General features: G+C 41.7%; 1 non-coding gene and 1 pseudogene across 1 annotated transcript; one reads left to right on the top strand and one right to left on the bottom strand.

Annotated features, from left to right (window-relative positions):
- The first annotated feature begins 313 nt into the window (after positions 1-313).
- LOC133239755 (F-box only protein 16-like) lies at positions 314-42,483 on the top strand (annotated as a pseudogene).
- On the bottom strand, positions 40,295-40,401 carry LOC133240165 (U6 spliceosomal RNA). The gene has a single exon (XR_009734145.1). It is a non-coding gene; the product is annotated as a U6 spliceosomal RNA (small nuclear RNA).
- Positions 42,484-55,120: the final 12,637 nt, after the last annotated feature.

Raw genomic sequence — 55,120 nt, 5'->3', positions numbered from 1 at the left:
CTGATTCCCTGTTTCACCACCTACTGTCTGTATAACTCTGGGCAAAGCATGGAACTTCAGTGAGCCTCATTTTCTTCATCTGTAAAATAAGCTAAAACCCACCACCTTACCATATTGTTATGGGTTTTAATTGAGAAAACCTATTAAGTGCCTGACATATAAAATACTCCCAGTAAATGTTACTCTCCCCCTAGTCCCTGTCCCAGTGTACTAAAAAAGATTATATGGTATTAGTATTTTTAGTATTCTGAAGATTGTATGATTCATTTCTTCTGCAGGTGTAGTTTTTCTTACAGAAGAACATCCAGTTATTTCATGATGGCATTTGCACCTCCAAAAAACACAAATGGTCCCAAAATGCAGACAAAGATGAGTACCTGGACACCCCTAAACCATCAGCTTTTGAATGACCGGGTGAGTAATAACAACTATTTTATTAGTTGAAATCATGCTTTAAAGGAAAAAAAAGCATTAAAATTTTGGTAATCAAAACATGAACAGGAATTGCTTAGGACTGTGTAGTGGATAAAAAATAACAAAATGAAGGATTTCTTCAAATTTTTTAATTGAAAAAACTGAAATACATTTAGAACAAAAATAAAGAAAACTTCAATTGAGCCCCAGTTACATGGCCAGAGTTGGCAAGAGAGACAAAGTTCCTGCTTAGAAAGAAAGGTCTTAGGGACTTCCCTGGTGGTCCAGTGGCTAAGACTCTTTGCTCCCAGGGCTGGGGCCCAGGTTCTATCACTGGCCAGGAAATTCAGTCCCACATACTGCAACTAAAGACCTTGTGTGCTGCAACTAAGACCCAGCACAGCCTAATAAATTAATAAACATTTTTTAAAAGATTTAGGAGATGAGAAGGTGGAGTATCTACCAACTCCCCTTCACCTCCATATCCAACTGGTTTTCAGGTTCTGTGAGTCTTCTTCCTAGGTCTCTTCATCCAGACCCCTTTTCTCCTTTGACTTGTGCACATCCAGCTCCACATTCTCAGTTCACACACTCAGCCCCCTTCGCCTGGCACATTGCAGTAACCCCTCAGCTGGTTTCACTTTCTTTAATCCATCCTCTATTCTGGTCCCAGAACAATCTTTCTAAAATACCAAACTAATCCCATGAAGCAAAACTGATAACAGACTGCTCCAAAGGATAAATTCGACCCTACCTCCCGTGCGTAGCACTGAGGACCCTTCATGTGTGTTAGTCACTGAGTTGTGTCCGACTCTTGGAGACCCCACGGACTATAGCTGGCCAGGCTCCTCTGTCTGTGGGATTCTCTGGGCAAGAATACTGGAGTAGGTTGCCATGACCTCCTCCAAGGGATCTTCATGAACCCACGGATCGAACCCAGTGTCCTTTATATCACCTGCATTAGCAAGTGAGTTTTCTTTTTTTAATTTATTTGGTTGCAATTTTGTTGAAGCATGTGAACCCTTAGTTGAAGCATGTGGGATCTAGTTCCCTGACCAGAAATCAAACCCAGGCCCCCTGCATTGGGAGCATGGAGTCTTAGCCCCTGGACCACCAGGAAGTCCCAGCAGGTGAGTTCTTTAACACTGGCTCCACCTGGGAAGCCTGAATAGCTTTTGTCAAATTTTATGAGAATTTCTAGGGAATTCCCTGGTGGCCCAGTGGCTCAGAGTCTGTGCTCCCAATGCAGGGGGCTGGGTTCCATCTGTGTTCAGGAAACTAGATCCCACACGCCGCAAGAGTTTGCATGCTGCAGCTAAAGAACCCACATGGCACAACTAAGACCCAGTGCAGTCAAATAAATAAAAATGTTTAAAAATTTTATGATAATTTCTAGATGAGCAATGATAAGAGAAATAACAATTTCTATTAGAAATGATATTTATTTTGTTATTCAGAACTCCCATTTTATCCCCTCCCCCCCATTTTTATTTTAGTTTAGTTAGGTTCTAGTTTGGAGTAAAAGTATTTTCAAAAATCTTAGCCTGCCTTATGTAAAATAGATAGGCAATGGGAATTTGCTGCATGGCTCAGGAAACTCACACAGGGGCACTGTATCAACCTAGAGGGGTGGGGTGGGGAGAGAGAGGGGAGGGAGGTTCAAAAGGGAGGGGATATATGCATACCTATGGCTGATTCATGTTGAGGTTTGACAGAAAACAATAAAATTCTGTAAAGCAAAATCCTTCAATAAAAAAATAATTAAAATTAAAAAACTAAAAAAAAAATTAAAAAACTGTCAAATCACTATGTTGCACACCTGAAACTAACATTATATGTCAATTATAATTCAATAAAAATTAAATATAATACAAATTAAAAAAATCTTGGCCTGTGTATATACCGATATGTATGTGGTGATGTATGGATGTGAGAGTTGGACTGTGAAGAAAGCTGAGCACCACAGAATTGATGCTTTTGAACTGTGGTGTTGGAGAAGACTCTTGAGAGTCCCTTGGACTGCACGGAGATCCAACCAGTCATTCTGAAGGAGATCAGCCCTGGGATTTCTTTGGAGGGAATGATGCTAAAGCTGAAACTCCAGTACTTTGGCCCCCTCATGCGAAGAGTTGACTCATTGGAAAAGACTCTGATGCTGGGAGGAATCGGGGGCAAGAGGAGAAGGGGATGACAGAGGATGAGATGGCTAGATGGCATCACTGACTCGATGGACGTGAGTCTGAGTGAACTCTGGGAGCTGGTGATGGACAGGGAGGCCTGGCGCGCTGCGATTCATGGGGTCGCAAAGAGTCAGACACGACTGAGTGACTGAATTGAACTGAACTGATGTGAATGAATGTATCAGTACTTAGACACACACATGGAATTTGCATATGTATACAGCAAACTATTAATAGTGTGTGCACATGTGCTCAGTCTTGTCCTACTCTCTGCAACTCCACAGACTGTAGCCCTCCAGGCTCCTCTGTCCATGGAATTTTCTAGGCAAGAATATTAGAGTGGGTTGCCATGCCCTCCTCCAGGGAATCTTCCCATCCCAGGGATTAAACCCACATCCTTTATGTCTCCTGCATTGTGACTGTGTGAAAGCGGTTAAAAATAGATACCTAAGTTTGCAGCTGGGCAGACCATGTCCATACGATAACTTCAAGGGCTTTTCTACACTTCTACAACATTTGCCAATGATCAGCGTAATTTTGAGGTCCTCTTTTTTTGTTTTGGCCACACTGCACAGCATATGGGATTTTAGTTTGCTGGCCAGGGATAGAACCCAGGCACCCTGCATTGCAGGCGTGGAATCTTAAACACTGTACCACTAGGGAAGTCCCTGGTTTTTGTTTTAATTTTGCCTTTTTTCTATTCTGTAGTAAAATGAAAAATATGAAACTGTTTCAGTCTACAATAAACCTCATAGGAGTTTAACTTCACAAGAGGCTTTAAGCAAAGAGATTGAATTGAAATGTAGATGCCAAAATTATAGCATCCTCAGATTACAAGATATTTCAGGCCTTTGTGAAAACTTTGAGAGGAGGAATGTTTTATAAGTATGTATTTCTTTGCTGTCTAGTGTAGGTTTTTTTTTTTCCATCTAGTGTTTTAATTGAAAGTGATGAACATTTCTTTTTTTTTTAATATGGTTCACACATGTAGTACAGTACACATGTAGTTAAAAGGGTGTTCTGAGAAAAAGCACCTAACCACCATCCATCGGTCATAATTTAGGAGCTCCAAAATGTCTTGTGCCTCCATGGTAATGATGTCACATGGTGAAATATGCAACCACAGTGTCAACAGACTAAAATAACAACCATGGGATTTTGACTTAACAGCAGGCTCTGAGTAAACTGTGATGTAAACAAACTGCAGCATTCTGCAAGGAAAGACGATTCTCTCTAATGTTTTCCATTTGAAGAGATACTGTTTCTGGGCTCTTTTTTTATTTTAATTGAAGTATGGCTGATTTACAATGTTGTGTTAGTTTCAAGTGTACAGCAAAGGGATTCAGTTATACATATCTATTCTTTTTCAGATTCTTTCCGTTACGGGTGATTACACAATATTGAGTAGTGTATGTACTATAAGTAGGTCCTTGTTGGTTATTTATTTTATATATAGCAGTATATGTTAATCCCAAACTCCCAATTTATCCTTCCAACCCTCTTCCAGCTTTTTAAGATCAAAAATCTGATTGCAAATCCTTGGAATGAAGACTTGCTCCCAACCAGAGACTATAAGATTCTGAGTCTGCCTGAGGGCCTGACAGTTAAATAATTTGTTCCAAATTATACTCCTTGTCAAGGGTAGAGTCAGAACCAGATCTGAGTTTGTCTAGTGTTTCTCTTTCTGCCCCTCATGCCTATCAGTTCCCACCTGACTCTAATCGCCTTTTGGTGAAGAGCTGGATTTGCTTGGACTCTGCTTAGACTTGGTCATTGGCCCTCTAAAGACCCTATCTCCTACCCTCTTTATTTGATTTTATTATCAATGACTGACTTTATTATTAATTTATTTAAATATTTATTTTATTTATTTGTTTGACTGCACTGGGTCTTCATGATGGCATGCAGGATCTCTAGATGCGGCGTGTGGAATCTTTTTAGTTGCAGCAAGTGGAATCTAGTTCCCTGACCAGAGATGGAACTCGGGCCCCTACATAGGGAGTTTGGAGTCTTAGCCACTAGACCACCAGGGAAGTCCCCCTGCCACTTTCTTGCTGACTCTCCACACCCCTTCAAGTTGGTGCCCCTTTCTTTCTGATGCCTTCTGTTGTCATTGGACACCACGATGGTCCTCCCAACCTCCTTTTGAAAGGAGGTTGTCATCCTGGGACCTAATTGTTTTTTTTTTTTCCCACTGTCAGGTCAAACCATGGGCAGCAATTCATTGAGAATGTAGGGCTTGAGGTCTGAATAAGGAAGATCAAGGTTGGGGGTCAGAATAGAAAGACCATGGTTCTAGCAGGGTTTCCTAGGTGTTAGTGATAAAGAATCTGCCTGTCAATGCAGGACATGCAAGAGATGTGGGTTTGATCCCTGGGTCAGGGAGATTCCCCGAGAGTGGGAAATGGCAACCCAGTCCAGTATTCTTGCCTGGGAAATCCCATGGACAGAGGAGCCTGGCAGGCTACAGTCCATGGGGTCTCCAAGACTTGGACATGACTAAGCACGCTTGCACCGCATGACTTTCTAGTGAGGAACCAAGTATACTATTCAACTTAACAGTCTGGAACCAATGATTTTTCTTTAAAATCTATAAAGGTAACCCTTTGGGCCTCTGCTTATCCTCTCTAAAGCAGAAAAAGTGAACCAAAAGATCCTAAGATTCCTTTTAGCCCTAAAATTCTATGACATCTGAATCTCTTGTTGTTGTTCAGTCAGCAGGTGTTTTGTTGAGAGCTTCCCCTGGAACCTGTGGATCATATAAGGGAAAGTAGCTTCAATCTACCTGGGAAGAGAAAATGAACAGAATCACCTGGTGGGCAATAATAATCCTAGAAAGGTCAGGTGGAGCATGGGCTGCAAGTGGAGGAGGAGTTGGGAAGAGTGAGACCAGTGGGTGCCAGAAAATTGCTGGTGCCCGAGACTCAGAAGGGAATTAGATGCTTGATAGGACTTTTGTTAGACACAAGAGAAGAGTTCAGAAAATGTGTGAATCCTGATTTTTCTTTTTGATATTCTTTATTTTTTCTTGGCTGCACTGAGTCTTTGTTGGTGCACGAGGGCTTTCTTTAGTTGCAGCGAGCGGGGGCTACTCTCTAGCTGCAGTACGTGGACTCTAGGCCATGCGGGATCAATAGTTGTGGATCACTGGCTTAGCTGCCCCGAGGCGTGTGGAATCTTCCTCAACCAGGAATGGAACCTGTATGTCCTGATTTGGCAGGCAGATTCTTAACCCCTGGACCACCATGAAAGCCCTGAATCCTGATTTTTCAGTCTTCTGAAAAATTCTATAGGTTTTTTTATTTTATTTTGTAGGCTCTCTGGCACCCCACTCCAGTACTCTTGCTTAGAAAATCCCATGGATGGAGGAGCCTGTTAGGCTGCAATCCATGGGGTTGCTAAGAGTCGGACACGACTGAGCGACTTCACTTTCACTTTTCACTTTCATGCATTGGGGAAGGAAATGGCAGCCCACTCCAGTGTTCTTGCCTGGAGAATCCCAGGGACAGGGGAGCCTGGTGGGCTACCGTCTATGGGGTTGCACAGAGTCGGACACGACTGAAGTGACTTAGCATAGCATAGGCTCTCTTCTATTTTTTTTTTCTTTGTTTGCTTGTTTTGACCACTCCGTTGGCCTGTGGGACCTTAATTGCCCAACCAGGGACTGAACCCTTGCTTTCTGCAGCAGAAACATAGCGTCTTAACCACTGGACCACCAGGGAAATCCCCTCTTCTACTGTCATCTAGAAATTCTGAGATTATCTGTCACTGTTATTTGAGGGTCCTAGTAGCCCAGGGGGCAGTTAATTAGGATGGAGGAGAAAATGGTATTCTTTTTCTTCTTCTCTAAAGTATAAAAAGTGTCTACATATGATATATGATATTCCCTGGTTAGTAGCAAAGACGGCATTTTACAGGCCTTGAGGTTGTTGTTGAATCAATTATTTCAGTCTCCATTTTGCCTTCCCTTTGAAAGCAGAATTTGAGAGTCTAAAAAAAGGAAGGAAAACAGATCTGTTGGAAGCATGAAACCAGCTCCTCATCCTCCTCCATAAAAGGGAAGAAATAGCCCTGAGATAGTTTCTAAATAGGAATGTTCTGACAGTGAGAGAAAATTTAGAAAGTGCCAGGAGGAAGGGAATACATGGAGCCCGATTTTGAAAGCCCACAGAGCACAGGGTGGGTGCCAGAGAGACAGTCACGCCTGTTACCTGCTGTCTCTTGCTTCCTGGCTCCAGCTTGCCCTCCTCTGCCAAACCTCCTCATTCGAGTTGTCCCTTCCTCACCCATTCAGATAGATACACAAGTGACTGAAGCTCAGGAAAACACCTCTCCACTAATATGTAAATACACTCACATGGTAGCCATACATCCAAAGGATATTCATTTGTCACAAGCATATTCATTCCTTCCAGCAAGCTTGAGCACTTGTAATATGCCACATACAGCACTCTGCAGTGGAGAAGTCAAGGTGAATAAGACATAGTTTCTGTCCTCAATGGTATATAACAACAAACCTATACAGATAAACACTGAGCTATAAGCCCAGAGGTGCACATATGCAAACATATATGTAATGTACACCCACTGGTATGTGAACTCATGAAATAAAAAAAAAAACAGAGCTACTCACTCATAAATTTCACAAGTTCTAATACTAGTCATGCTGAAATATTTGGAGGGAGGTTGTCCGTTTTCCTATTTTTCCTTTGTCAGTTTTGTCATCGCCTTTCATATTCCAAAAATGATTTCACTTTATAGTTCCATTCTTTTCTTATTTCTTGCCTTTAAAAAATTATTTATTCTCTAAGATGAATTGTCTCACATGGAGAAACTGAGAAAAAGGAAAGTTTGCCTAAGTTATAAATAAAGTTACCCTTTCAGGTACAAAATCTGTCTCTTTATACTCAGTTGATAAAATGGAAAAGACTGGCAATATTTAGTGATTGATCCTTTAATGATATCTTTTGAAAATTTTATTTATTTTATTTTTGACTGTGCTGGGTTTTCATTGCTGTGCATGGGCTTTCTTTAGTTTTGGCAAGCAGGGGCCACTCTCTGGCTGCAGTGAGCAGGCTTCTCATTATGGTGGCTTCTCTTGTTGGGGAGCAGGGCTCTAGGGCATGCAGGCTTCAGTTCTTGTAGCGCTTGTGCTCAGTTGCACCTAGGCATGTGGAATCTCTTGGCACAAAGGATTGAGCCAATGTCCCCTGCATTGGCAGGCAGATATTTAACCACTGGACCATCAGGGAAGTCCTAATGATGTCTTTTTAATGGGTATTTTGAACCACAAAATATGAAATCATTCCATCTTTTTTTTTTTTTAATTGTAAGTATTTGAAGCAAGAAGAGCTCTGCTTGGAAAATGGGTAACTATTTAAAGTATACTTGATTCTAAGTCAGAAAGAGAAAGACAAACACCATATGAATATCACTTATATGTGGAATCTAAACTGTGGCACCAATGAACCTGCCCTCAAAACAGAAACAGACTCACAGACGTAGAGATCAGACCTGTGGTTGCCAAGTGGGAGGAGAGGAGGGAGCAGGACAGACCAGGAGTTTGGGGTTGGTAGATGCAAGCTATTACATTTAGAATGGCTAAGCAACAAGGTCCTACTGTATAGCACAGGGAACTATATCTAGTATCCTGGAATAAACCATAATGAAAAAGAACATTAACAAAGGAATGTATATAAATCTATATATCCATATCTAAGTTACTTTCACACTTCCTCAAAGGAAACACGGTCTCAATGACCATTGTCCATGATCAAAGTACAGTAAGTCCACTCTGCATGAATGAGTTCCATTCCAAAAGCGAATTCATAGGTCCAATTTGATCGTAAATCCAACACAGTCAGCCTCGGTACCCAACTAACACAACTGGCTACACTCCGCTGTTTGTAAGCTTGCTTCCAGACATCCTGGGCTTGAAATTAAAAAACTGCTCTACTGTACTGTAAAGTACACAAAAGCACAGCCACCTGTAGTGGATGGACACACATGACCGTGCACGCCAGACACACGTACTAATGTGATTGGACATGCAAACACACATTCGCATCTTTGAAAGTTCGAAACTCAAATGTTTGTATGAGGGGACTTACTCTATCCATCTCTGGCTAATGTGTATTGCTCATTAAATTCCTCTACAGTCTCATTGAGAGTCTCTTCCACCCAAGAGAACTGGAAACACGGTCATACAAAAATGTGTACACTAACGTTCACAGTGGCATTATTCATAATCATCAAATATGTAAACACCCAAACGTCCACTTGGTGAGAAATGGATAAACAAAATGGGGTCTAGCCAAACAACAGAATAGTACTCAGCCTTAAAGTGAAAGGCAGTTCCGTTTCAAGCTACTCATGAATGAACTTTGAAGACATTGTGCTGGGTGAAATAAACCAGACACAGAAGCACCAATATTGTTTGATTCCACTTTTATGAAGTTCTTAGAATAGGCAAATTCACAGAGAAAGAAAGTAAAATAGAGGTTACGAAGAAATAGGGACGTTGTTTAACAGGTAGAGTTTCAGCTTGAGTTTTAAAAACAGTTCTGCAGATGGATGTGGGGATGTTGCACAATAGTGTGAGTGTGCATCATGTCACTGAACTGTATACTTAAAAATGGTTAAATTTTAAAAAGCACGGGCAAGAAAAAAGAATGAAGTACTGATATATGCTACAACATAAACTTTGAACATAGTATGCTGAGTGAAAGAAACCAGACACCGAAGCCATCTTAGCATATGATTCCATTTATATGACATATTCAAAGTAGACAAATCCATACAGACAGAAAATAGATGAGTGGTTTCTAGGGGCCAGGGAGCAGGGGAGGAGTGACTGACTGTAATGGGTATGGACTTTATTTTGGGGGGTAATGAAAATGTTCTGAAATTAGACAGTAGTGCTGGCTTTACAGCCTTGTGAATATATGAAAATGCTGGGTGGGGTGGTGTATGAATTGTACCTTAATTTAAAAAAATAAATCAGGATCCCTTTTAAAAAATTATGCTTTGATTTCTTTAAGTCTAGATGTATATAATGAACTTGAAATAGTCCATCTTTAAAGCATACAGTCAAAGCCTTCTTTCCTTTTAAGGGAGCATCTTTGCCCCAGAATGTAGCAGTAGACAGAAAAGCCTACCCTGTGAGTTACTGAGATTCATTTTCCCGTATGTCTTAGTCCACTCCAGGTGCTATAACAAAACACTGGTGGGGGCGGGGGCTTATAAACAGCAGAAAATATTTCTCTTAGTTCTAGAGGCTGGAAAGTCCAAGATCAAGGTGCTAGCAGACTCGGTGTCTGCTGGGAACCTGCTTTCTGGCTCAGAGACTCTCCATGTGTCTTCATATGACAAAAGGGCTAAAGGTCACTCTGTAGTCTCTTTAATAAAGGACACTAAACCCATTCATGAGGGCTTCCCTGGTGGCTCAGTGGTAAAGAATCCGCCTGCCAATCAGGAAACTCTGGTTTGCTGTCTGGGTCAGGAAGATCCCTTGGAATAGAAGTGGCAACCCACTCCAGTATTCTTGCCTGGGAAATCCCATCAACAGAGAAGCCTGGCGGGCTACAATCCATGGGGTGGCAAAGAGTCAGACACAACTGAGCAACTGAGCATGGATGCTCGCAATCCCACATGTGAATGCTCTCCCTAATGACCTAATCCTCTCAAAGGCCCCACCCACCTCCCTGGGTCATTACCACAGGGTTAGGGTTTCAATTTAGGAATTAGGGGTGACATAAACATTCAATCCATCGTAAAGCTCTGTATCTTATTGTTCTTGTTTGTCTGATTTAGTCACCACTTCCTTTCTGTGCTGGTCTACAAGCTCCAGTCTAAAGATATTTACTAACCTAAAGAAGGAAAAAAAAGTCATGTACACAATGTTTCTGGAAGACTTTACATATCCCCTAGAGAAAGAAATGGCAACCCATTCCAGTATTCTTGCCTGGAAAACCCCATGGACAGAGGAGCCTGGCAAGTTACAGTCGTGGAGTCGCAAAGAGTTGGACATGACTGATCAACTTCACTTTACTTTTACAAGAAAAGGGGCAATATTGATTTCCTTCAGACAGGAAAACTGTCTAAAGGGTGGAAGAGACTCTTAGCTGGAGAGCCTTTTGTGTCTTTTGAATTTTTAATCATTAAATGTTTTTAATCATGTGAAGGTAATATCTATTCAAAATAATAATAAAATTTTATAAAATAAATTCACTAAAAATGGCAAAATGAGAAATACCCGAAATTTAAAATCTAGCTAAGTTTTTCTCATATTGTATTTGTGTTTTTAAACTAACTTTGTTACCAACAACTTAAAAAAGAGACTTATAAAAAAAGCACATAGATAAAATAAAAAGGGACGTATTTAAAATGACTATATTTGCATTTTCATTCTACTTACTATGGATGGAAATCCCTAAATTAATAAAACCAGGGCTAATGTTCAGGCAGAATTCATTGGTATGGCTGACCAGCCTCTGTCTACTTTGATTGGTTGGTAGCATTGCCAGTTGTTAAACATTTTAAATATCACCCTGGATAAAATTCAAGGTCTTCAAACTTTTAAAAAGATCTCGTTAATTCTTTTCTTTTACCATAACTAATAGAAGCATATATTTCAAAGGTCACTGATATTTGCAAAGATCACTAATTATCTCTCTACTCCAATCAGCCAAACTACAGGGTCAGGCATGGTTTTACCATGCTCCTTGTTGTACATTGCTTGATGTTATCAGGCATTTAATAAATATTTTCTAAATGAATAAATGATACTAGTTTTTCTCTTTTGCCCAACAACAAACTTATTCCATAAATTCACTAGATCATATGGTAATCTTTATACCTCCATGAAAGCCACAGGAATTAAGTTTGAAGGGAATATTTCCAGTTTATTTTTATTCAGTTTTCTCTCTCCATTTTAGGCTTTATTTGTCTGTGTGTTTTATGAACAATATAACAGATTGATAGCATAAGGAATGCATTTTCAATAAAAAAGAGAAGCAAGAATACAAGTTTTTTTTTTAATTTTCCTTTATTTATGGCTGTGAGTCTTCCTCGCTGCACAGGCTTTTCTCTAGTTGTGGTGTGCAAGCTTCTCATTGTCAGGGCTTCTCTTGTTGCACAGACTGGGCTCTAGAGCCTTTTCATTTAAGTTGTGGCGCGTGGGATCAACACAGGCTCAGTAGTTGTGGCACACGGGTTTAGTTGCTCCGCTGCATGTAGAATCTTCCCAGATCAGGGATCAAACCCACGTTACCTGCGTTGGCAGGTAGATTCTTTACCACTGAGCCACCAGGGAAGCCCAAGGATACTGGTTTTTAAACTTAGCATTACTTGGGATTTTCATTGTACGAGTCAAGTATTGACTTTAAAGCTCAATCTCATATTAGAAGTAAAGTCACTTTTAAAAACAATCTGGATAGTAAGGGGCAAGATGTAATGTGAAACCTATTCAATGATAGACAATCCAAAAAGTATTTTATATTTAGCCATGTGTGCATGCTCAGTCGTGTCTGACTCTTTTGCGACCCCATGAACTGTAGCCCGCCAAGTTTCTCTGTCCATGGGATTTTCCAAGCAAGAATATTGGAGTAGGTTGCCATTTCCTTCTCCAGGAGATCTTCCCAACCCAGGGATCAAACCCAGGTCTCCTGCATTGCAGACAGATTCTTTACCAGCTGAGCCACCAGTGAAGCCCAAAAAGCAAAAAGATAAACAAGCCTTTTCCTTCATCTTGACCTCACTGCCTGAGAACTTTCCTTTCCTTGCCATTTGGTGTGAGATAAGTGGCGTTGATGCCCTAGCAATGGTCCTCACATCTTGAAAGTGCAGCAAGAATCCTTGTAACAACTACTCTGAAAATGGGATTTTCACAATCCTATTGTCAAGAAATCCCGAAAGGCATTAAAAGTAACTATAAAATATAATTATGGTATAAGATAGTATTGTTGCTGTTTAGTCACTAAGTCGTGTCTGAGTCTTTTGCGACCCCGTGGACTGTAAACCCACCAGGCTCCTCTGTCCATGTGATTTCCCAAGCAAGAATACTGGAGCCAGTTGCCATTTCCTTCTTCAAGGGATCTTCCTGACCCAGGGATTGACCCCCTGTCTCCTGCTTGGCAGGCGTATTCTTCTCCACTGAGTCACCAGTGATGGCCATATAAGATAGTATAGCATAAAATAATATAGCACAATGTCGTATACTAATTATATGATATTAATATTAAAAAGGAGCTAACTGTAAAATGAGGTATCATACATGGTACTAGGATAAGAAAACGGTCCTAGCTGCTCCCCTGTCTCACACATTAGATCCCTGGCTGTGATGGTATGGCTCTTTTTTCTTGAAGAGCTGAAGCAAGAGATGTGGGACAGATATATATACTACTATATATATATAATATATTTGGAAAAAACCCAGGAACCTACCGTACAGCACAAGGAACTATATCCAATATCTTATTATAACCTACAGTGGAAAAGAATCTAAAACAGAATGTGTGTGTGTGTGTGTGTGTGTATACATATATAAATCAATATGCTAGATACCTAAAAGATTGTAAAATAACAATGCTTCAATTTAGAAATTTTTTTAAAAAAGAGAAGGATACTGGGCGATTACCAAATTCATGTAGAGTTAATTCTTCCATGGATTATCTACTTTTTGGATTATTCCCAGCACCTTTTAAATTCCAAGGGGATTTGCCCCAGTTGTTAAGCATTCTTATCAGTCATCTACCCACCTTCAACCGGTAGAAGTTCAAGGAATGCAAATTCATTTTCTATTAGACTAAATAGATTAGAAACTAGAAAGGAGAAACCCCCAAGGCAAAGAACACCTATCAAAGCCAAATATAAATTATCTTTGACTGCTATAATCAGGGAAATAAATGAGAAACCAATGTAATTATCTTTTTAATCTCTAGAGGAAAAGGTTTGAATGTTTTATAGATTTCTTCAGCGCTTTATAATCCTAATGTTCTTTTATATTCATTCTAAATCACTGTTCTTCAATCTGAGCCTGTTCTCTTCTTCTGGGCATTCATGACAATAATTGAGCTGACCTCAATCCTTGCATATGTGCTTCCTGTCCTTGTTAATGTACAAACATGGTAACTTTATGCTTTGTAATTTAATTATTGTATATCTAATGATTTACCCCTCATGCTTATTATTTTTAACACCACTATGATATTTTCTAACAGGGGTCCCCAACCTCTGGGCCACAGACCCATTGGTACCTCTCATCAGATCAGCACTGGCATCACATTAGAAATAAAGTGCACAATAAATATAATGCTGTAGTTTTTCCAGGAGTCATGTATGGATGCGAGAGTTGAACCAGAAAGAAGGCTGAGCGATGAAGAATTGATGCTTTTGAACTGTGGTGTTGGAGAAGACTCTTGAGAGTCCCTTGAACTGCAAGGAGATCAAACCAGTCAATCCTAAAGGAAGTCAGTCCTGAATATTCATTGGAAGGACTGATGCTGAAGCTGAAACTCCATACTTGGGCCACCAGATGCGAAGAGCCGACTCATCAGAAAAGACTGATGCTGGGAAAGATTAAAGGCAGGAGGAGAAGGGGACGACAGAGGACCAGAGGGTAGGAAAACATCACTGACCCAATGGAGGTGAGTGTGAGCCAGCTCCAGGAGATGGCGAAGGACAGGGAAGTCTGGCATGCTGCAGCCCATGGAGTTGCAGAGTCAGACATGACTGAGCGACTGAACTACAAGAAAATGTAATGCGCTTGAATCACCCCAAAGCCATCCCTCCCTGCCTGTTCCCCCAGTCCATGGAAAAATTCTCTTCTACGAAACTGGTCCCTGGTGCCAAACAGTTTGGGGACCACTGTTTATAATATTAGCTACCATGAGTACAATGAGTCATACACTCTTTTAGGAATTTTATACATATTTTCATTTATTTAATCTTCCCAGTAACTCTAAATTTAGATATAATTATTCAATCAATGTATAAAGGAAGAAATTAAGAGATTCTTAGTGAGACTCTGAATGGCCTCACTTCCAAAGCCCCCATGCATCCTTAATGCCATATTTTCTCTTATCATGTTGCTAAGCTGATTCACTATTGTGAGGTGTTTGGGGTTATTTCTGATTTACTGTAGTGATAATTATATCCCATAAAAATTTCTTCCCTAATCATCCTGGGTCCCCACGTAGCTCAGTTTCTACAGAGTAGCACGTAGCACTGCCCAAAGTAATTTTAAAGATGAATACCAATTTTCATGTTGTCTCTCAAAGAAAAATCACAGGGGATTCAATTCAGAACTCATAACACTACTTACCAGATCCCCTTTCTTCATTCCCCAGTTCTCTCACACTGTATAACTGCTGGAAAGGCAGTTACAGTCTGAACCGCCACAAACTGCCTACACGCCAAAACCCTGCAGCTCTCCTGTCTCCATATGCCCCCTACTGGCTCCTTGTTTTAGAGATCACTGCAGCATCATGGGCTGGTCCTTCCCCTGGCCCTCACCACTCTGGTCTGGCTTCTCTATCATTCTAATAACCCATCCCCAAAGGAAAGAAGTCTCATATTATGTTAGTTAGAAATATGGACTGTGCAGAAACAGGCGGAGAGGAAATCTGGGAACATTCATACATGAATACATTTTATTCACTTATTTGTAAGTTAAGGTTTCTGATGGTGTTTTTTTTTTTTTTTTTTTCATTTGAGAGTCCCCCCTCCCCCTTGAATGATAGTGTCCAAAGTGAGATTGATGAGCGCTGAAAAGATCTGGTAACAGTGAATAGTTTTTGTTTTATTTAAAAATCTTTGGTTTGGCTGCACTGGGTCTTTGTTGCAACACAGGCTTTCTCCAGTTGTGGCATGTGGGCTCTTAGTTCCCCGAGCAGGTATCAGCCCTAGTCCCTTGCATTGGAAGGCAGATTCTTTTTATTTATTTGTTTATGGCTGAGCTGGGTCTTCGCTGCTGTGTGCGGGCTTTCTCTAGTTGTCGTGAGCATGGGACCACTCCTCCCTACTTGCAGTATGCAGTCTTCCTACTGCAGTGGCTTCTCTGGTTGCAGAGCACAGGCTCTAGGATGCTTGGGATTCAGGGGCTGTGGCGTGTGGGCTCAGGAGTTGTGGCTCTCAGGCTTACTTGCCTTGCAGCAGGTGGAATCATCCCAGACCAGGGATGGAACCCATGTCCACTGCACTGGCAGATTCTTAACCACTGGACTTCCAAGGAAGTCCCACAGTGAATGGTTTTAATCAAGAAGTACTCCAACTAATTAAAAAAAAATAGATCCTATGATTACAAAGAAGTTGACTTGTCATAAGGCTTAAAATACATTTTTACTTTATATGCCTTTTTTTTTTTAGGGCTTTCCTGGTGGCTCAGACAGTAAAAGTGTCTGCCTGCAATGAGGGAGACCCGGGTTCGATTCCTGGGTCGGGAAGATCCCCTGGAGAAGGAAATGGCAATCCACTCCAGCACTCTTGCCTGGAAAATCACACGGATGGAGGAGCCTAATAGGCTCCAAAGTCACAAAGATGGGGTCGCAAAGAGTTGGACACGACTTCACTTTCACTTTCACGCCTTTTTAGGTGGTCAATGTATTTTATGATTAAAACTAAAGTATTATTAAATTCTGATTACCTTATAATAACTAGCAAACATCTATTGGTGAAATGCAATAACGTATAAAATACAAGTAGCCCCAAACTTTCCTGTTTTCTCTTCTCTAATGGACTAAAGAAGAAAAACAGAGATTTAGACTCTGACAACATCTCCTTCCGCTGCTAGCTGTTCCCATAAGAACCTTTCTTTTGATTTTGGCCAGCTCTCACGCTCTCATCTTTGATCAGTCACTGATATTGGGACTGATTTGGGGTCATCACTGGGGAAAATTGTGAAGTAACCCAAGCGTTTGTTTGGTATGCCCCAGATTGCTTTGGCATGTACTTCCTGTCTCTGGCACTCTTTCTTTTTCTTTTCCAGGTCCTCCTATCAACTTTTCCTTTCCAATCATATCAATCATTTACATATTCGTAGGACTTTAACTGGGAGAAAGCAATGGCACCCCACTCCAGTACTCTTGCCTGGAAAATCCCACGGGCAGGGAAGCCTGGTAGGCTGCAGTCCATGGGGTCGCTAAGAGTCAGACACAACTGAGCGACTTCACTTTCTTTTTTCACCTTCATGCATTGGAGAAGGAAATGGCAACCCACTCCAGTGTTCTTGCCTGGAGAATCCCAGGGATGGGGAAGCCTGGTGGGCTGCCGTCTATGGGGTCGCACAGAGTTGGACACGACTGAAGTGAGCAGCAGCAGCAGGACTTTAACTGGGGCTTCCCAGGTGGTGCTAGTGGTAAAGAATCCACCTGCCAATGCAGGAGACCCAAAAGACACAAGTTCAAGCCCTGGGTCGGGAAGATCCCTAGGAATAGGAAATGGCACCTCATCCCAGTATTCTTGCCTGGAAAATTCCATGGACAGAGGAGCCTAGCCGGCTCAGCAAAGAGTCAGACAAGAGTGAGTGACTGAGAACACACACACACACACAGGACTTTAACCCCATATACTCCCCCTTCTCAGAGATATTTGCTTGTATTGCCTTATCTCTAATTGTGAATGCAAAGGTTTGTTTCTGGTCCTGGAGTTTTAATCACTAATGAGCTGATGTAAACTATGGGCGAAGACTGACTGCCCAGGTGTCTTCTCTTATGGTTGTACAGACAGTCCGTGGCTTAAGATGCTTTGGCTTAGCAACTTTTTGGCTTTACAGTGATGCAAAAGTGATAGACGTTCAGTGGATACCATATTTAAAATTTTGTATTTGGGTTTTTTTGGGGAGGGGTGGCTAGCCATGTGCAGTAGGATACTTATTTATGGTTCTGGGCAGCCACTGAGCCACAGCTCCCAGTCAGCCACTCGGTCACAAGAGTACAGGCCAAATACACTTAAAACCATCAGTACCCAGACAGCCATTCTGGTTTCACATTCAGTGTGCTTGTATACATGCTAAGTTGAGTCAGTCGTGTTCAACTCTGTGCAACCCCATGAACTGTAGCCCACTAGGCTCCTCTGTCTATGGAACTCTCCAGGCAAGAATACTGGAGTGGGTTGCCATTCCCTTCTCCAGGTGTAGTAGTCAATAAATTACATGAACTAGTCAACGCTTTCTTCTAAAATAGGCTTTGTGGTAGATGATTTTGCCCAACTGTAGGTTCATGTGAGGGCTTCCCTGGTGGCTCAGTGATAAAGAATACCTCTGTCAATGCAGGAGACTCAGGTTTGACTCCTAGGTCAGGAAGATCCCATGGAGGAGGGCATGGCAACCCACTCCAGTATTCTTGCCTGGAGAATCCCATGGACACAGGAGCCTGCTGAGCTACAGTCTATGGGGTCGCAAAACAGCTGGACATGATTGAGTGACTAAACAACAGCAAGGATCATCAGGGTTCATGTAAGCGTTCTGAGCACGTTAAGGTAGACTGGGCTAAGCTAGGATGTTTGGTAGGTTAAGTGTATTATGTGCATTTTTAATTTATGATACTTTCAACTTATGATGGATTAATTGGGATATAGCCCCATCAGAAGTTAAAGATCTACATTTTACAAGTCTGTATATATTCTCAGTTTACGACTATGACCAGCTCCCAAATTTTTCTGTAACTCCAAGTTTTGAGGTCAAGTGCATGTCTATGTCCACACCGGCCTTGCTTGGGCTCACACACACACATGTGAGAAAGAACAGGTAGGTGGCAAAACATGGGGTGTACTTGTTAGGGAAAGAAATGCATGCAATTCGTTAAGAATAAGTTACTAAACTCACTTTCTATGCAGTTCTTTATCTCTTTCATAATGCGTCTCTCTTGTCAGACTAAACCTGGAGCTTTTTTTTTTTTTGGATTGTTTGTTGTTTTTTTTTTTTTTTTCCAGTTTGACAAATGGATGGACACTCAGAGGAGAAGAATCCTGACAGTCCTGTTAGAACACTGCTCCCTGTCATAGCAAACGTTCTGCTGTCGAAAGCTTCAGGAGAAAATTCCAGCAGAAGCTCTGGATTTTACTACCAAGCTCCCAAAGGTGTTATCTTTATACATCTTTTCTTTCCTGGACCCCGAAGCCTTTGTCATTGTGCACAGGTACAGATAAAGAAGCAGTGTTTGGTGTTTTGTAAAGACAGCCTAGAAAACACTGAACCTTGAAGGAAAAAAAAGAAAGCACGCATACAAAACCGAGCACCAACAAGACGCTCACCGTGTTTCGTTTGCACAGTTTGGATTGGCCCCATCTCTTTGTGTCTGGCTGTGCACTTAGTGCTCAACGGGGAGAAAAAGTAAGCCATCGCTAAGTGTCCGTAAAATAGTACTAGCCAGTTGGGGAAATACATACACATGTATATAATGGTTCATCATCAGAATAGTCTTCTATTGCACAGCAGAGGACCATAGTAAAACTTAAAGTGTAGAGTGCAGGCCATTCATAAATAGAAAAGCATGAAATAAGGTGCTAATGTGATAAATACAGAAGCATGTGAGACTAAAGGAGTTCAGAGTAGGCAAATGTGCTCACAGGTTGGAAAAGCATCTGACCATTATTTTCTTACAAGTAATTCCATGGTGTATTCAAGTATATTTTTTTTCAAGTATATTTTTTAAGATATAAAATTGATAGTCATTTTGTTGACTTCTTTTCATAGTCTAGCTGCTGCTGCTGCTGCTAAGTTGCTTCAGTCATGTTCGACTCTGTGCAACCCCAGAGACAGCAGCCCAACAGACTCTCCTGCCCCTGGGATTCTCCAGGCAAGAACACTGGAGTGGGTTGCCATTTCCTTCTCCAATGGATAAAAGTGAAAAGTGAAACTGAAGTCGCTCAGTGAAGTTGCTCAGTCGTGTCCTACTCTTAGCGACCCCATGAACTGCAGCCTACAAGGCTCCTCCATCCATGGGATTTTCCAGGCAAGAGTACTGGAGTGGGGTGCCATTGCCTTCTCCATTCATAGTCTAGAAAGACCAGAAATTACCTGTTACTGTGCATTCACAGGGTAACTTTAGTTTTTAAAATTAAGAAAATGAAAAAAAATTAAGAAAATGAATGCAGTAAGATAGATGACATATTTAATAATTGGTGTTGGGACAACCGGGCAGTATCTGGAAAAAAATTCTAGAAGGATAAAAGATTGATATGAAATTATGGAAAACCATTCCCTACTCAAAAGAGGGAATTCCCTGGTCCAGTGGTTAACTCTCTGCTCTTTCACTGCTGAGGGCAGAAGTTCAATCCCTGTTTGGGGAACTAAGATCCTGTAAGCCACCAGGCATGACTAAAGGGGAAAAAAATGTAATTAAAGGAAATCTAGGGAAGGAAGACTTTGTGAGTAATCTATAATATTCAGAGCCTCAAAAGAAAATGTATAACTTAAAATCTTTATTTATTTTATATATTTTGTATATATATTATATATGCTTTATAAATAAAGAAAGCAAAATTTTGAGTTGTGATTATAAAAATTAAAATTTTCTCCATAGAGAAGAAAACTGTAAATAAATACAGACAGTAAACAGGAGGGAACTCCCTGGGAGTGGTTAGGACTCAGTGCTTTCACTGATGAGGGCTCAGGTTCAACCCCTGGCCGGGAGACTAAGAACCCACAAGCTGCTGCAGTGTGGCCAAAAAAAATTAAAATAAACAGGGGAAAAAACATATTGCCAGCAAAAGGGTAATTTTCTTATTTTTTAAAGAATGACTATAAATCTACATTAACAAGAAAAAAAAAGCAAAGCCTAGCAGAAAAATGAGCAAAGGAAGTGAACAAATAGTTCACAGAAAGAAAAGCAGATGTTTCTAAAATAGATAAAATACTTAGCCTCATTTTCATGCCATCGTTTGTGATCAGATAGATTAAGTTTCTTTTCTTCTTTTTTTAGTTTCTTTTTTAATGATAACATTTTATATTATTAGGGGTGAGGGGAAACAAGAACCTTCATATGTTGCACCTTCATAGATAAATTGATGCAAACACTAAGGAGAGCAATTTGGTAGTACTCAATTTTTAAATAAAGATTCCTGGACATTCCCTGGCGATCCAGTGACTTTCACTACCAAGGGTGTGAGTTTGAGCCCTGGTCGGGGAACTGAGATCCTGCATGCCATGAGACATGGCTAAAAACTTTTCAAATTTTTTTATTTAAGAAAAATAAGACTACCTTTGGTCAGTAGTTCCACTTCTTGGAATTTGTCTGATGGGTATACTTCAACACATGCAAAATTAGTTCCAGGAAAATCATCTATTTCTGCTTTATTGACTATGCCAAAGCCATTGACTGTGTGGATCACAATAAACTGTGGAAAATTCTGAAAGAGATGGGAATATCATACCACCTGACTGCCTCTTGAGAAATCTATATGCAGGTCAGGAAGCAACAGTTAGAACTGGACATGGAAAAACAGACTGGTTCCAAAGAGGAAAAGGAGTACATCAAGGCTGTATATTGTCACCCTGCTTATTTAACTTATACGCAGAGTACATCATGAGAAACGCTGGACTGGAAGAAGCACAAGCTGGAATCAAGATTGCCAGGAGAAATATCAATAACCTCAGATATGCAGATGACACCACCCTTATGGCAGAAAGTGAAGAGGAACTCAAAAGCCTCTTGATGAAAGTGAAAGAGGAGAGTGAAAAAGTTGGCTTAAAGCTCAACATTCAGAAAACAAAGATCATGGCATCCGGTCCCATCACTTCATGGGAAATAGATGGGGAAACAGTGGAAACAGTGTCAGACTTATTTTGGGGGGCTCCAAAGTCACTGCAGATGATGATTGAAGCCATGAAATTAAAAGACGCTTACTCCTTGGAAGGAAAGTTATGACCAACCTAGATAGCATATTCAAAAGCAGAGACATTACTTTGCCAACAAAGGTTCGTCTAGTCAAGGCTATGGTTTTTCCTGTGGTCATGTATGGATGTGAGAGTTGGACTGTGAAGAAGGCTGAGCACCGAAGAATTGATGCTTTTGAAGTGTGGGTTGGAGAAGACTCTTGAGAGTCCCTTGGACTGAAAGGAGATCCAACCAGTCCATTCTGAAGGAGATCAGCCCTGGGACTTCTTTGGAAGGAATGATGCTAAAGCTGAAACTCCAGTACTTTGGCCACCTCATGGGAAGAGTTGACTCATTGGAAAAGACTCTGATGCTGGGAGGGATTAGGGGCAGGAGGAGAAGGGGACGACAGAGGATGAGATGGCTGGATGGCATCACTGACTCGATGGACGTGAGTCTGAGTGAACTCCGGGAGTTGGTGATGGACAGGGAGTCCTGGCATGCTGGGATTCTTCGGACTGAACTGAACTGAACGGAAGAATATTGCATCATTGTAGCAGCAAAAGGCTGGAAACAGTGGAAATGTCTGCTAATAACAGACTGCTTGCAACTGTCTCCTCAATATGTCATCAGTAAAACAACTAAGGTGCAGAATTATCCTACCACTTTGGAAGAATAAAAGAATGTATCCATATTTGTTGCTCTTCTCAATGGCACACAAGAAGCCAGTAACAATGGTTACATTCAGGGAGGGAAATGAGTGGCTAGATGACAAGGATGAGAGGCTTTTTTTCTTTTACTTTTTTTACAGTGTGCCCCTTGGTATCTTTGAATTTAGTATTGATGTACACATATTATTCTAAAATTGAAACAATTTGTTTTTTTTAAAAAAAGCATAGTGTTTTAAATGCCCAGTAATAGAGTATCATTCTGCCATATAATGAACTATTAGGCAGTCATAAGAAAACATGTTTTGGAAGAACAGAGATGCTTATTATGTGTAAAATGAAGAAAGCATTAATTTAAATTGCATGCAGTTTCCCGATTTTGCTTTCATATACACCTGAAAAACAGAAAGGAAAATAACTCTACCAGCTTGTTGATAATGGTTGGTCATCTCTAATTGACAGGGTTCTGGGTATTGTTTTTCTTCAGGTTTCTCAGAATTTTCCATGCTTTTCACAATGAGAATGTTATCATTCCAGGGAGATGTGATACAAAATAGATAATCTTATCATCTATGTGTACCATATGTCAATCTTGGTAGATTTCAGCATTGTATTTTATTTCCCAGAACTGACTGTGAGGCAATTGTTCTTTAGCTAGATTTAAAGTAAACAATAAAGTCACTGCACCAAGATGAGCTTTGAGCTGTTTAAAAATGTGGTGGGGGTTGTCTTACAGTTTTGAAAGAGCTTACCTACCCTCAACTTTCCTCATTCCTGTTTAGTTTTAAACAAACAAAAAGCAGCAAAAATCAAAAACAAAGCAAAATTTTATCTATCCCCAGTGCAGGGGGGAACCCCAACTTAACTACCCAGGTCTAAACCGATCTAAGTCAAAAGAGGAAAAAGATGAGAGTTGAGAAAAACTTTCTCCCCATCCCCTCCTTCCCAAACCCCACATCTTGATTGAATTAACTAACCATATGAGGATTAAGGGCAGTGCAGTTTCATTCTGGGTTGCACAAAGTGGTTGTGATCTCTGTTTCTGCCTGCAGTGTTGTATGAGATCCTCTAAGCCTTTTCCTCCATCTAGATCCTGAACCTACTGTTTCTCCTAATTGTGCCCCCCTTCTGCTTCCCTCTCCCCTACATGTCTTATCTTCATAAAATAATCCTGGATGTAATAGAAACTCCATACACAATGGATAGAAAGAGGGAGGAAGAGAGACAGATAGATAAAGAGATGGATGGGTAGCGAGTTCCATTACAGAGTGTTCTGCTCCTTTTGGGGGCATTCAAACATTATTTATTATTGAGTTAACCTTGAAAAAGAGGCCAGTTTTCCAAGGATGAAATGAATGTGAAGATTAGCTATCATCTCTGCAATTCATGATAAGAGACATGGAATGCCTAGTCTGAACTTTATATATGGACTTGACTCTAGTTTCTACTAAGACTTATTTAAAACCTGGAATAAATTATTTTAAAAACTACTACACATAATAGGGTCACCTCCACCATTTGCTGGATATGTAGGATTGACCATAATGCTATGAAAATGGAATGTACAGAATACTTTTTAAAAAATGCACTAATTTGGCAGCACCAGGTGTCAGTTGCAGCACGTGGAATCCAGTTCCCTAACCAGGGATCAAACCCTGGCCCCCTGCACTGAAAGCACAGAATCTTAGCCACTAGACCACCAGGAAAGTCCCCAGGACAAATACTTAATGCTCTATTGAATCTTAAAGGCTATTTAGGACACACAAATATAGTATTAGTCATTGTGTTCCCTTTATATATTTAGTTAAATCATAAGAATGGAGGGAAAATAGAAGCATATCATGAAAAAAATAAGCAATGTGCCAACTGGAGTTTCTGTAGCCTTCATACAATGTTCATACGCAGACTCCCAGAGATCCTTCAGTTCAGTTCAGTCACTCAGTCGTGTCTCTTTGTGACCCCATGAATCACAGCATGCCAGGCCTCCCTGTCCATCACCAACTCCCGGAGTTTACCCAAATGCATGTCCATTGAGTTGGTTATGCCATCCAACCATCTCATCCTCTGTTGTCCCCTTCTCCTCCTGCCTTCAATCTTTCCCAACATCAGGGTCTTTTCAAATGAGTCAGCTCTTCGCATCAGGTGGCCAAAGTAATGGAGTTTCAGCTTCAACATCAGTCCCTCCAATAAACACCCAGGACTGATCTCCTTTAGGATGGACTGGTTGGATCTCCTTGCTGTCCAAGGGACTTTTAAGAGTCTTCTCCAACACCACAGTTCAAAAGCATCAATTATTCAGTGCTCAGCTTTCTTTACAGTCCAACTCTCACATCCATACATGACTACTGGAAAAACCACAGCCTTAACTAGATGGACCTTTGTTGGCAAAGTAATGTCTCTGCTTTTTAATATGCTGTCTAAGTTGATCATAACTTTCCTTCGAAGGAGTAAGCATCTTTTAATTTCATGGCTTAAATCATCATCTGCAGTGATTTTGGAGCCCAGAAAAATAAAATCAGCCACTGTTTCCACTGTTTCTCCATCTATTTTGCCATGAAATGATGGGACCAGATGCCATGATCTTAGTTTTCTGAATGTTGAGCTTTAAGCCAACTTTTTCACTCTCCTCTTTCATCAAGAGGCTCTTTAGTTCTTCTTCACTTTCTTCCATAAGGGTGGTGTCATCTGCATATCTGAGGTTATTGATATTTCTCCTGGCAATCTTGATTCCAGCTTGTGCTTCCTCCAGCCCAGCGTTTCTTATTATGTACTCTGCATAGAAGTTAATTAAGCAGGGTGACAATATACAGCCTGGACGTACTCCTTTTCCTATTTGGAACCAGTCTGTTGTTCCATGTCCAGTTCTAACTGTTGCTTCCTGACCTGCATACAGGTTTCTCAAGAGTCAGGTCAGGTGGTCTGGTATTCCCATCTCTTTCAGAATTTTCCACAGTTTATTGTGATCCACACAATCAAAGGCTTTGGCATAGCCAGAGATCTTTAGGAAGTTCCAGAGTCTTATCTGAAGCTTAGTTTCCCCATTTGCAAGGAGAGAATATTAATTATACTACCTTTCAGGTTGTGACGAGGATGGTTAATAGGTGCTCGATAAATATTAGTTGATTTGGATTCTGTCTGAATTAACATTTTTAAAAAAAAGAAAAGAAAAAGGGGTACCCAAAGCCAGTGCTCTGTGAGAACCTGGAGGGATGGGATGGGGAGGGAGGTGGAAGTGGTGTTCAGGTTAGAGGGGACACATGTATACCTATGGCCAATGTATGGCAAAACCATCATAATGTTGTAATTATCCTCCAATTAAAAAAAAAAAATTTTCCTGCCTGGTTAGGAAGCACTTCAGGTAAGAAGTAACTTGGTTGTGATTTGGAGGAAAAGGACCAAAAAGAAACTACTTGTGAATTCCAGGCCTGGTTTATCTAGTTAAAATTATGTTTGCTCTGATTCGTTCATGAATGAATCCATGAATCCACTTCCCCAGTGGCTCAGTGGTAAAGAACCTGCCTGCAGTGCAGAGAAGTGGGTTCGATTCCTGGGTCAGGAAGATCCCTTGGAGGAGGGCATGGCAACCCACTCCAGAAAAAAAATAAAGAAGTTCTCTCAGTACCAGGGTGATGGCTCAAAACCTAGAGGAAGTGGACATGTAAACTGAATAGTTTTTTAACATTGTTTTTCCAGGTGAGCTGGCATTGGAAGAATTTAACTGAACTGGATCAGCTCTGGATGCTAAAATGTTTATGGTTTAACTGGTACATCAATGTCTCCCCAGCTCCCTGTGAGCAGGGTGTATGGAAGAAGCATTATATTCAAATGGTGAAAGAACTCCATGTTACCAAACTCAAGGTAAATTTGGGAAAAGAAGAATTACTAACATCAGCTACTTAGGAATTCTAGAACTAAGTTGGAGAAGGCCATTGGTTCAAAAGAAATATACCATGACTTCAACATTGTCTTGTTCTAAGAACTTAACAGCTCTTTTCAAGATATCCATGTTAGTTGAAAGTCATCTGACACTCACAAACCACAGTTCCACCCAGGTTATGACTTGGAGCTCCTCATTCTCTCCAGATTCCTGGATTTCTGTGTCTCTGACGCCTGCACTACACAATTCTGATACTGGGATTCTGTGGGTAATGTGCAGTATTTATTACCTATGGGTCATCAAATTTTACTTAACTAATTCAAATTTTTTGTGATTCTACCAGGCAAACTGAAGTTTATGTTTCTATCATTAATAAAGAAAAGTTTGCAAAAAATTAATAATTAGGAAAGGGCAAAATGGGCATATTAAAGTTCTTTTCACTTTAGAAACTAGCAATGTAAAGTCCTTACATAGAATTGTAAACAGTAAATAGTATGAGCATAAATTTTTCTAGTGGTTTTCTATGCATTGTAACCAATGTTTATGTTCGTTCTTATAGTCACAGTTAATTAGATAACTTATGGGAAATTTTTATGAGCTTTTTCTTTATGGCATGATCTATATACATGCAGAGTTGTGCATCGTGTTGTATAATAGAAGAGTTCCTGAAAATTATGTGTAAATTACAATTTTAAAATTATTTTTAAAACCACGGGGATTTTTTTTTTATAGAAAAGCTGCAGTGAGTCCTTTCTGAATTGGAGAATCCTTTTGAAATATGAATAGTTGGCTCTTAACATGCTCATTTACCTTTCATTTTATTGTGTTTACTTGAAGTAGAAACCCTCTACATTTAATATAGTAATAAACTGCATAATTAATATTGTTGTAATTACAATGATAAAAGCAGTCTTTCTGATTTCAATGATGGCTGTTTTTCATGAGAATTTCTTTTAAAAAGAAAAATGTAAAGTGCAGTGGTGGAAGAGTTATTTTAAAAATTACAATAGCTATGACTCCTTTTATCACAAGGCTTTCCTTAACTCTCATTCAAAGTGACTCATAGCCAGGGAAAGGCTTCAATAGCTGACGCGTGGGCTGTTCTGGGACAGAGGAGAGAAAAGTGATCAACCAGGTTGTAGAATGAAAAAAGGTTTTGAGTATTGTATGTAATACTGATTTTAATACTTGGTCTTCAACAATAACTCTTTTTCCAGAAACTATGTATGCACTTCCCTGGTGGCTCAGATGGTAAGGAATCCATCTGCAATGCAGGAGATGCAGGTTTGATCCCTGGGTCGGGAGGATCCCCTGGAGAAGAGAATGGCCACGCACTCCAGTGTTCTTGCCTGGAGAATCCCCATGGTTGGAGGAGCCTGGTGGGCTACAGTCCATAGGATCATAAAGAGTCAGACATGACTGAGCAACTAACACACACATATTTTAAGATGATGAATAGTTCTGATACAAGAAAATTGCCACCTTGTCGCTTAGTATTTCATTTCTTTAGGGAGTAGTTTGTTATAGTAAATTTCAGTTTTTCTATTAAAGAAAAAATTGGCAAATTAAACCCAGTAAGATATAAAAAAAGAATAAGACATGATGACCAAGTGGGATGTATCCAAGGAGAGTAAGGTTGGCATAATATTAAAAAATCAGTCCATGTAATTCACAGAATAAAAGACAAAAGATGTCTGGTTATTTCAATATATGCAAACAAAAGCATTTAAAATTTTTTCATCATTTGCCATTTAAAAAAGTCTCAAATGGCTTTGGGTAAAGGGAACAAAGTTTTTGTTTACTTAACAGAAAAGTCATCAGTTTTCATTATTATCTATTCTGTTAATGGGTCAAATATTTTGTACTTTTCAGAATTAATGATGTTTATTTATGTATATAGTTATGAGCATTCATGCCCAAATTTTCTCCCCTGAAAATGCTTTTTTATTATCATGTATTCTTTATTACCAGTGGTGTTAAACAAGACCTCTTCCAGCAAAAATAGATTTCATTCACTATAAACTCAGAAAAATGAAATGAATGTCCATCTTATTTTATTTATTTTATTTTTTTGGCCACCCCGTGTGACTTGGGCTCTTAGTTCCCTGACCAGGGATTGAACTCCTGCTCTTGGCAGTGAAAGTGTGGAGTCCTCATCACTGGACCACCAGGGAATTCCTTGAATGTCCATTTTAAGTGAGATCCGCACTGTGCTGTGCTTAGTTGCTGAGTCGTGTCCAACTCTTTTCAGCCCCATGGCCTGTAGCTCACCAGGCTCCTCTGTCCATGGGGATTCTCCAGGCAAGAGTACTGGAGTGGGTTGCCAGGATTCACACAAAACACTGAACACTAATCTTGTAATGAGCCATTGATTATATAAAAGTAAAATGTCTTCTTACTCTACTTACAATCACTCACTAAATCAGTAAATATGTATTAAATACTGTTATGTGCTAGCTGCTAAGGGTACAATGGTCTTAACCCCACTTTCTGGGAGCCTAGTCTATGGCCCAGGATACAAACAGATAGTTACCACACTGAATACGAAGTACTATCCTGTAAGAGAAATATGCACAAAGAAAGAGCAGTTGAAACAAGGATAAGAAAGTAACTGATTCTGCTTGGAGGAACTTAGGGAATTTTTAAATTTTCACAAACAATTTAAGCAAACCAATTTACTGAGCAAAGCTTCCCTAATCTCTTAAAGAACAAAAATTAAGCCTTTAATGGCTTCTCAACATAGCAGTACCTCTTCCCTTAGGTTACAACCGCATAAAAACCCTTACGAATTTTATATACAAGAAAACCAGACTTTCATTTGGGCAATTAGAAAACAGACTTTCCAAAAAAAAAAAAAAAGACTTTCATCTCCCAATTCTTTAGAAATGGCTGAAGTTTTGATAATTGATAAAGTCTATAGTTTACCCCTACATAATGGAAATTGTGTTTTAGATAGGTAGAACAGGGTACTGTTTTTAAGAACGTATATTGTTATGAACAAACTAACTGCAGTTGTGGAATAACTGTATAATGATATGGCAGGAGAGGTGGCGACACAGGATAGAGAAGCTCACTGTGTGGCCTGAAGCTGGAGAGTCCTGGATTCAAATTCTGACCCTGGGTCTTACTGCTTATGTCTTCACAGTAGTAGTGGAAAAATTTATCAGTTTATCTTACCTTCAGTTTTCTCTTCTGTAAAATGGAAGCAGTTTCGATTACCTTTTAAAGTTATTATGAAGGTTAAATAAAGTAATGTAGGAACGGGACTTTCCTGGTGGTCCAATGGTTAAGACTCTGTGCTTCCAATGTAAGTGGTGCAGGTTCGATCCCGGTAGGGGGAACTAAGATCCCACATGCCTCACTGTATAACCCCCCTCAAAAAATAATAAGGTAGGAATACTTCCTGAGACAGTGCCTGGCACATACAAGTACCTCTGGGTTGGTGGCTGCTATAATCACTGCCACCATTATCAGTGCCATCATGGTGATGATGATAATGATTTTTATTAAAGGATTTATTTATTTATTCATTTTTGGTTGCAAAGGGTCTTCATTACTGCCCTTGGGCATTCTCTAGTTGTAGTGAGCAGGGGCTATTCTTTACCTTCCATGCTCAGATTCTGCTTGCGATGGCTCCTCTTGTTGCAGAGCACAGACTCTAGAGCTCTGGCTCAGTGGTTGTGGCACACGGGCATGTGGAATCTTCCTGGACCAGGGATTGAACCAGCGTCCCATGCATTGGCAGGCAGATTCTTAATCACTAGACCACCAGGGAAGTCCATGTTCTTTGTTTTACTTTTGTTGTTATTATAGTATTTTGAGAACAGAAATAATTTTCTCCTTCTAGACACCTCCAAAAGATGGGTTTGTGATCACAGATGTTCAACCCATTAGAAGCAGTTCTCCAGGGGGAAAGCTGTCTCCTTCATCCGCTTTCCGATCCTCTTCCTCTTCAAGAAAGAAGAACCACCCAGGGGAAAAAGAACTCCCACCCTGGAGGTCTTCTGAGAAGCATCCAACTGATATCATTCACTTCAACTACCTGGACAGCTGTGACCCCACTGAACACAGCTGGCAAGGGTAAGAACTGTGCCCTTCTCCACTTCTTCCCTTTTAGAAACAATTTACTGGCACTTTGGTCTATGAAAAGATGAAAACAGAAGCTACTGTGAAATACAAATGCTTTTCACTGGTGGTGGTGGTTTAGTCACTGAATCAGTCAGACTCTGTGCAACCCCATGGACTGTAGCCCAACAGGCTCCTCTGTCCATGGGGACTCTCTAGGCAAGAATACTGGAGTGGGTTGCCATTCTCTTCTCCAGGGATCTTCCCAACCCAAGGATCAAAACTGCATCTGCTGCATTGCAGGTGGATTCTTTACTGCTGAGGCACCAAGAAAGCCCCAAGAAGCAAAAAGTGATTGAAAGTAAATGAACCTTTATTGGTAAATTTGACCTTTTCTTTAGGATTTGTTTGCATTTTGTAATTTGTAGCTGTAATGCTTTCCTTACAGCCTCTTTTAATACCTCAGAACAGTCTTTTCCGTATTTGCGCCTCCCTTCTGTGACATTGATATATATTCATATATATATATCAAATGATATAATCATATATATATATTTAATTATGTATGTACATACATAATTTTGTATGGGCTTCCCTGGTGGCTCAGAACCCACCTGCACTGCGGGAGACCTGGGTTCCATCCCTGGGTTGAGAAGATCCCTTGGAGGAGGGCATGGTAATCCACTCCAGTATTCTTGCCTAGAGAATCCCCATGGACAGAGGAGGCTGGTGGGCTACAATCCATGGAGTCACAAGGAGTTGGACACAACTGAGCGACTAAGCACAGTGCAGCATAATTTTGTATAAAAAAATGTATTATATGAAGAATACACACAGAGTATATATTTACTTAACAAATTCTGGAAGTAATTTCTGAATTGCTAACTCATATCATTGTCAAAACAAATCTGCTAACTAGAATTCAATGTTTGTTTCTGGTTCATTTTGCCTTTAGCCTGAGGGTATATACTCATAATAATAATAATGTGAATCCATACTTTATCCTATTATATGCAATCACTTTAAAAAAACAAATATTAATGTTAATACAAACAATAAGGTTACTGAAAACAGTTTAGGATGTCTTTGCCTGTGTTTTTGTCCTTAGGATATGTTCTACTAAGGCTGTTCAGACAAATGACTGTGTTAAAGTCCTATGAAGTTATTCCTTTGTGTGGGGTAACACCACCAGCTGTTTTTAGATTTTTGGAATTTTTTTTTTATTTCATAATTTTGAGATGGTTCCAAAGTCAAATATACAAAACAAAGTGTATCTGGAGAAGTCTCCAATTCTGTTCCCTGTTCCTAACTGGATCACAGGGGAATCCTACAGATAGGTAAACTATTTTTTAAAATGTCCTTACATTTAAAAAACCATAAAGGTGGGGAAGTGGGGTGGATGAAAAAAATATAAACAAATACAGACACACGCACCCCTTTCTGAAAGAAATGGTGTCCCACAATACATACCACTTTATCCCACTTCTTTCTTCATGTAACAATATTTCCAGGAGCTCACTCCACAGGTATATGAAGAAATACTCTGGCCTCCTTTTTACAGCCCACAGTCCTCCATTGTGTGGATGTGTCAGAGTTTATTCAACCCCTTCTCTATTGATAGACACTTGGCTTCTTTCCAGCTGAGTGAAGATAATCTTTTAAACCGCAGGAGCAACAAAATCAAATAGACAAACAGCTATGCCAACCACCACAGCTTTAAAATGACATTTATAATTTTCCCAATGCTCTCCAATTAACAGAAGAAGAAAAAGACATGAAATGACCCCAGCTTTCAACCGACAGTCACATGATAAGAAAAATAAATCACAGGACAGATCTAAACTAAGAAAAGCACAGTCGCTGGTAAGTATTGCTTACAAGACATTCCCGCCCCCCCACCCCCCTGCCCGCCATAATGTTAATGAAACACGCTGGATCTCTATAGTCCTATTCTTGAGATTGATTTTTTTTAATGGAAACCATTAAGTAACGGTTTAAATTCTGGTCTCTGACACTGACTGGCTAGCTGTGTGACCTTGAAGATGCCCTTTATTTAATCTCTCTGAGCCTCGGTTTTTTTAAAAGCTTGGATGGATTGATGTGTGTGAATCTGCTTTGAAAACTATACAATATAAAGGAAGTATTATTATCATTGTTTCTTTCTTCTTCTGTGAGTCCTTTGGGGTCACAGAGGGGAGCCTATAGAAATTTCTCTGTAGAAATTACTTATCTGTAGAATGCAAGTTCCACTGACCTAAGAAAAAGGTATTGTGCTGTGCTTAGTCGCTCAGTTGTATCCAACTCTCTGCGGTTCCATGGACTGTAGCCCACCAGGCTCCTCTGTCCACAGAATTTTCCAGGCGAAAATACTGGAATGGATTACCTTTTTCTATTTCAGGGGATCTTCCTGACCCAGAGATCGAGCCCATCTTCTCTTGCATCTCCTGCATTGGCAGGAGAATTCTTTACCACTGGCACCACCTGGCAAGCCCAAGAAAAAGATATTGAGTTGGCCAAAAACTTGATTCTGGCTTTCCCTTAACATGTTATGGAAAAACCCAAACATTTTGGCCAGCCCAATACACGTTCCATAGGTGTTCTGTCACCAGATGACTTCAGAAAAAAAAAAAAACGAATTAAGAATTTTTCTTTCCCTAATTAAAAAATAGCTAATTGACAGCCTAATAAAAGTCAGTGGTTGTGACTAGAGAGCATTATTATTTCAGAGCAGAATTTCCCAAATTGTGGTTCTGTACCCTCAGTGTATCCCTGTCAGCACATATGAGAGTCTTTGGAGCCAAGCAGAAGGGAATAAGGGTGGAATAAAAAGTTTCTATTAGTAGTAAAGATTTAGAAAAAGGCTGTAGATACACACTAAAGGGAAATTAATATAAAATGGGTGTCAATTGGGAGAAGGATAAGTGTGTACTCATGAATAAATCACTTCTATAGCTCTCCTTTAAAGCTTAATTACTTTCTGTTTCAATGTGTTTTCAAGTGTTATGTTCCAAAAGAGAAAGAGAGAGATGAGTTTTTTGAAATAGGTTAGTCTATATTCTGAGGAGACAATCTGGTTGGACGGGATGAGACTTATCACAGACATATGTACCGAGGACCAAGGGAATGAGGAAGCTTAACATAGAGCAGTAAAATTGTCAGTGAAAACCTTAATTGAGAAAAATAACTATGAGGTTTATCACCCGAGCCACTCAGGCATGCAGCTGCCTAGTTGCCCAGCCCCTCCTCAGCCAGAAGTAGAAGAGAAATCGGGGGGAGAACAGGGAATTTGCAGGAAGATAAAAGTTGGTGATGTATGCTTACAAACTATGAGCTGCTGCTGCTGCTGCTGCTGCTGCTGCTGCTACTGCTGCTAAGTGGCGTCAGCTGTGTCTGACTCTGTGCAATCCCATAGACGGCAGCCCACCAGGCTCCCCCATCCCTGGGATTCTCCAGGCAAGGACACTGGAGTGGGTTGCCATTGCCTTCTCCGACAAACTATGAGCACAATCGGACATTTCTCTGGCTTAAAAAAAAAAAAAAAAAAAATCAAAGGCTAAACAGAAACCCTCTCTCTGGGTTTTTGACATTCACCATCTGTCACCCTCTAGCAGGGCTTGCTAAAGTTAAAACAGTCATAGATTAAAGACTTCAAAAGTTGTGCTCATTCAAGCTGAAAGGGAAACCAGGGCAAAGTAAACAAGGATGGAACACCATTAAGCTACGAGTAGGTGAAGTGTGCGATTATATGGATCTACTTGTGTGTGTTATTTGCTCAGTCATGTCTGACTCTGTAGACTGTGGACTGTGGACTGTAGCCTGCCAGGCTTCTCTGTCCATGGAATTCTCCAGCCAAGAATACTGGAGTGGGTTGCCATTTCCTCCTCCAGGGGATCTTCCGACCCAGGGATCGAACCTGGGTCTCCTGCATTGCAGGTGGGTTCTTCCTGCAAGCCACCAGGGAAGCATACTTGTGTGGTTTCTGTAAATATGCTAATTAGAATCACTGCTGCTGCTAAATCGCTTCAGTCATGTCCGACTCTGTACGACCCCATAGACAGCAGCCCACCAGGCTCCCCCATCCCTGGGATTCTCCAGGAAAGAACACTGAAGTGGGTTGCCATTTCCTTCTCCAAATTAGAATCACTATTTCTGCTTAATTATGATAAGGAGTAATTAAACCCTCCAAAACAACAGAATGGGAAAGACTAGGGATCTCTTCAAGAAAATCAGAGAGAGCAAAGGAACATTTCATGCAAAGATGAGCTCGATAAAGGACAGAAATGGTATGGACCTAACAGAAGCAGAAGATATTAAGAAGAGATGGCAAGAATACACAGAAGAACTGTACAAAAAAGATCTTCACAACCCAGATAATCACGATGGTGTGATCACTCAACCTAGAGCCAGACATCCTGGAATGTGAAGTCAAGTGGGCCTTAGAAAGCATCACTACAAACAAAGCTAGTGGAGGTGATGGAATTCCAGTTCAGCTATTCCAAATCCTGAAAGATGATGCTGTGAAAGTGCTGCACTCAATATGCCAGCAAATTTGGAAAACTCAGCAGTGGCCACAGGACTGGAAAAGGTCAGTTTTCATTCCAATCCCAAAGAAAGGCAATGCCAAAGAATGCTCAAACTACCACACAATTGCACTCATCTCACATGCTAGTAAAGTAATGCTCAAAATTCTCCAAGCCAGGCTTCAGCAATACATGAACCGTGAACTTCCTGATGTTCAAGCTGGTTTTAGAAAAGGCAGAGGAACCAGAGATCAAATTGCCAACATCCACTGGATCATTGAAAAAGCAAGAGAGTTCCAGAAAAACATCTATTTCTGCTTTATTGACTATGCCAAAGCCTTTGACTGCGTGGATCACAATAAACTGTGGAAAATTCTGAAAGAGATGGAAATACCAGACCACCTGATCTGCCTCTTGAGAAATTTGTATGCAGGTCAGGAAGCAACAGTTAGAACTGGACATGGAAAAACAGACTGGTTCCAAATAGGAAAAGGAGTACGTCAAGGCTGTATAATGTCACCCTGTTTGTTTAACTTATATGCAGAGTACATCATGAGAAATGCTGGACTAGAAGAAGCACAAGCTGGAATCAAGATTGCCAGGAGAAATATCAATAACCTCAGATATGCAGATGACACCACCCTTATGGCAGAAAGTGAAGAGGAACTCAAAAGCCTTTTGATGAAAGTGAAAATGGAGAGTGAAAAAGTTGGCTTAAAGCTCAACGTTCAGAAAATGAAGATCATGGCATCCGGTCCCACCACTTCATGGGAAATAGATGGGGAAACAGTGGAAACAGTGTCAGACTTTATTTTTTTGGGCTCCAAAATCACTACAGATGGTGGCTGCAGCCATGAAATTAAAAGACACTTACTCCTTGGGAGAAAAGTTATGACCAACCTAGATAGCATATTCAAAAGCAGAGACATTACTTTGCCAACAAAGGTTCATCTAGTCAAGGCTATGGTTTTTCCTGTGGTCATGTATGGATGTGAGGGTTGGACTGTGAAGAAGGCTGAGTGCCGAAGAATTGATGCTTTTGAAGTGTGGTGTTAGAGAAGACTCTTGAGAGTCCCTTGGACTGCACGGAGATCCAACCAGTCCATTCTGAAGGAGATCAGCCCTGGGATTTCTTTGGAAGGAATGATGCTAAAGCTGAAACTCCAGTACTTTGGCCACCTCATGCGAAGAGTGGACTCATTGGAAAGGACTCTGATGCTGGGAGGGATTGGGGCAGGAGGAGAAGGGGACAACAGAGGATGAGATGGCTGGATGGCATCACTGACTCGATGGATGTGAGTCTGAGTGAACTCCAGGAGTTGGTGATGGACAGGGAGGCCTGGCGTGCTGCGATTCATGGGGTCACAAAGAGTCAGACACGACTGAGTGACTGATCTGATCTGATCTGATCTGAAACCCTCCGAAAGTGAGCTGAGATGTTTGACTCCACATTGGTGTCTGTGATGTGAGTGCATGCTTAGTCTTGTCTAACTCTTTGCAACCCCATGGACCGTAGCCTGCCAGGCTCCTCCTTTCCTTGGAATTTTCCAGACAAGAATACTGCAGTGGGTTGCCATTTCCTACTCCAGGTGATCTTTCAGACCCAGGGATCGAACCCAAGTCTACTGCATCTCCTGCGTTGGCAGGCAGAGTCTGTACCACTCTGCCACTGGAGGAGCCTTGTGGCTGTTCAGGCCGCAGACTGCAGGTGGCTAAGGCCCCCTCCCTCCACTGCGCCAGTTTCCCCCACCGCCCACCACACCCCTCCCTCAGAGGAAAGGAGCAACCTCCTACATGAGGCAAGGTGATTGTGAAAATGAAATACTAGCTATGGGGCCTGAGACAAGAACTGGGTTTTGAGGAAATTCATTTAGGGGACATTAAGAAAGTAAGGAGTAAATAAAATCTGACAATAAAATGGATAAAGAAGGACCTACTGTACAGCACAGGGAACTCTGCTTAATGTTAAGCGGCAGCCTGGATGGGAGAGGGGTTTGGGGGAGAATGGACACATGAATACGTATGTCTGAGTCCCTTTGCTGTCCACCTGAAGCCATCACAACATTGTGAATCGGCTGTACTCCAGTGTAAAATAGAAAGCTGAAAACGAAACAGAAACGACAAGTGCAGCTGTGGAGAGAGTGTGGTAGACACAGCCCAGGTGTGATTAGAGTGGAGAAAATCACAGATTCATTAGATAGAAAGTTCTTGCATCATTTAGACAGGTTTATCTAGGAAGATTCAGGAGGAACTAGAGAAACAGGGGAACAGGAAAAACTTAGGGGAGCGCCTCACAAAGCCAGGATAAGAAGGACAGATCACCAGTGCCCAGGGAGGACCCAAGGCCTGAGCACTGGCGTGCACCCTGCCCCTCAAAGTGGGAAGAGGTGTGTGATGCTAGGAGAGGTTAAAGCTTTGTGAGATGGGGCAGTTAGAAGAAAAACAGCGCAGGTGTGAAGGACAAAGAACATTCCTTTGAATATCCCCAAACTTTTGGGCACCAGGGACCAGTTTTATGAAAGAGGATTTTTCCCATGAATTGTAGAAGGGGGGATGGTTTCAGGATGATTCAAGTGCATTACATTTATTGTGTACTTTATTTCTATTATTATTACATCAGTTCCACCTCAGATCATCAGGTATTAGATCTCGGAGGTTGGGGACCACTCTCTCAGCTATCTCTCCAGTGCATGGCTATCAGGTCACTGAGGCATCTTCACTGTTTGCCTGTCATTACTTAGAGCCTTCAAATAATAGAATTATCCCCCCAAACAGAAACATTCTCAAAGAAACAGTTTCAAATCTGTGTATATTGTTGTGAGTGGGTGATGTTTTCTACTATTATTAGGGTTGAGTTTCAACGGTACCTGACTCCCCTTTGAATTCTAGCCCAGCCTCATCATAGCTGCTTCATTGAACCACCTTTTGGTGTGAATCATTGATAGAAGCTAGCCTTCCCATGTGGCTCAGTGGTAAAGAATCCACCTGCCAATATTGGAGACATGGGTTTGACCCCTGGCTCGGGAAGAGTCCCCTGGGAGAGGAAATGACAACCCATTCCAATATTCTTGCCTGGGAAAATCCTATAGACAGAGGAGCCTCGCGGGCTACAGTCTGTGGGGTCCCAAAGAGTTGGACACGACTGAGTGAATCTCTATTTGATTACTAATGCTTTATCATTTTGAAGGTGATTTATTAAAATTATATAAACATCAAGGTATGTTCATTCCCATTAGTTTTTTGTTGTGGTGGTTGTTTGTTTGTTTTGCTTTTTGGCCATACCATGTGGCATGTGGGATCTTAATTCCCTGACCAGGGATTTAACCTGTGACCCCTTGCATTGGAAGCTCAGAATCTTAACCACTGGACCATTAAGGAAGTCCCATCATTAGTTATTATAATAAAATTCCAGACAGAACAAAGCCTTGAAAAAATACAAGCACTACAGGACAGCCAGGTTCCACCTTAAACTTCAGAGATTTTCCCATGTTGAGTAAAGACGTGAAAAAAATAATTTTTTAAAATCTTGACAGCTGGTCCCACGATTCCTTTTTGGGAAGAGGAAGGAGGGAGCAGTCTCCCTGGGGGAAAGCCACTGAGGAGCAAATGCTACAGGCACCTGGACTCCAGGGGAGGGAAAACCCACCAGGCTGGAGATTAGAGGAAGAGTTTCTTGTTTCTGCTCCTGCAAGGAGTCGAGGGGTGGGGAGCAGAGGGCAGAAAGGAAAGAAATAAGACCACGAAAGAAAAGCCAGCCGGATGGAGGGAAGCTGAGCCCGGGCAGGGGAAAATGACATGTCAGTGTTAGATGGTAACCCAGCCATTCCCAATCAAATTTGTTCCCTATTACTGGGATGTAAAGCCTGCCTTCCATCTCTTGAGGAAATTGTACTCAATTTACACATGCAAGCAAGATCTCAGTAGTCTAGAAACCAAGAAAGCCCTTCAGGACTATTTACAAAAACCAAGGTGGGGAGGGCAGAACTTCCCTGGCAGTCCAGTGGTTAAGACTTCACGCTTCCAGGGGGTGAAGGTTTGATCCTTGGTAAGGGAACTAAGATCCTACACGCTGAACTTGGCCAAGGGAGGGGAAAAAATGCTATCCCTAAAAATAAAACCAAGAGGGGTGGGCTTTGGGCTTCCCAGGGCTGGAATTGGGACCCAGCTGAGCTGACATCTTGTTTTTTCTTTCCTTTTTCCTACCAAGTTAAATATAAAAACAAATACTTTTTGTCTCACGCTCAGCTTTTTTTCTTGAAGGTTAGAAGTCCTCACTTTCCAGGTTTTGATTTAGCCAAGGATTTCAAAAAGCTTTCTGTTCACAGCCTTGAGCTAAACACAAGTAACAAAAGCTTCTAATTGCCTGCTTACTCTAATTGCTTTAGATAAGACCTTATCTTGCCTGGTGCTCCTCTCCTTAACTCCAGCCTCTGTGGTTACTGTCTTGACCTCCTTCCAGGAAAACTTGATTCTTAATGTCCTGATTGTTTTTTAATAGTCTTTAAGCTTTCTCACTTTTTTTCCCCCTATCTGGGTTAAGAGAGGAGGAGAAAGGAGTATTCTCTAAAGCGACTCATGGTTCATGTCTAAGAAAAAACAATGGTTTAAGAATTGGGAAACCCCAGGTTCTGGCCTTAGCTCTACTGTTGACTAGCAGACACTCAAGCTATTTCTAAAATAAATTAGAATTGCATCTTTTTTTTTTTTTTAATAATTGAGGCTTCTTTTAAATATTTATTTTATTTATTATGTATTTATTTCACTGCACCGGGTCTTAGTTGCAGCACATAAGATCAATCTTCCTTGTCCATGTGGGATCTAGTTCCCTGACCAGGGATCGAGCCCACACCCACTGCATTGGGAGCACAGAGTCTTAGCCACTGGACCACCAGGGAAGTCCCTGAAATACCTCTTTAATGTCTATTCCAGGCTCAAGTCTGAATCTCTGGACCCTCATAGTTTCCCACATTTCCTCTCTGCTTTCCCCCAGTACCAAAAAAGAATCCAGTGTATTCATGAATCCTAATTCTAAATCATTAAAAACTGGTTTCTGTCTCCTTTTTTTTCCTTCGAACTTTAGAAAACCTAATTAATTAAAACAGAAGAATTTATAAAACATAGTTTATACAGTGGTTTTCTTGCAAGCAGTCTTTAACAGACTTCTTTCAAATTTTGACAAATACCACTAGGTGTTTGGTTTGGGTATGCAGAACTAAAAATATCTAAAGGAGAGATTTTTAATTACTTAGTTCAACCTGTGAAATTCCTGAGAATTCCATTTGGAAAAAGAATAAGAAAGAATATGGGGGACTTCCCTGGAGGTCCAGTGGCTAAGACACTGTAGTCCCAACGTAGGGGGCCTGGGTTTGATCCCTGGTCAGGAAACTAGATTCCACATGCCACAGTGAAGACCTGAAGAAGCCAAATGAATGAATAAATAAAATTTAGGAGCAAAACAACAATATATTTTTTGAAAAAATGGAATATGGGCTTTGCAGTCTGAAAGACCTGGCATTTTTTTTTTCATGGTAACAAGCAAACAGCATTTATTTCAGAGAGAAAGTACAAAACTCTCAGCATAGACACAGAGGAGGTGAAGTGCGCCAGACCGGGGCTTTGCAGTACAACTTTAGATAAGTTACTTAACCTCTCTGAGCCTCAATTTTTTAAAATATTTCCCTGTTTTATTCATACTTTTTTAACTTTATTTTTTAATTGGAGGAAAATCGCTTTACAATGTTGTGATGGTTTCTGCCATAAAAACATGAAATGCTTCACCAATTTGCATGTCATCCTTGAGCAGGGGCCATGCTAATCTTCTTTGTATCATTCCAATTTAAGTATATGTGCTGCCAAAGTGAGCACTGAGCCTCAATTTCTTCATTTATGAAATGGGAATGATACTTCCCTTGCAGGACTGTTGTGAGGACCACATGCCAGGTATATATTAAGTACTCAATACATGTTCACGTTCTCCTCCATTAAACACCATCTTATTTTTTACTGTACTCACCAAGAGCACACACTTGGGCCTGAAACAGCCTAGGTTCAATGCCTGATCCCACAATTTTAGCAACTCGGTGATTTGGGACAAGTTGTTAACAATTTCAGAAACACTGTTTTCTCATCTGGAAAATGGAGTTAGCAACAAGAGTGCCCAGCTCCAGGAAGCGTTCATGAACTAGTCACATCCATCAGAATCACATTAAATCAGCATGGAGACAGCAGGGATGCTGAGAGAGTGCTGATGCTGAGTGGCTGCTGAGTTGCTGACGAGGGGTTAGCCAGGTGGCCAGGAGGAGGCTCCAACCTTCTCTTTCTTGATTTTACCTTTATTTTCCCCACTTTTCTTTTTTAAAATATTTTAAATTATTTTTTGGCTATCAGTTCAGTTCAGTCGCTCAGTCATGTCCGACTCTCTGTGACCCCATGAATCGCACCACCCCAGGCCTCCCTGTCCATCACTAATTCCTGGAGCTCACTCAGACTCACGTCCATCGAGTCAGTGATGCCATCCAGCCATCTCATCCTCTGTTGTCCCCTTCTCCTCCTGCCCCCAATCCCTCCCAGCATCAGAGTCTTTTCCAATGAGTCAACACTTTGCATGAGGTGGCCAAAGTACTGGAGTTTCAGCTTTAACATCATTCCTTCCAAAGAAACCCCAGGGCTGATCTCCTTCAGAATGGACTGGTTGGATCTCCTTGCAGTCCAAGGGACTCTCAAGAGTCTTCTCTAACACCACACTTCAAAAGCATCAATTCTTCGGCACTCAGCTTTCTTCACAGTCCAACTCTCACATCCATACAAAACCACTGGAAAAACCATAGCCTTGACTAGACGGAACTTTGTTGGCAAAGTAATGTCTCTGCTTTTGAATATGCTATCTAGGTTGGTCATAACTTTCCTTCCAAGGAGTAAGTGTCTTTTACTTTCATAGCTGCAGTCACCATCTGCAGTGATTTTGGAGCTCAAAAAACTAAAATCTGACACTGTTTCCCCATCTATTTCCCATGAAGTGGTGGGACCAGATGCCATGATCTTCGTTTTCTGAACGTTGAGCTTTAAGCCAACTTTTTCACTCTCCTCTTTCATGTTCATCAACAGGTTCTTTAATTCCTCTTCACTTTCTGCCATAAGGGTGGTGTCATCTGCATATCTGAGGTTATTGATATTTCTCCCGGCAATCTTGATTGCAGCTTGTGCTTCTTCCAGCCCAGCGATTCTCATGATGTACTCTGCATAGAAGTTAAATAAGCAGGGTGACAATACACAGCCTTGACGAACTCCTTTTCCTATTTGGAACCAGTCTGTTGTTCCATGTCCAGTTCTAACTGTTGCTTCCTGACCTGCATATAGGTTTCTCAAGAGGCAGGTCAGATGGTCTGGTATTCCCATCTCTTTCAGAATTTTCCATAGTTTATTGTGATCCACTCAGTCAAAGGCTTTGGCATAGTCAATAAAGCAGAAATAGATGTTTTTCTAGAACTCTCTTGCTTTTTCAATGATCCAGCGGATGTTAGCAGTTTGATCTCTGGTTCCTCTGCCTTTTCTAAAACCAGCTTGAACATCAGGAAGTCCACGGTTCACGTATTGCTGAAGACTGGCTTCGAGAATTTTGAGCGTTACTTTACTAGCATGCATTTTTGGCTATGGTGGGTCTTAATTGAGGCATGTGGGATCTTTCACTGTGGGGCACGGGCTTCTCTCTAGATGTGGTTCCCGGGCTCAGTAGTTGTGACTTGCAAACTTAGTTGCCCTGTGGCTTGTGGGATCTTAGTTCCCCACGAGGGATTAAACCCTCATCACCTGCATTGGAAGGAAGATTCTTAACCACTGGACCACCAGGGAAAGCCCCTCCCCACTTTTCTTTGTCCTTCTCTTTTGTCTTCTCTCTCACAGTTTCTCCTGTGTGAAAAATCGTTGCATCCAGAGCGGTATGACATGTAACCCATATATTTTCTTTCCCTGCACGGCCTCCATAAATCTTGTGTCTGTGCATGACCCCTTCTCAGTGCTGGGTTTTTGATTCCACGTCCCCAGGTAGAATACTGTGTGTTGAACTCTGCAACATGGATTTGGTGCTGTGTGCCCTCCTCTGCCTCTGATACCTCCAAGATGAAAAGACCTAATTGCTAAGAATCCTGGGGGCAAAATTAATTCTCAGGAAGGACCACGACTTAGCATCTTTGCATTTCTCTTTTACCTCTGAAAGAGCATAGTTTGCTTGTTCTGTGTTGTGGCCTTTTGTTTGATCATGCTATGCATAATAAATTAACATGGCATTTCCAACAGGAGTAATTCTACTTGCTTCTTTCCCTGAATATTTAGACTGTGGCCAAATGGCTTCTTGTTTTTACTTAAGAGTTAAACAAAAGGGACTTCCCTGGTGGTGCCGTGGTTAAGACTGTGCCTTCCAATGCAGGGGCTGCAGGTTCAATCCCTGATGGGGGACCAAGATCCCATATGCCTCACTGCTCAAAAACCAAAACAAAAAACAGAAGCAATATTGTAACAAATTCAATAAACAACTTTAAAAATGGTCCACATCAAAAAAATTCTTAAAACATATATACGTGTGCATATGTAGTCTATATGTATGTGCATGAGTATAACCCTTTGTACTAAATAGTTTGGCTTTTTACAGCAAACTACATTAGAAGCCAATTTGTTCAGACATGGATGCTTTGAAATGTAAATTCGTAGTCCCTACTAACAAAGAACCATAGGAATTCTATGTCCTGTGCATATTTGGCGGCACATCCCGACCTTATGTCACCTATTTGGGAGGCTGAATGGTGCCATTATATAATCTTGGACTTAAATTCCAAAACCCTGGCTAGAATTTTCTGCTTAGCCTTTCCTCCACAACTGATGGTTTTACCCCAGAGCTAAAGACAAATGAAGAACAAAAACAGGCCTGTTGCTGTGTTGATTATTTCTTGCTCACCTCTATTTCTCTATTTAAAAAAATTTTAAGGTATATATTTTTTAATGTGGACCAATCTTTTTCAATGGCCACATCATACAGCATGCAGGATCTTTAGTTGGGGCGTGCAAACTCTTCGTTGTGGCATGCAGGATCTAGTTCCCTGACCAGGGATGGAAACCCAGCCCCTTTGCATTGGGAGCTCGGAGTCTTAGCCACTGGACCACCAGGGGAGTCCTAGACCCATTGTTTCTTGACTGCTTTCCCTTCGTGCCTGCAGTCCTTTCTCCCCTTAAGATCATTAATTACTGAGACCTATTTAAGGGCAAGCATTGTGGCCAGGCTTAGATCACAAAATGCCTTGGACCAAAATGAGGTCATGCTTGAGGTCTCTTTCAGGGACCCCCTCCCCTATCTGCTTACAACACCCAATGTTGACATAAAAGAAATTTCCAGTTATTTCAACCAGATCATCAGATGCTCTGGACCAAACTCAAGACTGTTAGATTTGTACCCTTTTTATATTTCCTCAGGCTTCCCAGGTGGCTCAAGTGGTAAAAAAATCCACCTACCAATGCAGGAGATACAGGTTTGATCCCTGAGTTGGGAAGATCCCCTGGAGGAGGAAATGACAACCCACTCCAGTATTCTTGTCTGTAAAGTTCCATGGACAGAGGAGCCTGGCGGGCTACAATCCACGGGGTTGTAAAGAGTCAGACACAACTTAGCCACTGGACACACACGCACACGAATGTAATTCCCCATATTTTGTCTTTCCTCTTGTCATGATCGGCATTAAAGTCTTAAAATGAGGGTCTACAAGCTTTTTTTCAGGGACAACCAGGAAGGGTGGTGGCTGACTAGCCCACTCAAGATGGCTGTTCCCTTGCTCTCTGTCCATCCCTTGCCTGACCAGTGCCTGCTTCATTTACACTTACTCTGGTCTTCCTACATACTTGCCTTGGGCGCCAGCTAGTGATTGTTCTTATCAAAGGAGCGGTGAGGGGTGTGCCCTTCTGTTGGTTTCCCTGGTAATCGATGAGCCCATCTGACATCAACTCCCCTGTAACTGGCAATCTCCCCCTCCACCAGGAGCAAAGACTGCTGCCACGTCCTGAAGGTGTATGCTGCACAGGGTGGGAGGTCGCTCCAGGACTTTGCTTCAGACACAGAAGCTCCCCATCTGTCAAACCACTGATGTCTCTGTTGCCTGATCCATGTGTGCATGCTAAGGCACTTCAGTCAGGCCTGACTCTTTGCAACTTTATGGGCTGTAGCCTGGCAGGCTCCTCTGTTCATGGGATTCTCCGGTCAAGAACACTGGAGTGGGTTTGCCATTCCCTTCTCCAGGGGATCTTCCTGGCGCAGGGATCAAACCCCCATCTCCTGTGTCTCCTGCATTGCTAATGGATTCTTCACGGCTGAGCCACTGGGGAAGCCCTCTGTTGCCCAATCCAGGCTTTCTTCACTCTTGAAGCTGGACAAATTCAGGCTTTGTAGGCCTGTGAGGTACAGTCCAACAGGTGGGCATAAAGAGACCAGCTTCCAGAGCCCCTCAAGAAGGGGTGAGAAACTTGACAGCTTGGGGAGGTGGTGACAATTACCAAGAGGAGAGGTGGTGGGGTGGGGGAGTCCCTGGGACCTGCCAGGATGGAAAAGGAGAGCTTGCAAGGAGCCTGCCTGGGCCTGTGGATCTCCCCCTGGGGGGACTTAGGAGAAAGGGTTCCTCAAATACAGTGATAAATATACTCTGCACTGTAATAGGATTCCATTTGAAACTGTTACAGCCGAGGTGTTATGAGCCCATTCTTGTGTCACAGAAAGCTAGGCTGTTCCTCCGTTTGGAAGGTATTGTTTTATTTTCCTTGTTCCCAAAATAGCACAAAGGAAGGCTTCTGTTTACCTTGTGCTAACCTTAGAGCAAGATGAATATGCTGACTGTATGCAGATCTTGAAACAACACCGAAAACTTCCAACACGGGAAGACAATTAATTCCCACTCCTTCCCCCTTTCCTCTTGGATTCCAACAACTGGCTGTGTTTAACCCTAGTTTTGCCTACTCTTTCCCAGAAAAGTCACAGCTAACATGCATGGATCTACTAGCAGGAGCATAGATTCAGTAGGGTGTGGGATTCCGGCTTGATTCTCTGGGGGCTGACATCTCATCAGAGAACTAGTCCTGAAGAGCATATGTTCAGTGCTGAGTTTGGGGGTCTGCATGATAATGGCTTACAGGAATGCAGCTGAGACAAAAATCCCTGAGGGTTGAAACACTCAAGCTTCTTGGAGAAGGTGGGCCTCCAAGGATAGATGTAGAGAAAGAGTAAAGAGAGCAGGTGAGTAAGTCAGAAAGAGAAAAACAAATATTGTATATTAACGCATGTATGATATGCATTATGGCAGGCTACCATCTATGGGGTCTATATGACCAAAGTCACGACCAAAACGACTCAGCATGCATGCACCACACATATATACAGAATCTAGGAAAACAGTACTGATGAACCTATTTACAGAGAAGACATGGAGATGCAGATGTAGGGAATGGACTTGTGGACACGGCGGGGGAAGGAGAGGCTAGGACAAGTTGAGAAGGTAGCATTGATGTATATACACTCACTCACTCTCAGAGTCACTCAGATGTGTTTGACTCTTTGAGACCCCATGGACTGCAGCCCGCCAGGCTCCTCTGTCCATGGGATTTCCCAGGCAAAAATACTGGAGTGGGTTGCCATTCCCTTCTCCAGGAGATCTTCCCAATCCAGGGATCAAACCTGAGTCTCCTGCATTGCAGGCAGATTTGTTACCATTTGAACCACCAAGGAAGCCCCATGTATCCTCATAACTTGTGGCAGGCTGCTATATAGCACAAGGAGCCCAACCTGAAGCTTTGTGATGACCTAGAGGGGTGGAATGCAGGGGGAGGGAGGCTCAATAGGGTAGGGGGTTATATATATATATATATATATATATATATATATATATATATATGTATCATTATGACTGATTAACATTGATGTATGGCAGAGAGCACCACAACATTGTAAGGCAATTATCCTCCAATTTAAAAATATATAGAGAGACAGACAGACAGGTGGAGGGTGCAGGCAAGAGCAGCCTGTGTGGGGCATCTCTGTGGAGGAAGAGGGACCCAGTTCATTGGAGACAGCAGTCATGGCTGAAGCAATTTCTGATTCAGTCAAAGCATAAAGTAGGATTTTCCCCAGATTAACGGAAATGCTGTGTGTTGCAAACATATCCATCAGAGCATTAGAGGAAGGTAACGGATGACCTGACTCCTGGGACCTGCCAGCTGAATATGGAGTCGGGAGGGAGACTGTGTTCAGGGAGGCTCAGCCTCTGTACATCTGCTTGCTCTCTTGTGTTGCTCTGTCCAGTCGGGGCCAAGATAAGGGTGCATGTGCGCCCTCCTGCTCCCTGTAAACTCAGCTTGTATTAGGTCTTTCTCTCGCTCTCTCCCTTCCTCTGCCTTTTCTGCTCATGGCCAGATGTTGAAAAGTCCTTCCTCGCTGTGAGTTTTGGATGGAATGTCCACGTGTGACATTAGTCTTTTGTGCGCATGCTCAGATTAGCAGGGAGGGTAAACGATGGGAACTCTATCAATACCCACCTGGTCTCAGGATCACGAGTCTCCAGACCCAGCTCTAACACATTTTAGCTCCTTGAACGCTGGCATTTCAACTACCTGCTCTTCAGTTTCATTTATTTGTAAAATGGGAACGTTAATACCTCCCTATCTACCTCACACAATTTCCTTGAGGCTCAAATGAAATATGGTTGTGAAAGTACCTTGGAGACAAAGAAATGTATTTATTAGGAGTAACTCAATACTTGAGGGGTTGCATGAAGGGGAATGTGGTAAAACTGGGACGTCTCAATAAATCCCATCCCATCCTATGATTTTATAAAATTGTTTTATACTACTTTGTCATTGGTTAGTAACTAGATTGTGTCTGCCTCTTTTGCAACCCTGTGAACTGTAGCCCACCAGGCTCCTCTGTCCATGGAATTCTCTGGGCAAGAATACTGGAGTGGGTTGCCATTCCTTTCTCCCAGGGATTTTCCCAACCCAAGAATTAAACCCACATCTCCTGCTTGGCAGGTGGATCCTTTACCACTGAGCCACTAGGGAAGCCCTCTATATTCCTTAAATAAGTTGAATTAGATAGCTTTTTCTTCTGTTCTAACAACTCTCACTCTAGCAGTATCTTTTTTCCTCCCTAGATCTCCTTAAATGCAGAACCCAGGGCCTCCCTACACATTCCAGCTTACCTTGCTTGGCTTCCTCACTAGCCACTGGGCCTCCCAGCCACTGAAGCAGCAACAAAAACTCTCACACAGCATCTCCAGAGGCTCTCTAGACTTCAGTTATCACCCCAGGCTTTCCAGCAGCAGCTGACGTAAAAAACATGGAAAGATTTTTCCAAAAATGACAAGATGCTCTACACAGAGACTTGGATGTCACTTGGCTCCTCGCTTAGAAATGGCTTAGGAACCTTATTATGAAAGCAAGTCCTGCAGTATTTCAGGAACAGGTATTCACAGCACAAACGTTGACATATTTATAAACTTAGGAATGTGATAATAGATACTGTGGAGTGGATAAAGGGACATATGATAGTGTCCTTGGTGAGGCTGGCTGTGTGAGACTAGGTCTGAGAAGGATATAACCAGCACATCCCCAGGGCTCCACAAGCGGTTTAGTGATGGGACGATTGACCATGGTGTCATGGTTTGCTGGGGCTGCTGTAACAAAGTCTTAGTCCGTTTAAGCTGCTGTAACAAAAGTACCATTGATAAGTGGGCTTCCCTGATGTCTCAGAGGTAAAGAAACAGCATGCAATGTGGGAGACTTGGGTTTGATCCCTGGGTTGGGAAGATGCCCTGGAGAAGGAAATGGAAACCCACTCCAGTATTCTTGCCTGGGAAATCCCATGGACAGAGGAGCCTGGTGGGCTACAGCCCACAAGGTCACAAAGAGTTGGACACGACTGAGTGACTAAGCCACCACCACCATTGATGAGTGGCTTAAAAACAGCTAACATTTATTTTCTGGAGGCTGGGAAGTCCAAGATTAAGATGTGGGCAGGGTTGGTTTCTTTTGAGGCCTCTCTCCTTGGCTTGCAGACAGCTGCCTTCCCCACAGATTGTCTTCCTTCTCTGCTTGTTGATGTCCTAATCTTCTCTTACTGTGTATATGCTAAGTTGCTTAGTTGTGTCTGACTCTTTGGCACCCCATGGACTGTAGCCCGCCAGCCTCCTCTGTCCATGGGATTCTCTAGGCAATAATACTGGAGTGGGTTGCCATGCCCTCCTCCAAGTTGATCTTTCAGACCCAGGGATCGAACCCACATCTCTTATGTCTCCTGCATTGGCAAGCGGGTCCTTTACCACTAGTGCCATCTGGGCCTCTTATTATATGGACACAAGTCAGATTGGATTAGGGTCCACCTGTATGACTTTGTTTAACTTTAATTACCTTTTTGAAGACACTCTCCTAAGACAGTCACTTTCTGAGGTCTTGGGGGTTAGAACTTCAACATAGGAATTGGGGGCAGGGGTTACAACTCAACCCTTAACTCACACTGTGGGCAAGGTAAAGAGAATCAAGACGAATGGAGAAGCCACTGGGAACTATTAACAGCAGAAGCTTCCATCATCCTTGGGCCTGGAGAAACAAAAGAGAAAGGGTGTGCTATTCCTAGAACCCATCCAGAGCTGTGGTCATAGGAGAGGGGCCACCCAGTGTGGGTGCTATATGACAGAGGAAGACACCCATAGTGGAGACCAGGCTCTGGCAGGGAGGGAGGGAGAAGACCCACCCCTCTCTCTCCCCGCCCTTCACACTCCTCCCTTCACACTCTGATAGTGTTTCCCTTTGGTCAAGAGCCGAGAAAGAGGAGCTGAGAACAGCAAAGCCTGGGGGCTGTAGCTTGTAGATGTCAGGCTTTGAGGCAGGGAATGGGTTGACAAGTGTGGCAGGGGTGGGAGGGGAGTGGTAGGGTTTGAGTGGGATGATGAAGAATCACCAGCTCTGTGGAGAACACAAAGACATTTCCAAAGGAGGAATTAATTATGCATACTCAGGTAACATAAATGGGCTTTAAAGTATCATTGGAAAACATAAAATGCTACTTAGCTGCAAAAAATATTAGTCATACATTCGAAACTGAACCACATATTCATGTAACCATTGCCAGTCCCAGAAGTTACTATTCTAAGATACTTGTTTGCAGAAGTCAAGCAGAATGATAGAAAAATAGGTTTGTCAATTTGTCATGTTGAACACTTATGTTCTTAAAATGGGATGGGAAGTATTACTGGAACGGTTTTGGAATAGAAAGCAGCTCTCTGCCTCAGGAGGGTGCCTCTGTGACCACACCCATCAATGGTCACAGCATGGTTATATGAACTGGGTACGACCCCTGTGTTATCGCGCTGTGGGTGCCATAACAAAATACCACAGGCTGGTGGCTTTAACAACAGAAATTTGTTTTCTCACTACTCTGGAGGTTGGAAGCCTGAGACCCAATGTTGACAGGGTGGATGTCTGCTGAGAGCTCCCTTTGGGAGCTCCTTTTCAGTGTGTGCTCACACGGTCTTTCCTGGGTGACTTTTCAGGGAGAAAAAGCGAGAGGAATGGAGGGAGGGGAAGAAAGAGTGATCTCTTGGTGTCTCTTCTTTTTTTTTCCTAAGTGCAAATCATCCTGATTTTATGATCACAGAAATACTACAAATATCCACAGTTGGTGAACACCGTTATAACAAATACAGATAGAAGGATGGATAGAGAGCTACATAGATAGAGTGACTGTAACAGGGATAGGCTCAATCTGCACATGCTGTTTTTAAAGTATAGTGTTGAATTTAGTGTTACTTGAATTTTTTAAAAAATTTATTTGACCACACCAGGGCTTAGTAGTGGCATGTAGGATCTAGTTTTCTGACCAGGGATCAAACCCAGGCCCCCTGCATTGGGACACAGGCTTGATCCCTGAGTCAGGAAGATCCCCTGGAGGAGGAAATGGCAACCCACTCCAGTCTCCTTGCCTGGAAAATCCCATGGACAGAGGAGCCTGGCAGGCTACAGTCCATGGGATTGCAGAGAGTTGGAGATGACTGAGCGACTTAACACACACTCATGCATTTCCCTAAAGGCTCCACATCCAAATACAGCTGCTCTGAGGGTTAAGACTTCAACATATGAGTTTTGGAGGGGACCCAAACATTCAGTCCATAACATCCCACGTAGTGATATGAAATAGATGACACTTGATATGTTGATACTGATAGTCATTAAATCAATAAAACTTCATTGCACACCTACTGTGCACCAGAATCTCTGCTAGGCTCTGAGATTATAGGTAGAAGGAAAAAAAAAAAAAAAAACTGCCTCAGTCTTTAATGAGTTTATAACTTGAAGAGAGACAGAGAAGCTGTTAGAACACAGTGGTCACTGTCAGGAGAGCCTGAGCATTTGTGGTAAGTCACTCGGTCATGTTCGGCTCTTTGAGACCCCTTGGACTGTAGCCTTCCAGGCTCCTCTATCCATAGGATTCTCCAGGCAAGAATACTGGAGTCGGTTGCCATTTCCTTCTCCAGACCCAGGGATCGAACCCACGTCTCTTGGGTCTCCTGAACTGGCAGCTGGTTCTTTTCTACTAGCACCCCTGGTGACTCAGATGGTAAAGATTTCACCTGCAATGCGGGAGACCTGGGTTCTATCCCCAGGTCAGGAAGATCTCCTGGAGGAGGGCAAGGGTACCAGTATTCTCGCCTGGGATTTCCATGGACAGAGGAGCCTGGCGGGCTGCAGTCCATGGGGTTGCAAAAGAATCAGGACATGACTGAGTGACTAACACTTTCACTTTCTGTTCAGTGCCTCCTGGGAAGCCCCAGAGCGCCTAGATAGGATGAATAAACCACTCCCTGGGGGCTGCAGAAGTGATGTGCAAGCAGAAACGGAGGATGAGGAGTATTGGAGAGTAAACACGGGATGGGACCGACAAGGGGGAGCATTCAGGATTGAGGAAGATGATACACAGAACTAGGGTGACCAGGATCCTGGTTTGCCCAGGGCTGTCCTGGTTTTAGCACTAAAAATCCCACATCTGGGAAAGTTCGGGGTTGCTGAGCCTTATATGCTGCTGCTGCTGCTAAGTCGCTTCATTCGTGTCCAACTCTATGTGACCCCATAGAAGGCAGCCCACTCAAATGAACTTGAAATGAAAAAGGAGACGTTTCAACAGACAACACAGAAAGAGAAAGGATCATAAGAGACAACTAGAAACAACTGCATGACAATAAAATGGATAACCTGGAACAAAAGGACAAATTCTTAGAAAAGTACAATCTTCTAAGGCTGAACCAGGAAGAAATAGAAAATATGAATAAGTCAAGCACCAACACCAGTCACAAGCTCTAACTATGAACAGATCAATCACAAGCACTACTAACTGGGATCAAAAGTCTCCAACAAAGAAATGCCCAGGACTTCACAGATGAATGCTCTCAAATGGTAGAGATGTGATAATACCTATGCTGGTCAAACTGTTCCAGAAAAATGTGGAGGGAGGAGCATTCCCAACTCATTCTGCGAGGCCACCATCACCATGAACCAAAAGGAAGCAGAAATGCCACACAGAAAAGAAAATTACAGGCTAACATCACTGATGAACATCAATGAAAAATCCTGAGGAAAATTGTAGCAAAAACCAAACAAAAACACATGAAAAGGATCATACACCAAGTTCAAGTGGATTTATCCCAGGGATGCAAAGATTCTTCACTATCTGCAAATCAAACAATGTGATACACTATATTAATAAATTGAAAGATAAAAACCATATGATAATCTTGATCAATGCAGAGAAAAGTTTTGACAAAATTAAACACCAGTTTATGATTTAAAAAACGCCCCATAAATGGGCATGGAAGAAACCTACCTCAACATAAGAAAGGTCATATAGGAAAATCTCTCAGCAAACATTATTCTCAATGGTGTCAAAATTTAAACATTTCCTCTAAGATCAGGATCAAGACCATGGTGCCCACTCTCATTCCTATTAATCAATATAGTTTTATAAGTCACAGACACAGCAATCAGAGAAGAAAACGAGAAAAAATGCATATTGGAAAAGAAGTCCATCTCTCATTGATTGCAGATGACCTGTTTCTATTCACAGAAGACCCTATAGATAGAACCAGAAAATTACTAGAGCTAATCAATGCATTCAGTAAAGCCCAGGATACAAAATTAATACGCAGAAATCCTTTGCAGACTTACAGCACAACAAGAAAAATCAGAAAGAGAAACTAAGGAAACAGTGCCATTCCCACTGCAACAAGAAGAACAGCATAGCTAGGAATGCTGCTGCTGCTAAGTCACGTCAGTCACGTCCGACTCTGTGCGACCCCATAGATGGGAGCCCACCAGGCTCCCCCGTCCCTGGGATTCTCCAGGCAAGAACATTGGAATGGGTTGCCACTTCCTTCTCCAATGCATGAAAGTGAAACGTGAAAGTGAAGTCGCTCAGTCATGTCCAACTCTTCGGGACCCCATGGACTGTAGCCTATCAGGCTCCTTCATCCATGGGATTTTCCAGGCAAGAGTACTGGAGTGGGTTGCCATTTTCTTCTCCAATAGCTAGGAATAAAGTTACCTAAACAGACAAAACACATGTATGCAGAAAGACAGGCTGTATGATGAAAGATAGCAAAGATGAAACAAACAGAAAGATATTCCATGTTATTGAATTGAAAGAAATCAATGCTGTAAAAATGACTATACTACCCAAAGCAATCTACAGATTCAATTCATCCCTATCAAACAACCAATGACATTTTTTAAAGAACTAGGACTAAAAATTTCACAATTTATATGGGGGGAAAAAAGACCCAGAAGGGCCAAAGCAATGTTGGAAAGAAATGTGGAACTGGAGGAATCAACCTTTCTGACTTCAGACTATACTACCAAGACACTATGGTACAGGCACAAAAGCAGAAACATAGAGCAAAGGAACAAAACACAAAGCTGAGAGATGAACCCACACTCCTATAGGCACCTTTTCTTTGACAAGGGAGGCAAGAATGTACAATGGAGAAAGGACAGAAAAGAGAGCCTCTTCAGTAAGTGGTGCTGGGAAACTGGACAACTACATGTAAAAGAATGAAATTAGAACACTTCTTCACACTATACACAAAAATAATGCACAATGGATTAAAGACCAACAGTAAGGCCAGAAACTATAAAATTCTTAGAGGAAAACATAAGCAGAACACTCTTTGACATTTATCACAGTAAGACCTCCAAGAATGACTGAAATAAAAACAAAAAAATTTTTAAATGGCATATAGAGAAACTTCAAAGTATTTAAGCAGCAAAGAAAACTATAAACAAGATGAAAAGACAACCCTCAGAATAGGAGGAAATAATTGTAAATGAAGCAATTGACAAAGGATTATCTACAAAGTACACAAGTAGATCATCGAGCCTAATATCAGATAAAAAGCAACCAACTGAAAAGTGACCAGAAGACATGAACAAATTTATCCAAAGACGACATTAAGAAGGCCACCAAACACATGCAAAGATGCTCCACATCACTCATTATTAATGAAACGCTAATCAAAACTACGTGAGGTATCACCTCACACCAGTCAGAATGGCCATCATCAACAATTCTACAAATAATAAATGCTGGACAGGACACAGAAGAAAGGGAACCCTCTTGCACTGTTGGTAGACATGTAAATGGATACAGCCACTATGGAGAAGAAATGTAGGTTTCTTAAAAAAGTAGGAATAAAGCTACCATATGATGCAACAATCCCCTACTGGCCATATACCCAGAGAAAACCATACCTTTAAAAAGACACATGTACCCCAATGTCCACTGCAGCACTATTTAAAATAGCCAGGGCATGGAAGCAACCTAATGTCTATCAAGAGAACAATGTATAAAGAAGTCGTGGAACATATACACAATGGAATATTACTCAGCCATGAAAAGGAACAATACGAGTCAGTTTAACTGAGGTGGATGAACCTAGAAACTGTGATACAGAGTGAAGTAAGTCAGAAAGAGAAAAACAAATATAGTATATGAATGCATACACATGGAATCTTATAAAATGGTCCTGGTGAGTATTTGAAGGGCAGAAGTAGATACACAGATGTAGAGGAAGGACTTGTGAACTCAGCTGGAGAAGGAGAGGGTGGGATGAATTGAGAGAGTAGCACTAAAACATCACCTACTACCATATGTAAAATAGCTAGCTAGTGGGAAGTTGCTATATAACATGGGGAGCCCAGCACTGTCCTCTGTGACGACCTAGAGGGTGGAATGGCGAGAAGTGGGAGGCAGGATCACCAAAGAGTGGATAATATACTTATGGCCTATTCGTGTTGTTGTATGAGGAAAACAAACAATGTAAAGCAGTTATCCTTCAATTAAAAATAAATAAATATAATCTGAGAACTATCATTCAACACATCTGTACTGTCATCTAAAGCTATATGGGATCATCTTCTATCCCTAGTTATTTTTCCACTATAAGTGCTTATAAATGTCATTAAAGGTTTTGGAAATATGATTTTAATAGCTACACAGTATTGCTTAATATCTCACACATAA

This window comes from Bos javanicus, chromosome 27, assembly GCF_032452875.1.
Source record: "Bos javanicus breed banteng chromosome 27, ARS-OSU_banteng_1.0, whole genome shotgun sequence".
NCBI classification, from domain to species: Eukaryota; Metazoa; Chordata; class Mammalia; order Artiodactyla; family Bovidae; genus Bos; species Bos javanicus.
This window is presented reverse-complemented; position numbering and strand designations above follow the sequence as displayed.